Raw genomic sequence first — 72,089 nt, 5'->3', positions numbered from 1 at the left:
TCAGATGCTCTGCACTAAAAGGTGGTTGAATGAAGGGGGCTGTGTGGGAATATTCTATCCATCAACTGAATAGTGTGTGTTACCTGTGATGCAAGGGGTTCCTTAGAGTTATGCTAGTTGTAGAGTTATATTTGTTCATTTACAGATGTGTATTTGTGTTGCTAAAAATAAAAATTAATTCTGTATGCTTCAACATTCTTTGTACAGTATTTTATATGGGGCATAAGTCTTACCCACAGGCCAAAGCAAACTTTATAATGAATGTTTTTGATAAGGTTTGTGTGGTAAATTGCTGAGAAGTGAAACAGTACAAAATGTATGGTCAAAACATTTCAAAACTTCTGCATTTAATTGGTAGAGAAATTATATTCATACAAGCACATCAAGCTTATTAAGTAGGCAATGCATAGATCTTTTCTTGTTGGATCCACATGAAAATTGATTCATCACTTTATTTTATTATTCATGTGCAATATAGGCTCCTTCTCTGTCCAAGTACTGTAAAACTTAAAATCATAGTTCACTTTCGGATATGTGGCCTGTATTGTTGAAGAATACTCTTGGAAAAATATCCTAGTCGTCATGGAATACTCATGATATGTGCCAAAAAAAAGTATACAGATCCATACACTTACAACTATGCTCTACAAACCACTGTGAAGAGCATGTCAGAGGATAGATCGTACTGTACGAATTATTATGCTTTTCTCCCATTTCATTCATATATTGAACAAGAGTGATTGTTCAAATGCCTCAATCCATGTTTTATTGATCTAATATTTATTGATCTAATATTGTCCTCAGCCTCCCCCCATGAACCATGGACCTTGCCGTTGGTGGGGAGGCTTGCGTGCCTCAGCGATACAGATGGCCGTACAGTAGGTGCAACCACAACGGAGGGGTATCTGTTGAGAGGCCAGACAAACGTGTGGTTCCTGAAGAGGGGCAGCAGCCTTTTCAGTAGTTGCAGGGGCAACAGTCTGGATGATTGACTGATCTGGCCTTGCAACATTAACCAAAACAGCCTTGCTGTGCTGGTACTGCGAACGGTTGAAAGCAAGGGGAAACTACAGTCGTAATTTTTCCCGAGGACATGCAGCTTTACTGTATGATTAAATGATGATGGCATCCTCTTGGGTAAAATATTCCGGAGGTAAAATAGTCCCCCATTCGGATCTCCGGGCGGGGACTACTCAGGAGGATGTCGTTATCAGGAGAAAGAAAACTGGCGTTCTACGGATCGGAGCGTGGAATGTCAGATCCCTTAATCGGGCAGGTAGGTTAGAAAATTTAAAAAGGGAAATGGATAGGTTAAAGTTAGATATAGTGGGAATTAGTGAAGTTCGGTGGCAGGAGGAACAAGACTTCTGGTCAGGTGACTACAGGGTTATAAACACAAAATCAAATAGGGGTAATGCACGAGTAGGTTTAATAATGAATAGGAAAATAGGAATGCGGGTAAGCTACTACAAACAGCATAGTGAACGCATTATTGTGGCCAAGATAGATACGAAGCCCACACCTACTACAGTAGTACAAGTTTATATGCCAACTAGCTCTGCAGATGATGAAGAAATTGAAGAAATGTACGATGAAATAAAAGAAATTATTCAGATAGTGAAGGGAGACAAAAATTTAATAGTAATGGGTGACTGGAATTCGAGTGTAGGAAAAGGGAGAGAAGGAAACATAGTAGGTGAATATGGATTGGGGCTAAGAAATGAAAGAGGAAGCCGCCTAGTAGAATTTTGCACAGAGCACAACTTAATCATAGCTAACACTTGGTTTAAGAATCATGAAAGAAGGTTGTATACGTGGAAGAACCCTGGAGATACTAAAAGGTATCAGATAGATTATATAATGGTAAGACAGAGATTTAGAAACCAGGTTTTAAGTTGTAAGACATTTCCAGGGGCAGATGTGGACTCTGACCACAATCTATTGGTTATGACCTGTAGATTAAAACTGAAGAAACTGCAAAAATGTGGGAAATTAAGGAGATGGGACCTGGATAAACTGAAAGAACCAGAGGTTGTACAGAGTTTCAGAGAGAGCATAAGGGAACAATTGACAGGAATAGGGGAAAGAAATACAGTAGAAGAAGAATGGGTAGCTCTGAGGGATGTAGTAGTGAAGGCAGCAGAGGATAAAGTAGGTACAAAGACGAGGGCTGCTAGAAATCCTTGGGTAACAGAAGAAATATTGAATTTAATTGATGAAAGGAGAAAATATAAAAATGCAGTAAATGAAGCAGGCAAAAAGGAATACAAACGTCTCAAAAATGAGATCGACAGGAAGTGCAAAATGGCTAAACAGGGATGGCTAGAGGACAAATGTAAGGATGTAGAAGCTTATCTCACTAGGGGTAAGATAGATACTGCCTACAGGAAAATTAAAGAGACCTTTGGAGAGAAGAGAACCATGTGTATGAATATCAAGAGCTCAGATGGCAGCCCAGTTCTAAGCAAAGAAGGGAAGGCAGAAAGGTGGAAGGAGTATATAGAAGGTTTATACAAGGGCGATGTACTTGAGGACAATATTATGGAAATAGAAGAGGACGTAGATGAAGACGCAATGGGAGATACGATACTGCGTGAAGAGTTTGACAGAGCACTGAAAGACCTGAGTCGAAACAAGGCCCCCGGAGTAGACAACATTCCATTAGAACTACTGACGGCCTTGGGACAACCAGTCCTGACAAAACTCTACCAGCTGGTGAGCAAGATGTATGAGACAGGCGAAATACCCTCAGACTTCAAGAAGAATATAATAATTCCAATCCCAAAGAAAGCAGGTGCTGACAGATGTGAAAATTACCGAACTATCAGTTTAATAAGCCACGGCTGCAAAATACTAACGCGAATTCTTTACAGACGAATGGAAAAAATGGTAGATGCAGACCTCGGGGAGGATCAGTTTGGATTCCGTCGAAATGTTGGAACACGTGAGGCAATACTGACCTTACGACTTATTTTAGAAGAAAGATTAAGAAAAGGCAAACCTACGTTTCTAGCATTTGTAGACTTAGAGAAAGCTTTTGACAATGTTGACTGGAATACTCTTTTTCAAATTCTAAAGGTGGCAGGGGTAAAATACAGGGAGCGAAAGGCTATTTATAATTTGTACAGAAACCAGATGGCAGTAATAAGAGTCGAGGGGCATGAAAGGGAAGCAGTGGTTGGGAAAGGAGTGAGACAGGGTTGTAGCCTCTCCCCGATGTTATTCAATCTGTATATTGAGCAAGCAGTAAAGGAAACAAAAGAAAAATTTGGAGTAGGTATTAAAATTCATGGAGACGAAGTAAAAACTTTGAGGTTCGCCGATGACATTGTAATTCTGTCAGAGACGGCAAAGGACTTGGAAGAGCAGTTGAACGGAATGGACAGTGTCTTGAAAGGAGGATATAAGATGAACATTAACAAAAGCAAAACGAGGATAATGGAATGTAGTCAAATTAAATCGGGTGATGCTGAGGGAATTAGATTAGGAAATGAGACACTTAAAGTAGTAAAGGAGTTTTGCTATTTAGGAAGTAAAATAACTGATGATGGTCGAAGTAGAGAGGATATAAAATGTAGACTCTCAATGGCAAGGAAAGCGTTTCTGAAGAAGAGAAACTTGTTAACATCGAATATAGATTTATGTATTAGGAAGTCGTTTCTGAAAGTATTTGTTTGGAGTGTAGCCATGTATGGAAGTGAAACATGGACGATAACTAGTTTGGACAAGAAGAGAATAGAAGCTTTCGAAATGTGGTGCTACAGAAGAATACTGAAGATAAGGTGGATAGATCACGTAACTAATGAGGAGGTATTGAATAGGATTGGGGAGAAGAGAAGTTTGTGGCACAACTTGACTAGAAGAAGGGATCGGTTGGTAGGACATGTTTTGAGGCATCAAGGGATCACAAATTTAGCATTGGAGGGCTGCGTGGAGGGTAAAAATCGTAGAGGGAGACCGAGAGATGAGTACACTAAGCAGATTCAGAAGGATGTAGGTTGCAGTAGGTACTGGGAGACGAAGAAGCTTGTACAGGATAGAGTAGCATTGAGAGCTGCATCAAACCAGTCTCAGGACTGAAGACAACAACAACAACAACAACATTGTCCTCAGGATCCCAATGTGAGTGATATGTAGGGGGTTGTAGTATATTCCTAAAGTAATCATTTTATGTTGGTTCTCGAAACTTTCTAAGCAGGTTTCCTTGGACAATTTACATCTATCTTCTAGAGCCTGCCAATCCACTTCTTCTTTGTTATGTTGTGGGCAAAAAAATTGACTGTTCATGCTACCCTTCTCTGTATACATTCAGTATCCCCTGTTAGCACTATTTGGTAGGTGTCCCACACACTTGAGTAATATTCTAGGATTGGTCACATTAATGATTTATAAGCAGTCCCCTTTGTGGACTGGTTGCGTTTCCTCTGCATTCTATCATTAAACCAAAGTCTACCACCTGCTTTACCCATGGCTGAACATATCTGTGCAAAATGTTACATCCTGATATTTTTATGAATTGACTGATTCTAACTTTGAATCATTTATATTATAGTCGTAAGACATCACTTTTTTCATTTTGTAGAATATATAATTTTAATCTGTTTTCATTAATTCTAAGTACCAAATAACACGAAAAACAAATATATTTTTTCTCCTTCAGTAGAGCTGACTTTCTTATTGTTACAAAAATGTTATTTAACGAAAGTTGCTTCATCAGTTTATGTTCTTATCCCTAAACAGTGCAGAGCTTTCCTCTGCCCAGGTATCATAAAACCCATATCATTTTTCATTCTTGGACATCTAGCTTATCTTGTTGAAGAACATTCCATGGGAAAAAATAACTAAGTCTTCAACACATATAAATTGACCAATGTCCAAAAAATTATTATTAAAATATATCTGTGTAAAATGGCAGCTAAAACATACTTCATAAGTATTGCATGTTACACAATTAAAGATTATTTAGAGGGCTCAGGGAAGTGGTTAATAATGAAGGGGAACAACTACAACACACCATCATATTGCAATACATGCATACAATATAATATTTTTTGTAGAAAATCATATGCCAAGATCTATAACGTAAGATAGTAGTGCCTTATCAGTCTCCTGAGCTCAACATAAGACTCATTGTGAAGGGATTGTGACACAATTTTTCAGACAGACTGAAGTGAGTATATGAAGATGTGCCTGGGATGTGTGACATATTTAGATGCCTGGGGTCAGTATTCCAGACAGGCTGCAGGGAGTGCAAGGGGCAATGGTGACCAGCATGTGTCTATAGAGTGTGCAGTGATGCGACGCAAAATGGTTTTATATTTTGCAAACTGTGTATGGTTGAAAGAGTCATCTATGAAGGAGCTGGCCAAATGAGACACTGTAGCTGTTAAGACACTATCTCATGTATGAGAGGATGAAATTTGCTCTTCTTCGCCATCCTGATATAGGTTTTCCATGGTTTTTCTAAATAATTTCAGACAAATGCTGGAATGGTTCCTTCAACAAGGCAACAGCTGACCAGCTGTCCTATCCTTTTAAAGATATACTTCTTTGTTATATGTGGGACTCTATTTTGAGCTATGCAGTTTCATGGTATTATGATGACAACTCCTATAGTATTTTGAGTTGAGTCTTGGATGAATAAATAGATAAATAAACATCTGCACTGTGTCAAGGAAACAAAATGAAAGCACGAAATCCGCTACCATATTGTGAGTGAACGCAGAATAGATTAACTTCTGACTGATGTTACGTTCTGTTGATAGGCGTGTGAAACACATTGCAGGCTGTTTTGACATCTTGTTCCATCACAAGATATTCTATTGAGTGCGAATCGACCTTCACGGCCCATCCAAATGCAACAACTTGTCTGTGCAGTTACCTCCACAAAAATACGTGCTTGCACAAGATCACCAGAATTAAGATGTGTTCACACCACTCAAGTTCCAATCCACTCACATCATCTGTCAGTGCAGAAAAGACTTTTCAATGCCAAGAGACTATGTTTTTGTAACCTCCAAGTTTATTTCATTCAAAACTGAAGGAAACAGAAGAGAAATGCGAAAAACAGTAAGACAGATTAAAATAGTCTATAGTCTAGACAGTGACTGCTTAAGCTAAAGCAGTTTTTGCACATAAATTTACTTCATGAGTCACAAGAGGAGCCCAATGTAGTTATTTTCGAATGGATTTGGACATGTATAATTATCGTTTGACGCCCACAACTGCTAGTGTAATACAGAAAATATTTGTATGCAGATAGCAATACCTCCACTTGAGCAGCTGACAGTGACATTAAGATTCCTACCAACAAGAAGAAGCTACAAAGATCTAAAACTTTCAGTTGCAGTTTCGAAACAAGCACTGAGTGAAATCATACTCAACACAGGCGAATCCAATTACATTGTCCTGAAGGATGATGTCATGAAGGTAACTTAAGTACTATACCTTAATTTTGACAAGTTACGGTTCTAGACATGTTTGAAACACAGTATAGTCTTACACATTACATACATAGCCAATGGGCTATAGACAGTTTAGTTCGGTTCAGCATCAGGATTTTAAATTTCCTGCCTCATGTGTACCAGGGACAGACTTTTACATCGATATATAAAACTCCTTTCGCAATTATAGTATTGTGGCAGTGAATTCTACCACTCAGCTCTAAATTACTCTTACTATGAACCACATATTAAGAAGTAAAACAAATGTAATTATCCTTATGTCCCTTGAGGCACAGTTTCAAGATCTTTCATTATATGTTATGTGTTAAATTTTTTTATGTTTATTTCTTAGCCGTTCAGCATGTTTACCATTCAAATTGGCATTGTTAAAATGCATTTTAAATATTCATAAAAGTATAGTTGTTACTAATTTTTACATTATACATTATGCATGGAGATTTATATTAGTAATTTTTACATTTTACACACATCATCATTTTGCATATACACATAAATACATAAAATACTAATCAGAAGATTTCAAAATAATCATGATTTAGTTTACATTCAAGAATTAATTATGCAGTGTTACACATTTCGTTAATGGTAGTTACAGAATTTCATTGTTTATTTTATTCAAGAATTAATTATACGTTTTACACATTTAGTTAATGAAAGTCACATTATTCCGTTGTTTATACATTCCTTCCAAATTAATTTTTAGATTTAGAGAAAGTGAGGGTTTTGGCTGATTGTGGCATTTTATTATAGAACTTGTTGAGCAGTATGCTTTATTTTTAAACCATGTATTAATATCTCCTTAATTGAGAGAGAGTGAGGATTTTGACTGATTGTGGCACTTTATTATATAACTTTGGACTTAGTTGTTTGTGGTTGTTGTGTGTCAGTGTGTGCGTCAGTGACAGGCTAGAATATGGCATATCAAGCGTGCAGTTGTTTCTAGTGTTGTGCAGATGTAAATTCATTCTCTGTGTAAATTGCTGTATATTTTCTTTTACATATATTAGGCAGTTATAGATATATAGACTTGGGAGGGTATTTATATTTAATAGGCTGAAGTGCTCCTTACAGGATTCTCTTAGACTCAGTCCTTGTATACATCTAATTGTTTTTTGCCATTTAAATACACAGTTTGCGCCTGTTGAATTATCCCATAACAGAATTCCATATTCTAATTGTGACTGAAAGAATGCATAGTAGCAAAGCATCAATAAACTTCTACTGACAATACCCAAGTTCATACAGCAGGAATATCACACTTGCAAGTTTGTCTGCCAGATAGCTTGTATGGTCGTGCCATGAGAGCCTTTGGTCTACTTTTAAACCCAATAGCTTGACACTGTGTTCTCTTCTTCCCATACCTTCATATCGTAATACATTTCCTCCGTTTTTGTGTTGTTTATGCATAACTGGTTACCAATACACCACACCCTACATTTTTCAAAAAGTTCATTATTTTTGTTTACCACCTCTTGCATATTCTCTCACCTGTGGTGATTGTGGTCATATCATCAGCATATAAGACATTTTTGCAGGCCGTATAGTTTGAGAATACATTAACATAGACAATGAAGAGGAAGAGTCCAAGAATGGAGCCCTGTGGAATTCCTCTCTTAATATTCATTAGTTCTGAACTTTCATCGTTCACATACACTAACTGTTGCCTGTTATTTAGGTATGATTTAATCGTCCACTGAACACAAGATTGTGGCTGTACTCTGTCTTTAAAAAACAGAGTCTACTATCTTTTGCTTCACTGTCTGACAAGATTACATCGTAGGACAGTACAGAGTGAAAGTATGTTAGCAGTCCCTGGCGCACATTGCAGTAAGCAGTCTGCAACCAATTCTTTTTTTTTACCATTTCCCTATTTGCTGTGGGATCAACTACTTGTAATTTCTCTACTAAAGAATCTTAAGCATGAGCAATCTTATCAAATTTGCTGTATTTTCTGCTTTTTATTTGTTTTGTACATTTATGACTTCTACGTGTTGTATTGGTCTTCAGTCTTAAGACTGGTTTGATGCAGCCCTCCATGCTACTCTTCTTCTCTGAGTAACTACTGCAACTACTTCTGAATCTACTTACTGTACTTGTCTCTTAGTCTCCTTTTACTATTTTTATCCCCCATGCTTCCCTCCAGTACTAATTTGGTGATTCCTTGATGCCTCAGAATGTGTCCTACTAACTGATCCCTTTTTCTAGTCATGTTGTGCCACAAATTTCATTTGTCCCCAGTTCTATTCAGTAGCGATGGGGAGCTCGTGAATGAGTCTTCAAATGAATGCTTCACTCCAGTGAAGTGTGAACTAACCACTCAATTTCAGTGAACTGGTACTTCAAACTCTTCACAGATAGCACACTCGACACTTTTCTCTAGATCACTCACTCTCTTCCTCTCTCCCTCTCCCACTACAATGGCGCTACGTCCCTTCACTTCAGTCCTCCCACTACTGCCTGTCGACGAATCGCGCGGTGTTTGTAGGGAACGACAGTTTTACGAGTGGTTGGGGAGGTGAGGGGCGAGGGGAAGACAGCGTCAGCTGCTTCCTGCAGTGCTGACATTATTACCCGTGACACAAACGAAGAGACTGGCCGTGTGAGCACGCACAGCCAACATGAAAATAAAAGGTTTGTTAATAACACTGAAAGAGGGATTTTAGCTGAAATCGTACCAATGACTACAGGTGACAGTTTACGTTTTGAATCTGGAGGGTTATTATTCTCAAAAAAAATAAAATCTACAGGAAAACTTCTGAATAATTTCTTAACGTAGGTATATAGACTTTGTGACACTGGTAAACATACTCATTCTATTTTAAAAGGTACATAAAATTGGACTGCATTTCGTTGGTAGCCCTAGTTTTCAGTCCATGAATACAACAAATAATGTTTCATTTGTCAGATAAAGACTTTTTTGGGCGCTTCATGAGAAAATGTCGAGCACGATTAAATGTAATACCTTCTATATATGTGGCAGGCTTCTCTGTTTATAAGTTAACTCAGACGCTGTAAGAGCGTAAAACGTTGCGTACATGATACTGCATAGTTTGGTCATCAGTTGGTACAATTATGAAGTACTACAAAGCTTTATTGTACGAGCGAGGCGAAGCGAGCGTAGCCACGGCTGAGCGGCGAACTGGGCAACTTCGCCAGGCTTCCGTACTTCATTAATGAACTACTTCATCTGAAGCTTCACAGCAAAGAGTGAAATGAATGAAGTAGTTCACGGGAATGAACGAGTTCGACCCATCCCTACTATTCAGTATCTCATCATTAGTTATGTGCTCTACCCATCTAATCATCAACATTCTACTGTAGCACCACATTTCAAAAGCTTCTATTATCTTCTTGTATAAACTTTTCACTGTCCATATTTCGTTTCCATATACGCTTCAAACAAACAGTTTCAGAAAAGGCTTCCTGACACTGAAATCTGCACTCAACAGTAACAAGTTGTTCTTCTTCAGAAACAATTTAAGTGTCTCATTCCCTAATCTAATTCCCTCAGCAACACCTGATTTAATTCGACTACATTCCATTATCCTCGTTTTGCTTTTGCTGATATTCATTTTGTATCCTCCTTTCATTATACTGTCCATTCCATTCACCTGCTCTTCCATTACTTTGCTGTCTCAATATACAGACTGAATAATATCAGCGATAGGCTAGGCTACAACCCTGTCTCACTCCCTTCTCAACCACTGTTTCCTTTTCATGCCCTTCGACTCTCATAACTGCAGTATTGCTTCTGTAGAAGTTCTAAATAGTTTTCCGCTCTCTGTATTTTACCTTCAGAATGACACAGTCACAAGCTTTCTCAAGGTCTACAAATGCTATAAACCTAGGTTTTCCTTTCTGTAACCTACCTTCCATGAGAAGTCATTGGCTCAGTATTCCCTCATGTGTTCTTACATTTATCTGGAAACCAAACTAATCTTTCCCAGGTCGTCATCTACCAGTTTTTCCATTGTTCTCTATAGAATTTTGTAACCATGATTAATTAAATTGATAGTTCGTTAATTTCCACACCTATCAGCAACTACTTCATTTGGAATTGGAATTATTATATTCTTCTTGAAGTCTGAGGTTATTTTGTCTGTCTCATACATCTTGCTTACTAGATGGAAAAGTTTTATCATGGCTTGCTCTCCTCAGGTTATCACTAGTTCTGACAGAATTTTGTTTACTACTGGGGACTTGTTTCGACTTCAGTCTTTCAGTGCTCTATCAAATTCTTCATACAGTACCATATCTCCCATTTCATCTTAACCTATATCCTCTTCCATTTCCATAATATTTCCCTAAACTTCATCTCGTTTGTATAGACCTTCTTTATACTCTTTCCACCTTCCAGCTTTCCCTTCTTTGCTTGGGACTGGTTTACCACCTGAGCTCTTGATATTCATACAAGTGGATCTCTTTCCTCTAGAGATTTCCTTATTTTTCCTGTATGCGGCATCTATCCTTCCCCTAGTAATATATGCTTCTACATCCTTACGTTTGTTCTGTAGTCGTTCCTCCTTAGCAATTTTGCACTTCCTGTCAGTCTCATTTTTCAGATCTCTGTATTCCCTTTGGCCTGCTTCATTTGCATTATTTTTATATTTTCTCCTTTCATCAATTAAATTCAGTATTTCTTGTATTACCCAAGGGTTTTTACTACCCTCTTCTTTTTATCTACTTGATCTTCTTCTGACTTCTCTATATCATCTCTTAAAGGTACCCATTGTTCTTCTGCTTTATTCCTTTCCCCTGTTCGTATCAATTGTTTCCTTATGCTTCCTCTGAAACTATCTACAATCTCTGGTTTTTTTCACTTTATCCAGGTCTCATCTCTTTAAATCCCTACCTTTTTGCAGTTTCTTTAGTTTTAATCTACAGTTCATAACCAATAAATTGTGGTCAGAGTCCACACCTGTCCTTGGAAATGACTTACAATTTAAAATCTCTGTTTTACCATTATACAATCCATCTGAAACTTTCTGATGTCTCCAGGTCTCTTTCAGGTATGCAACCTTCTTTTATGATTCTTAAATCAAGTGTTTGCTATGATTAATTATGCTCTGTGCAAAATTCTTCACATGGCTTCCTCTTTGATTCCTTTCCCCCAGTCGATAAATTCGGCTACGAACTCTCTAGACCACTGACGGGTATCTGCCATTTTAAAATGCACTATGCACATGGAAACGACAAACACTAGAGTAGGCTGAACAAACAGCCGACTGAACACGTTTCGAGCGCCAGAGTTGCGGCGATGTCTGCGCAGGTGTCATTTGTGACCCACAGACTTCAGAAATTTCGTTCGAGTGTCCAACAACCAGTTTCACGCGCATCTCATACCTACGCAAAATCTCCTCTTCACAGGTAGCGATCTCTCCGCGCAGATGTTACGTGCGCAGACTTTTTGCGCAGATGGACGTTGCGTGTGGAGGCGGTTTTACATGCACGGTCCTGAGGAACTTTTTGACTACAAAAATTTTTAAACAATGTGCTGAATTAATATATAATAATTTGGCTTGTATTTATCTGATTGCTGCTTCCGTATCAATATTCTATGTTTAATTTTTTACTTCTCTCATATGACTGGTAGTCCTTGTTGTAGCCATCGATTTTATTTTCCTACGTTTCGAACATTCGGTATCAAAGAGATCACAATGTACATATTTGTTTGTAGCTGTTTGTTTGTTCTAGCCCAGAGTGTAGTCTTCGCTTTTGAAATGCTTTTGTTTTCACGTAAATATTAAAGAAAATGAAATTGTTTATGTCATTTGGCTTTAATTTGCCACTATGACGTAAATGTGGTATAATTTTTCTCAGAACTAACTACAAGGTAATTATCAGTAACCTTTATGACTGGGGGCGCCAATATGTTGTGTTGTCATAAACTTGTTATGGTGCGGGGAATGTCACTCTCGGTTGTGGTGGAGTGTTAATCGATGGTGGTACATAGTACATAGTGTGTGGTGTAATGCAACTGGAAGAACTGGATATTGCCGTGGAGAATGAGAGCGCAGCGATAGAGTTTGCTGTACAGCGAAAGTTGTTACCAGGAAAGAAAACTCTCTGTCCAGCATGTAACATAGGAAATGTGGGGTGGTACAAGAAATCGAATGATGGTTTGAAGGTGCCATTTTCCTTACGATGTTCCAGACGAAGATGTCGTAAGAAGTGGTCAGTTACCAAAAACACTTGGTTTTTTGGCTCTCATCTAACATTGCGACAAAATTTTATGCTTATTTATTTCTGGATTCGTGGAGATAGCATTGGAGAAGCATCAGAAAATCTCAAATTGAGCAAAACCACGGTTATGGACTACTATCAGTTCTGCAGGGAAGTGTGTTTCGTTATTGTCAGTAATCGCACAAAACCTGTAGGAGGGCCAGACCACGTCGTTGTAATAAGTGAGTTTCAGGTAGATAGGGTTTTTCCAGCCCAAGTGAAGAGAGTTTGTTTTTTAGAAGGTTACGACAAGACAACAGAGGAATGCTTTTTGATTGAGCTTCATGATACGGATGAAGACATTGTAGTTCAACTGATTAAAAAGTTTGTTAGGGCAGGATCATCCGTGATAACTGATGCGTGGGAATCTTTCAACAGACTGAACAGCGAGCATTTTCAGAACTCATTCTCGGATCATCCGATAAAATTCTTCGAATCTATTAATCCTGATAGAGAAACGAACCAAAAACGATGCATGTTCCGGAAAACGAATCGCTTTGTTGAAACTGAAAGTCTGGAGATTAAAAGCCAAGACCTGTTATTGTTCCAATATTTGTACTTCCACCCTATTGAATACCTAAGTACAGGAGAAAAATTCGACAGATTTTTAGAAGACATTGCCCTAGTTTACCCAGGTCCTTTCAAACAACCATTGACCGCTGTAATTTACTAGAGGTAAGCTGCTAATTTGATTGCGCAGTATTCTAATTAAGAACATATTTCACCAAATTGTTGTTTGCTTCAAATGAACTTAAGAAGTCATTAATCTGTGTTCAATCATTTCACTAAGAGCATCATTAACTAGTTTGATATCTTCGACTACAACGGAGTAGTGAATCGGTAATTAACTTATTGTGTTAGGGGGCCTAAATAAATTCCAAAGCCCGCATTGTGACGACATTTTGCGTTAGAAATAATTAGAAAATTACCGAAAATTAATCATTGTGCAGTGTTATCCGGTACTTCATATAGAATTTTAGCCAACTTATTTTCATTCGAGGAGGGTATAATATCATCAAATTGGAGTTTTGAGCTCAGTTCCCGTGCTGGCAGAAGAATGATAATGAATTAGGAATGGGTCCACCTTTTTGCAATTAAACAAATAATTGTTTTATTGCCAAAACCACAGTTGTACCATCCTCGACTGTATTTTTTATTGTTTTCTTCTTATTACACACATACACACTGGGTGTCAGATAAAAGGAAAATAATAAAAAAAGATGCACTGAGAATGCCGCAACTGTGGTGAAATATGTTTGACTTGTAAAACAAAACAGTAATTAGTATACTTGCTAGAAGGCGGACCCATCCTTAATTCGTTGCAGTGTGTAATATTATTTGTTTTTCCCCATTGAAGAATTAAGTGTACCATTTTGCCCCTCTCAAGTGGCAATCCTAGGTACGCACTTCTAAGCTTAGCTGGGAATGTAATTAGTTAAGGTATACTTAAGGGTTTGGTTTTTGTTTATCCTGTGCCTTCATAAATGTTGCAAAGCAGTAAGAGTTCACTGAAATCTATGTTGACACTTAAGAAGTGAGAGCTTGATATAGTCGTGATGGCGCAACACAGGCATCCGTGTTACAGCAAAATGTTTGACAATATTATGAATTCATTTACTGGATTATGTCTAGAATTACAGAAATGAGCTGTCTTCAGCATGTACAATGACATTATGCCATTTGTTTTGAATGTACACTTCAGTGTATCAATTGTATTTAAATAAAGTTGGCTGTAGGTTAATAAGTTGGCAGAAACTTTTATCCCACATCTTAATGGTACTGATCTCTATATTTTCCTTACTATCTAATCCATTATACCCATATGCTTCTGATACTACTGACACACAGATTTAGGTAGCATTTGGAGTGATAAATTCTTAACAACTGCTCTTGAAATTCAATGCAGTATTACAGTGTTTGACTAGTGTGTGATATAGGACCACCACCACCCCCCCCCCCCCTCCCCGGCCATGCAAAAATATAAAAAAAGTTGTAGTGAAAGGCTGCACTGTAGCATAGCCCAAGATCCAAGTCATGTTGAAAGGTGATAATTTGGCAGAGAGTTAATGAAGCCAACAAATGTGAATGCCAAATAAATGATGTGGTAAGAGATTGACCTGTAACATAGCTTGATGTTTACATTTGCACCATGTTTAACCAACTTTTCGCCGTAAAAATACTTTGCAAGGTAAATTCAGAAGATGAACATTAGATAACGAACAAGGCTTTGAGTAATTTGACGTATATTATTTACTTACACATACACAAAAATTCAAGGGGAGGTCAACTACCTTCTGAACTAACATAGACTTAGAGCTGTCCTAAAGATCCGTCTGTCACAAGACACTATCACATTGTAACCTTCAAGAGGCATAGGGATGGAGAAGGGAAAGTTGCTTTCATAGACAGCTGCAGTAGGAGTGTATGGATAGCAAAGTCAAAGATCTTTTATTGATATTTTTAAAAACTATAACAAGGCAGGTAATTGTGTCCTGCAACATGCCCCAGACATCTGAAACTGTGGCTTCAGCATGGTATCTATCGTTCCCTGTCTATATTAATACATTTTCATTTAACTTCCAGATCTGTATAATAAAACAGAATGGCAACCACACAAAATGTGCCAGTTTCTGAAATAATTAGAAATAAAAGTTCAGGGGATGATGAACCTAAGAAGAAATCTCGTGAAGATTGGAGGAAAGCAAAAGAGCTTGAAGAAGCAAGAAAGGTATGTCCACATAATAAGTTGGAGGAGAAAATGTTGATGAACAAGATTTGGTATTAAATATTTGACCCTATTAGTATTTAAAGTTAGTGCGTCAGCTAGTTGCTGACATTTTTATAAAAATAATGAAAAGATCTTTTTGTTATTTGCATATATTAATAAGTAGTTTCTCAATAGGCAGGAACAGCGCCAGCAGCAGTTGATGAAGAAGGAAAAGATATCAATCCTCACATTCCTCAATACATATCACAAGCACCATGGTATTTTGGATCAAAAGGACCTACACTAAAACATCAACGGCCTCAGCCAGAGAGGGAGAAACAATTTGCCCGTGTTGATGATTGGTACAAGAGAGGTGTTTCTGTGAGTGGCTTAAAACATTTTTCACATTACCAATAGCATTTTTTGTTACTGTTATTGTTTAATTACTGTAAAATATTTCGTGTCTGTGTTGCTATATGCCCCTGCAGTAAACAGTATCCCTATCATTGGTGTATTTGTAAACATTTTCTTGTTTCATGATGCTAGAGTTAGTTATAAGTTGCACCTTGCAAATACTTGTTCAGCTTCTTATCTTGAGCATTGAGGTGTTATCAGTTTCTCTTTTCTTGTATCTCGATGAAAGAATTTGATTTTGTTTTTCTTTTTAATATTAATAGAACCAAACTTGACACTATCATCTAGTTGTGAACCGTGCATGAAGTATTTACATTACAAGTGAATGTAAGTCAGAATTCCTCGTTTGTTAAGGAAGATATTTAAAGATAAAATGGTGAAATGTTTTCTGAAAATATAGAAAAATAGTGCATTTTACAACTTACATTAATTATGACAATTTTATGTACCATATCAGACTTCTTGTGACCATAGCACAACAAACTGTACAAAAGGGGACTGGTTTGGAGGGCTCTTCAATGTGCTGTATCTTTGAAACTGAATATTTTTGAAGTATAAATATGAAAACCACTAACTATGGCATAATAGCTTTGGAAACCGCAAAATCAAAACTAAGTTGCAAGATGTGTTTGTCTAATAAAATCAGAACACAGGACACATGTAATCAGTCAAACACATTACATTTTTAGTCTACAAACACACGAATGATGAAGAAAGCATTAAGCATGAGACAAGAGTAAAATAGATGATGCAAAAAATATACAGTGTGTACAGTAACACACAGAGAGATGCCATCACATATCTTTAATGCGAGGAAAGTGAAAGCAACGGTATCCTCAAAAGGCACGGAATTGTGGTTGCTGGTAGTGCTTTTGCAGCAGTCTTCAAAAGAATTACTGGATAACAGTTCTGCTGGAGAGATACAGTTTATGGAACATGTACTCAGTTTGGTAACAAACAGATTGTTTGGTCTTTCTGCTAACAGTACTAATCGTCTTTGATAATTTGTACCAAGACTTCCTAAATTGTCCAAAATTCAGCGGGCTCAAGGCAGCTTTTTTACTCCCTGGCTTCGCTGTGTTTGCTTTTCCCCAAATTTTGCCTTGTCTGTTTCAGCAGTTCGGAAATACGGAAGTGTCCGATCTGCTTTGACCCATGACGTCACAAATATGGCGGAAACGACTATAAACCACGATTCCAATATGGCTCATATAAAGTCGTTACGTATACATTATGAGGACGAAAATACATTAAAAAAAAAACACGCACATGCACACACACAAACACACACACGTTCCACAAAAAGCCTAATGACACTAACGGGACAAGCGCGGGAAATAGGGGTTTTTTGTGTGGGGACAAACTAAATATAAACAAACAAATTTAGACACCCACCCCCATACAAAGCCACGCAAAACAACGAAATAAACAGACATCACAAAGCTCTCCAAATACCACTAAACACAATATCATCTGGAATCTGACATTTCCCTTGACCTATATAGCTCAACAGCAGCTCCTAATCCCATAAATTGGGATCGAACACTTCCCTTGACCTATATAGCTGAAAAACATCTCTCGATACCAATACCAACATTCACAGCCACACATTGAGATCTAACACTTCCCTTGACCTGTTATCATTAAGACATCTCCACATACAGCCGTCCCTGGTTTGAGACACAGGAACTTTAAGTAAGCCTCATTTCTTCACGACATACTGAACACTTCACGACTTCATCCAAAAATCTGAATAGTTGAAGAAATTTTATTAGAGACACCGCACTGTCCCCCATCATAGCCGACAACCGAAAACTGTTGATCCTGTCAGCCATATCTATACTTACCAAACACATAAAAAAAGCAATTTGCCAAAATTCACACACGATACCACACTCGCTAACTAAGCCAAAAACATCACATAACACATCACCAGAGAGCACCACCGATCGCATCAAAACGACACCTACAAACACACCACTCTCTCAAACTAAATTCCTCGCCTTCGTGATGTCGCACACAACAGCCTTACGTCACGGGGCAAAGCAGACGGGTGGGATCAGACGCTTCTGTCTACCCAACAGTTCCTAATCTCCTAAGTGCTCGGAATTGTTTATCGCCCTCTTGATACACCCTTGATGACAGAAGGAAGACCAGTCAATGACCATACTCTTAAATGTGCTAAAATTTGTGACAAGTCTCTCCGTCTTCAGCCAAAATGTGTAGAGACCCACATGGCACAGAAGTCGGGGACTACTCAGACAGTCATTTGCAAATCACTGAATCAAATACCGATGCTTGGACTCTACTTGAATATTCAGTGGGCCTGACCGTGTGATTACACTTCTGTCTTCTGTATGCAACACCAAAGGGAAGAGTCCTCATTCAGTAAAATGTTACATGGTGTTGGCATCCTTGACAAAGTCAATTACTTCTGGCAGTACATTGTGCTCCTCAAATCCAGTATTTGTTACAACCAAAAATTATTTGCAAAAACATAACTTTGCTTATTCGTATACTGTATGTACAGTGTGATTATACTTAAAGTTGAAAATACTGTAAACAAAGAAGCACTGCTCATGACATCAAACGTGAACAAAATGTGAAAGAAGGAAACAAAAAAATTAACAAAATTTTTCCCACTGCCTGGTGCTGTAAGAGTCGTTATGTAAATGGATGTGGCTACAAGCAATAGTTGAATTGTATTACGATGGCAATGATGCAGATTGCGTGTTAAACGAAGCATATTGTGCAATTGCTTTCAACAGTTGTGGTACTGTTAGGTAAGCCAATTGACCACACTAAGGTCGTACCACATCAAATGGAAAAAAAATTGGGTTGTAATCATCCCGAGTCAAAGAGCCGCATAAAAACACTGAAATTGGCTTTTAATTGTCACGAGACAGGTGCAAGAAATGTTCAATGTGCTGTCCACAGTTCTTTGCCACAATTTGAAATTGGGGAAGTAGCATGTTCCACAACAGATCGTAGTGTCTCAAGGGTCACATTCAGAAAGTGTTGTGTAATGTGTGCCCAGATCCAGAAGTCAGACAGATTAATATCAGGTGATCTGGACAGCCAGCTTGTAGGGATAAGATGCTGATAATTCTAATGTTTCCAAAATGTTGTCTTGCATACAAATGATCCTACCCACATCCACGCTGTAGAAGGGTTGGCTGATGTTGGTGCACTTACACTTTCAAAGCATGTACCAGTGATGGTACAAGAACAGGGCCCATAACCTTGGAAAAATATGGCCCTACAATAAATGGTATTGTCAACTGGCACCACACAGTTACCTTTGCTGAATGAAGCCATCCCAGTTGATGTCTGAGGGAATTTTTCATTGACCGTAGTCTACAGTCCTGTGTATTGACATGTGATTGGAGACAGAAGTAGGCTGCTTGTGTCCATAGAACGTTGTATGATCGTACATTGTCCACTTCCATCCAAGCAGAAATTCTTGAACAAATGTTTGTCTTACTGGAAGGTCAGCATTAAGGAACTCCAGAACATGGGTAATTTTGTGTGGATAGCAGTGCAGGATGTTAAGTAGAATTTTACGCACTGTGCTCAGACGAGTCCAAAGTTCGAGCAGTTCATCATGTACTGTATGTTAGATCATCACTGCTCTAACCCTTTGCTCCCCGACCCCAGGGATGCTGTGGCCATATCTTCCACTGACACCATATGAATTGTTTTCTCCCTGTGCCACATTCCACTTCAAAATCTGCCTTTTCAAACAATGGAAAGTCTAGGTTGGAATACCACCACTATTATAAGTAAGGTTCATTGTTACTCATAGTAGAGATGATACATTGAGTTAAAGACAGGTACACCAAAAAGACCATTGTACTGTGCATACACGACTGCTGTCCTCAGACGCTCAGTGTAACAGTCTTTTAGTTGTGCCTGCCTACAACTCAACATGTCGTCTTATGGTGAGCAGCAATCTGTCCTTTTCATAATATTGTTGAACTTGTCTTTCAAAATTTCATAGTCATTTGCTCCACACCTTTGCCAGATAACAGATGAATGCCTTTTCTCATACCCTTGAGTACTCGGTACTTCTGCAGAGAACTGACGCTCAGTCATCACTCTTGTACAGGAGCTTTATCAGCAGCTCGTGATACTGCATTGACGCAGTCACCCCCAGTGTCTCGGTCATGAACTGAGGAACAGCCATGTATTCTGCATCATTTATTTTGTATGTTCTACTGCTTGCTGCACCATGTAACATTGATATTTTTGTTAAACTTTCGTTTTCCATAATGTTTTTCCCTTCTCCAGGAATTTTCCATTCAAATTTGAAGTCATTCTGAGCAGTAGTTCTTTTTTTTACGGTGCTTTGAAACTGGAACTTCAATCATTACTTATACTAACTTGTAGATGTGCAACAAAAAGTGGTGTTATAATTGACTGATTAGATCAAACCTTCTGTGTAACCAGGTTTTTCCAGCAATTCAAGCTGTCCTCTTGTTTCTGAGCCCAACCAAACAGTCTGAAATCACGACCAATTTGACAAAAGGACTGAATAATGCAAATGTAACTGCTAAACTCCCAGCAATTTAAACTGTGCTAACATGTCAAAACCTAACCATACCTTTGGAAATCACGATATGGGAGAAAAAAGGGGCAAAAACCCAAATATTTCTCACAAATAAGAATAGAAATGTCATTGCATCATTTGCAGCAACTTAGACTGGAACCACATCCCTGAAAGAGAAAAAAGCGGCCAATATTGATGAGAACCAAAATTATTTGTGAACGCATAGCACTGCTTATCCTTATACTGTTTATATACACACATTGTTGTTGCTGTGCTCACTGTCACTGACTGATGGCAGCAATCAAGCAGCTGCCATTTTAACTTCATGTCTTTAGGAAGCTAACATGCCATATTTGGTGAATATCGTATTTGTACTTGCATATTTCAAATACATTCGTTTCTGTGGTGAGCACATTAAAGATCTCACGAAACTGCATTGTTTGCCGTATGGTTTGTTCTTTTACAGTGGCAGGAAAAAAGTGTGTATGTGGTGGGGAGGGGGAGGGGGGGGGGGGAGAGAGAGAGAGAGAGAGATGGATACTTGCAGTTTACAGAATCATGTAAAGTAACCCAGTTTGGACATTGTAATCATGCATGCAAAGTCTTTTTTGCAGTTCCTTGTGAACTTTAGGAATATTTAGCTCTTGTATGCTCTGTGAACTGACTTCGATGGGTGTCTTTGGAAGGACACTCTGATCTCTTGTTTCTTTCCATCGCGTGAATTTTCAACAGGAACCTGACTGCCTGTTTAGACTCTTAAGAACTTGCCATAACAAGCCTTAATCGTCTTAACATCTGGTGGCTTGCTTTGAAGATCACTTCAGAGTATTTTTTGGGCAGCAACACATGATTTCATTTCTGCATGAGTTGCTTCAAGTGATGCTGCAAACCACAAGTATCCATGTCTCAAAGTTTTTTTAAATCGGAGAGGTTTCATGTCAACATCCTGTATTTCAAAACTATTGTAAAACCAGAACAGCAGAATTGCTAAATTTGTAAGACTTTTTTTATCCTTGTACTTAATTGAGGCAAAATGTGAAATATATTTCATGTTTAAAATCCCTAATCATTCCAGACAAATGCTGCAATAAAATACAGGAAGGGAGCATGTGAAAACTGTGGTGCAATGACACATAAGAAAAAGGACTGTATGGAGAGGCCACGGAGAGTTGGTGCCAAGTTTACAGGTAAACTGTTATTAATAGGATTACCAGATTTCAGGATGCTAAAAAAGGGGTCAGTTTCCGTATTTTAGGATGAGAAAAGAGGATACTTTCTATTACTTAGATTTATTACATAAGGAACAAAAATTAAAAACATTACACATATCTCAAATACCTACAACACTTAAGAACTCGTGTATTTTGCATTTGACTAAATCTTTTGAAAAAGTTCCTTTCTTGACACAAATGTTTTAAAAAAAGTTGTTGCAATCCAAATTTCACCTTTGCAATCCCTTTTACAGTCTACTTTCCTCCTTTGTTCACTGTGTCTGTATTATGGAGAACAACCTCTCAGCAGAAGAATTATGGGCTGGCAATGTGAAGAAGAACTGTGCAATTTTAATTAACTCACTAAACTGTTTCTCGTTACTACATGACTAAACATACTTTAACAATTTTTGTGGGCCAGTTAAGTTTTTCCATCATAGGTGACAGTCTTTTTTTTTTTTACTTGAAAACTGGTCGAAACATTTTTTGTTTTCAGTTTTAATGTTTTTGTTCAACAAAAATTTTTTGATTGATTCTTCCACGTATGTTTACGATATATCTGAAAAATCAAGCCACTTAAAACAAGAAAATTCACAAAATGGTACCATCTACATATTCAGGTAGTCCAAATATCCTTCATAGAGGATACCAACATAGCATTTAAGGATACGGGAATTTTTTTATGACTTCATTAAATTCCAAAGTCTTTCCTGATTATATTGATATATACATCATAGGGTTTCAATTGAGAAAGGACCTTCATATACCAAATTTTGATGTTATGGTCTTTCATGCCACCATGTCCCGTTTATTTCTGTTACAGAAACCAGTATTATTTCGAAAAGAACTGTGAACTTTAGATTTCCAGTGATTACATGAATGATACGTTGTGTATATGTTGGCAACAGTGCAGGTTTCTAGTGTCTTTAAATGGGTATCTTTGCTAGCATTTACTTTTGTTTCGCTGAGGCTGTTTGTTCGTGTGTTACTGAATGTTTGTTGTACTTGTATATTTGTGGAATTACATACCCTTTCGTGTGCAATAAATATGAACTATGCCACACATCAAGATATTCAATAAAAGGAAATTCTTTGGTAACCAGTTCACAAACAAGGCAAGCCACACTGTTGAAAGTAACCTATGTATCAGTTCTTCAGGGAAGAAGCTCCCACTTGGCACACCACCTGGTGATTCATATTTTTGTCTTAACAATAATGCTGTTTGTAGGGGATTTGTTGATATTCCATCTTATCTTCTTTGATGAAGGATGTAGCGAAATGTAAACAATATGATGGTATAGGCTGTCTGGAAATAACTGGACAACAAAGTAGGAGGAAGAGTTTAGTGTCAAAATTAGTTGTGCTGTGTAGTTGTTGTTGTTGTTGTTGTGGTCTTCAGTCCTCAGACTTGTTTGATGCAGCTTTCCATGCTACTCTATCCTGTGCAAGCTTCTTCATTGAATGTGCTTAGTGTATTCATCTCTTGGTCTCCCTACACGATTTTTACCCTCCAAGCTGCCCTCCAATACTAAATTGGTGATCCCTTGATGCCTCAGAACATGTCCTACCAACCGATCCCTTCTTCTGGCCAAGTTGTGTCACAAACTTCTCTTCTCCTCAATCATATTCAATACTTCCTCATTAGTTATGTGATCTACCCATCTAATCTTCAGCATTCTTCTGTAGCACCACATTTCGAAAGCTTCTATACACTTCTTGTCCAAACTACTTATCGTCCATGTTACACTTCCATACATGACTACACTCCATTAAAATACTTTCAGAAAAGACTTCCTGACACTTACACCTATACTCGATGTTAACAAATTTCTCTTCTTCAAAACCGCTTTCCTTGCCATTGCCGGTCTACATTTTATATCCTCTCTGCTTCAACCATTATCATTTATTTTGCTCCCCAAATAGCAAAACTCTTTTACTACTTTACGTGTCTCATTTGCTAATCTAATTCCCTCAGCATCACCCGACTTAATTCTACTACATTCCATTACCCTTGTTTTGCTTTTGTTGATGTTCGTCTGACATAGTCATCTCAAGACACTGTCCATTCCATTCAACTGCTCTTCCAAGTCCTTTGCTGTCTCTGACAGAATTACAATGTCATTGGCGAACCTCAAAGTTTTTATTTCTTCTCCATGGATTTTAATACCTACTCCGAATTTTTCTTTTGTTTCCTTTACTGCTTGCTCAATATACAGATTGAATAACATCGGGGAGAGGCTACAACCCTGTCTTAATCCCTTCCCAACCACTGCTTCCCTTTCATGCTCCTTAACTCTTACAACTGCCATCTGGTTTCTGTACAAATTGTAAATAGCATTTCGCTCCCTGTATTTTACCCCTGCCACCTTCAGAATTTGAAAGAGAGTATTCCAATCAACATTGTCAAAAGCTTTCTCTAAGTCTACAAATGCTAGAAACGTAGGTTTGCCTTTCCTTAATCTTTCTTCTAAGATAAGTCGTAAGGTCAGTATTGCCTCACGTGTTCCAGTATTTCTACGGAATGCAAACATCTTCACCGTGGTCGACTTTTACCAGTTTTTCCATTTGTCTGTAAAGAATTCGCGTTAGTATTTTGCAGCTGGGACTTATTAAACTGATAAATTTTCACATCTGTCAACACCTACTTTCTTTTGATTGGAATTATTATATTCTTCTTGGAGTCTGAGGGTATTTCACCTGTTTTATACATCTTGCTCACCACATGGTAGAGTTTTGTCAGGACTGGCTCTCCCAAGGCCATCAGTAGTTCCAATGGAATGTTGTCTACTCCGGGGGCTGGAATGTTGTCTACTCCGGGGGCCTTGTTTCGACTCGGGTCTTTCAGTGCTCTGTCAAACTCTTCACACAGTATCGTATCTCCCATTTCATCTTCATCTACATCCTCTTCCATTTCCATAATATTGCCCTCAAGTACATCGCCCTTGTATAGACCCTCTATATACTCCTTCCACCTTACTGCTTTTCGCTCTTTGCATAAAACCGGGCTTCCATCTGAGCTCTTGATATTCATACAAGTGGCTCTCTTTTCTCCAAAGGTCTCTTTAATTTTCCTGTAGGTAGTATCTATCTTAACCCTAGTGAGATAAGCCTCTACATCCTTACATTTGTCCTCTAGCCATCCCTGCTTAGCCATTTTGCACTTCCTGTCGATCTCATTTTTGAGACGTTTGTATTCCTTTTTGCCTGCTTCATTTATTGCATTTTTATATTTTCTCCTTTCATCAATTAAATTCAATATTTCTTCTGTTATCCAAGGATTGCTACTAGCCCTTGTCTTTTTACCTACTTGATCCTCTGCTGTCTTCAAAGCTACCCATTTTTCTTCTACTGTATTTCTTTCCCCTATTCCTGTCAATTGTTCCCTTATGCTCTCCCTGAAACTCTGTACAACCTCTGGTTTAGTCAGTTTATCCAGGTACCATCTCCTTATATTCCCACCTTTTGCAGTTTCTTCAGTTTTAATCTACAGGTCGTAACCAATAGATTGTGGTCAGAGTCCACATCTGCCCCTGGAAATGTCTTACAATTTAAAACCTGGTTCCCAAGTCTCTGTCTTACCATTATATAATCTATCTGATACCTTTTAGCATCTCCCGGGTTCTTCCATGTATACAACCTTCTTTCATGATTCTTAAACCAAGTGTTAGCTATGATTAAGTTGTGCTCTGTGCAAATTTCTACCATGCGGCTTCCTCTTTCATTTCTAAGCCCCAATCCATATCCACCTACTATGTTTTCTTCTCTCCCTTTTCCTACACTTGAATTCCAGTCGCCCATGACTATTAAATTTTTATCTCCCTTCACTATCTGAATAATTTCTTTTATTTCATCATACATTTCTTCAATTTCTTCTCATCTGCAGAGCTAGTTGGCATATAAACTTGTACTACTGTAGTAGGTGTGGGCTTCGTATCTATCTTGGCCACAATAATGCGTTCACTATGCTGTTTGTAGTATCTTACCCGCATTCCTATTTTCCTATTCATTAATAAACCTACTCCAGCGTTATCCCTATTTGATTTTGTGTTTATAACCCTGTAGTCACCTGACCAAAATCTTGTTCCTCCTGCCACCAAACTTCACTAATTGCCACTATATCTAACTTTAACCTATCCATTTCCCTTTTTAAATTTTCTAACCTACCTGCCCGATTAAGGGATCTGACATTCCACGCTCCGATCCGTAGAACACGAGTTTTCTTTCTCCTGATAATGATGTCCTCTTGAGTAATCCCCGCCCGGAGATCCGAATGGGGGACTATTTTACCTCCGGAATATTTTACCCAAGAGGATGCCATCATCATTTAATCATACAGTAAAGCTGCATGCCCTCAGGAAAAATTTCGGCCGTAGTTTCCCCTTGCTTTCAGCCATTCGCAGTACCAGCACAGCAAGGCCGGTTTGGTTATTGTTACAAGGCCAGATCAGTCAATCATCCAGACTGTTGCTCTTGCAACTACTGAAAAGGCTGCTGCCCCTCTTCAGGAACCACACATTGGTCTGGCCTCTCAACAGATACCCCTCCGTTGTGGTTGCACCTACGGTACGGCTATCTGTATCACTGAGGCACGCAAGCCTCCCCACCAACAGCAAGGTCCATGGTTCATGGGGGGGGGGGGGGGGGGTTGCTGTGTAGATCTCGCAATAAATCTGTCTCGAAAATGACTTCAAACATTGTGCATAATCCATAGGATGTGACGTTAAGTGTACGCAATGCGTGCAGTAGGAAAAGGAAAAAAGGCTGCTAAATCGTTTTGTGGTTTAATGGGTCCTCCTCCTCCTCCTCCTCCTCCTCCTCCTCCTCCTCCTCCCAGTAGGTTCAGCAAGTACATATAAATACTTTCAGGTGCCTTGATGGTTGTGTCTAAAGCATCTGCGAAACATGCAGTAGAAGACATTGCTGTTGCACTTGATGGGACATGGCAACATTGAAGACATCATTCCTTGAATGGTGTTGTCAGTGCTACTTCTATGGATAATGGCAAAGTTGTTGATGTTGAGTCTCATCTAAGTACTGCCACACCTGCCATGGTAACACTGAAGGACATATTGAACATCAGCATTCTAAGAATTCTTATGGTTACATAGGAGGTATGGAGTGTGATGGAGCTCTAAAAATTTTACAGAGGTCAGTGCACATTAATAATGTTAGTACCTAGGCGATGGGGAATCTAAAGCTTTCAATAAAAATAATGAGTTTAATGTTTATGGTGATACCTAAGGAAGACTGACAGAAACAGAAATGGACCCTCTTGAGAGTTGTTATGGAGTGGCCATTAGATGAATTGCACCTCTGAATGATGATAAGGCAACGAGAAAAGCTGTATGGGCCATTTACTTTCATAAATCGTCCACAGATGACCACCCTGTTCATGGACTTTGCCCCTGAGGAGCAGATTCTTGGTGTGGTTACCAAAAAGCAAAAGAAAGTGGTCAGATATACCATCATAAGCATTCTCTTCCTCAGCCTGTTATGAATGAAATAAAACCAATTTTTATAGACCTGCGTGACCCTTCTTTTGCTTAGTAAATACCTTCATGGGGGCACTCTGAATACAAATGAAAGTTTCATCCATTGCATATGGGAAAGATTACCCACGAATGTTTTTGTAGGACTAAATACATTAAAAGTTGGTGTACTAGATGCAGTGATATGTTTCAATGATGGAGTGATTGGAAAGTTGGAAGACCTGAGAAATTTAGGCATAAAATGTGGGTCTAATATGGAAGATCAATTTATTGTGTGTGAGACAAGGGGTGCATGAAGCTGAAAGATTCGCTCTTCAAGTTACCGAAGAAGCAAGAAGTGCTAAAAGGAATGCCAAGAGGAAACTTGAAGATGAAGAAATGCTGCAGGATGAAGACTATGCACCAGGAGTGTTCTGAGGCACAGTTTAATTGGACTCATATCGTCATTTGCAATTTCCCACAAGCTGTATTTTTCAGAATTCAGGTACAAATATTTCCTAAAATTTATAAAGCATTGCTCAATTTTTTTTCTGTAACTTGCGATAGTCTACACTTATGTAGTAGACCTAAGCTTTATTGCAGAATCAATTAAATTATAGAAAAAATAACATTTTTATTAGTAAAAAAATTATAAAAATTAAAATGTAAGATGTGATATTTTTTATCCTTGTACTATACATACTAAGTGGAATTCAATAGGTCTAGTACCTCAGCCATCATGTGATGCATATCTGGTAAAAATTTGGTCTCCTTCAAATGTATAACATTGGATTAAATGGTACCTCAATTTGAGGACGCATTTTGGGGAAAAATGCATCAATTTCTTTGTAATTTTTTTAAATAACCCTAAGCAGGTTCAAAAATGTTCCAAGTACTTTTAATTTGTGTAGAAAGTGTGCTGCCTTACGTGATATCAACAAAAAAAATCTGTAAAACATATACACTACTGGCCATTATAATTGCTACACACAAAGATGATGTGCTACAGACGCGAAATTTGAACTTCAGGTAGATGCTGTGATGCAAATGATTAGCTTTTCAGAGCATTCACACAAGGTTGGTGCCGGTGGCGACACCTACAACGTGCTGATATGAGGAAAGTTTCCAACTGATTTCTCATACACAAACAGCAGTTGACCGGCGTTGCCTGGTGAAACGTTGTGATGCCTCGTGTGAGAAGGAGAAATGTGTGCCATCACATTTCCGACTTTGATAAAGGTTGGATTGTAGCCTCTCGCAATTGCGGTTTATCGTGTCGCGACATTGCTGCTCACATTGGTAGAGATCCAATGACTGTTAGCAGAATATGGAATTGGTGGGTTCAGGAGGGTAATACGGAATGCCATGCTAGATCCCAAAGGCCTCGTATCACTAGCAGTCGGGATGACAGGCATTTTATCCGAATGGCTGTAACTGATTCTTTTACAAGCGCACTTGAGCCCCCTACAGGTCCCGGGGTTAGAATAGGCCTGAGGTATTCCTGCCTGTTGTAAAAGACTACAGAAGGGTTTCTCTCATTTTTCAGCCCTATAAGTTCAGGTCCCATTTTATAATTTGACCTACCACTTGTGTCAACTGAGAAGAGCACCACTCCCCCTGCGCGCCAGACTGCACAGTACTCCAAAAGGAGCGGAAAATTATGGAATACAAGACCCTAGACAGGCTATCTTAGTGCGAGGTTAAACTAAAATGTGAAAGGTTAAATCCTGTTTGAATGCTGTCTTCCTATGCTGCCACTATGACAGCTTTGCCACCCATGATGCCAAAATTCTCGTCATCTAAGCTTACTCCTGCGGACCCTCAGGGCTGACCATCTTTAGCCCCTCCAGCTGGCTGGGTCATGTCTTCTTCTGTTGCTCCCATAGCTTCTACTTTGGAAGCATCCCCCCCTACCGCCCCCACCCCCCAGCCGGAGAAGCAACAGCCTATTCTCATTCTTCTCATGTGGGAGGGGTCCCTTGGACCTCTACCTTCTGCAATCAGAGGTGGGCCCTCCAATGTCATAAGTGCCACCTGTCCCTGGCGAACCTCATTGCCTTCAAACTAATCTGTGTCCAGATCTACCTACTCATCAGATGACGGAGGCAGGAGTGTTGGGAATGCTAAGTCTCCACCATTGGAACACGAACCTCCCATTCCCAGGTTTGGGCCAAGCTCTGTCGACTTTTATGGCTATCAGACATCTGCAGTTCTACCTGGAACTTCCACAAATGGAACTGTTCTGCCGATCCAGATGTAATCGCAGAGCGTCTTGCCGAGCATTATGCGTCTGATAAATTACCTTCCCACCTTTCATCTCCTCAAACAGTGGGTGGAATGACAACACCTCCCTTTTCCTCCACGCCACCCTGAGCCATATAATGCTCCCTTCAGTGCATGGAAATTTCTTGGTGCCCTTGCCGACTGTCCTGCCCTTGCCGACTGTCCTGACGCATCCCCTGACCCAGACAGCAAGCATTCGCAAATGCTTAAACACCTGCCAGCGGATTTCTAGCTCCACGTCCTTGCTGCTTTCTTGAACTGCATCTAGCGCAATTTCCCATCTCAGTGGCAGGTAAGTGTCATCATCCCAGTGCTAAAGCCTACTAAGAACCTACTAGATGTTGATAGCTATCAGCCTCACTAACATTTTGTGCAAGCTGTTCGAACATTTAGTGACCCAGCGGTTGTGTTGGCTTCTTGAGTCTTGGGGCCTTCTAACTCTGTCCCAGGGCAGTTTTTGCTGAGGGCACTCCACCATCAACATCTTGGTGCACCTGGATTCTGCCATTCAATCGGCCTTTTACCGGTGACAACACCTTATTGCCTCCTTTTTCGACCTGACTAAGGCCTATGATACCACTTGCCAAAACCACATGGTCGCTACTCTGTATGAGTGGGCTCCGGGGCCTACTCCAGATTATTATACGGAACTTTTTGTCGCTCTGCTCTTTCAGAGTTCACGTCAGTACTTCCCACAGTGCACCCCCCTATACATAAGAATGGGGTTGCGCAGGGCTCAGTCCTGAATGTCCTCTTTTTAATTCCCGTCAGTGGTCTCGCATCAGCAGTAGGGTCATCAGTATCTCCTTCCTAAATGCTGACAATTTTTCTATCTCCTTGCACCCCTCTTCTATTGTTGTGCCTGAATGCTGGCTGCACGAAGCTATATGGAAGGTGCATTCATGGGCCCTCACTCACGGCTTTGTTTTCAGCCGCCAGTACTTGTCATGCCCCTCAGTCATCGTACTGTCCGCCACCATCCAGAACTTTACCTCGATGTCCATCTATTAGATGTAGTGGATACTTACCGCTTTTTGGGACTGGTTTTCAATACCTGCTTAACTTGGCTTCCCCATCTTTGTCAGCGTAAGGACAGGTGCTGGCAGCTCTTAATATTATTTGATGCTTGAGCCACACCGATTGGTGTGCTGACTGTCCCACACTGCTGCAGCTGTACAAAGCCCTCATAAAGTCTTGTATTGACCATGGGAGCCTGGTGTATGGCTCAGCATTGCCCTCTGCACTATGTCTGCTGGACTCTATCTACCACTGTGGAGTTCAGCTTGCAATGGGAGCCTTCCGAATGAGTCACGTGAACAGCCTCCTTGTGGAAGCTGGCATTCCTCCATTGGAGCTCTGGTGGCCACTACTGCTTGCAAATTATATCGCCCACATTCATAGTTTGCCTTGTCATCCAAATTGCCATCTTCTATTCCCTAACATGGGGATCCATCTCCCACAAAGGCAGCCCAGAACTGGAATCCCCTCGTTGTCCATGTCCGGTCGCTTCTTAATAACCTCGACGCTTCCCCTCCACCACGTTTCCTGCAGGTCAACTTACGTACACCTCCATGTATAGTCACAGCTTTGGCTGGATCTATCACAAGGCCCAAAAAGCTCCGTTACACTAAGGCCCTCCACTGGCATTTTCTCTCTCTTCTCAGCGAGTTTGAGGTCTCAGAAATAGTCTATACAAATGGTCAATGGTCGACAGTCTTGTTGGCTTTGCTTACGCTCAAGTTGGCTATATTGAACAGTGCTCCTTTCCAGGCGGCTGCAGTGTTTTCCCTGCAGAGTTGGTAGCCATCTATTTCATTCTTGAGCATATCCGCTCCTGCGCCGTTGAGTTCTTTGTCATGTGTAGTGGCTTCTTAAGCAGCCTACAAGCTCTTGACCAGTGCTTCCCTCGACACTCTTTGGTAATGACTATCCAGGAGTCTTTTTATGCCTTCGAGAACAGTGGACATTAGGTGACCTTCAGTGACTCCAGGACATGTCAGGATACTGGGCAATGAACTTGCTGACAGTCTGGCCAAACAGGCGACCGGTGAACCAACTCAGGAGATCGGCCTGCCGGAGATTGATCTCCAGTTGATCTTCTCCCGCAAAGTTTTTGCGATGTGGGATTCTGAATGGCACACCCTCAGTACCCCAAACACACTTCATGTTATCAAGGGGACAATGAATGTGTGGCAGTCATCCATGTGAGCCACTCGCAGGGACTCTGTTGACCTTTGCTGGCTCCACATCGGCCACACTTGGCTGACACAGGGTCACCGCCTCATTCATGAGGAGCCAGCTCGGTGTCGCTGTAACTCCCTACAACTGTCATCCACATCTTGTTGACCAGCCCATTTCTAGCCACTCTGCAGTAGACTTTTCTTTAACCTTTCAAGCACTCCACCAGCAGTGTTGTGCGATAATACCCCAATGGCTGATTTAGTTTTATGTTTTACTCGTGAAAGGGGGGAGGGGTGTTTATCATACTATCTATGGTTCGGCATCTGGCTCTTTTCCAGGCCTCCACCCTGCCTCCCTTTTATCTCTTCATCACTCTTTCTTTGTAGTTCATTTGCCGTGATGTTCGTCTTTTCCCTATGTGTGTTCTTCTCACCTTGTCTTTTAGGCTGGCGATTTTAGTACATTGCAGAGTGGCTAGCTCATCTTTTTTATCCTTGTGATCAGCCTGATTGTCATCTGCTACAATTTTAATACCTTCCTCTGCCTTTCCTTTTTGTATACACTTCCCCCTTCTTTCGTTTTCTCTTTCAATGTAGTTCCCTGTTAGTTTTACCCTCTTTTACTTCCTCAAATTCCTTTGTTTTTAGTTGTTTTACCTTGAGACTTACTTGCTTTTTTAAAAAGGGACTGATGACCCTGTAGTTGGGTCTACTTATACTTGATTGAACTATGTGGAGGCATGAGGAGTTTGCACATGCTTGTGCAAGCGTGTGCTTGTCAAGCATACAGTTACACGTGTTGTCGCCTTTAGGCAACGCAATACAGTGTAGTGAATGAAAGTGTTTCAATGAAATGATGGAATAAAAGTATTCTATTCGCCAAAGAGTATTCATTTGTGATTCATATGTGTGTGCAGAAGCAGCACCTGCTGTAAGGAGATTATTTCGAGAGCAATTTCGTTATTTTAAAGTTCCTAATTGAAGTAAGATTTACCGATTGATAAATAAATTTCACAAAAGGGGAAGTGTTCTTGACAGGAAACATAGAAAATCATGTACAGTACTACAGAATAAACTCTGGGTGAAATTGAGAATGCTTTGGTAAGGTCTCATAAAAAATCAGTTAGACGTCTTTGTCAACAAATGGAAATTTTCTATGGTCTGTTCAAATGGCTACAAAGATACTGAAAGCCCTATAAAGTAACAGCAGTGCAAGAAATTAAACTGGGTAACCCTGCAAAAAGGTTGCAGTTTTGTGAATGGATTTTTTATAGTGTGCATGACAGGAAAATTAACCTCCCCTCTTTCCAGACAAATCATGGTTCCACCTAAATGAATAAATTAATTTACAAAATAACTCTTATTGGAGTTCTGAAAAGCCTAATCCCGCACGATCAAAAAACAGCAGTGTGGTGCACTATTAGCAGTGAGAGAATAATGGCCTTTTTTTCCCCAGGAAACAACATTGAGAGATCTGGAAAACATTTTGTGGCTCTTCCCCCCCCCCCCCCCCCCCCCCCCAGGTAATTGTGAGAGAACATGCTTTCACGACCTTGCAGTAGGACTCTGCAATAGCACATACAGCCAACCTCTCATTACAGGAAATTTGTGATGTGTTTCAAAATAGTTATCACCAACAACGTATGTCCTCCCCTGATTTAATCCGCTGCAATTAATATATCTTTGGGGTAGGGGCATTAAAGCAGAAAGTGTATGAATCATATTGACTTACTTCAGATGAACTTTAACATTCATCAAGAAATTTCTCAGAGGAAACTGCAGAGTGTAATGAGCAGTTTCCTAAGCAGGTGTCAGAAATTCTTGAACAACGAAGGGGAGCAGTTCCAGCACCTCGTTGTGTAATATATATGAGTAATTTCTTTTTAAGTGTTTGTTATCTATATTAAAAATAAGTGACACGATGAACTGTACTATATTTATTGCAGACTTCCTGTCACCTGTGTTGAGGGCACAGCAGCCAACCTTGCTGTCTGGCCACATGCTGCAAAAGCTGTTATGTTAATGATTGATCACCCTGTATTTAATGAATTTTATGTTTAAATGATGTAAGTATTCAAATTAAACAGAAAAAAAGATGAAACAAAAAAACCATAGGGAGATAGGAGTTATTCACAACTCGCAAATGCTTCCAATTGAAACTTCCTGGCAGATTAAAACTGTGTGCCGGACAGAGACATGAGTTTGGGACCTTTGCCTTTCGTGGGCAAGTGCCCTACCATCTCAGCTTCCAAAGCACGGCTCATGACCCACCCTCACAACTTCAATCCTGCCAGTACCTCATCTCCTACCTTCCTAACCTCTCAGAAGCTCTACTGTGAACCTTGCAGAACTAGCACTCCTGGAAGAAAGGATATTGCGGAGATGGTAGAGCACTTGCCTGCAAAAGGCAAAGGTCCTGAGTTCGAGTCTCGGTCTGGCACACAGTTTTAATCTGCCAGGAAGTTTCATATCAACGCACAGTCCGCTGCATCTCTCCACTCTCATTCTGGCTTCCATTTGAGCCATGCGGTCTCTCCTAAAATCACCTCAACTTTGTGGTATTAAAATGCCCCAAAGAAATCAAGCTCAGTTTTTTTAGAGGTTCATTGCAAGGCTTTGGGTGATTGGTATTAGAGTTCTGAACTTCACATATCATAAATATAAAAAGTTACAAAAATCCAGTTGTGGTTGGTCTCCTTGTTAGGGTGTGTTGGTGTCCTTTAGTGACTTTGGCACTATTCCTAATTATGCGACTTAAGTTGTCATATGTATGTAATCTTTTCTGTGCAGACATCATTTCTTGTCCATCACTACACAAAGTCATCTAACAGAGTAAAATGTAGTAACTTTGGTAGCTGTTGAACATGATTTATATCCTAGTGTTAGATTTTTAACTGTCTGATCTCTCACAGAAATAAAGTGCATGGCTTCCGTCATGCAGCAAGGTGGTGCCTGTTGTTTTAAAAGGAATGTTTTGCAGTCTCTCATTATCCAGGATATCTCCACATGCAACTCATATAAAATTATTAGTAAAGATTTTGGGCTCAATAAACTGTTCTTCAGTCACAGGTCATGATCTGTTTTCAGAGATACAAAGTTGGAAACATGTCTAAACAGTTGCACAAAGATTTTTCATCCCACGGTTTTGCAGATTATTCTACATCTACATCCATACTCCGCAAGCCATCTGGCAGTGTGTGGCGGAAGGTACTTTGAGTACCTCTATCGGTTCTACCTTCTATCCCAGTCTCGTATTGTTCGTGGAAAGAAAGATTGTCGGTATGCCTCTGTGTGGGCTCTAATCTCTCTGATTTTATCCTCATGGTCTCTTCGCGAGATATACGTAGGAGGGAGCAATATACTGCTCGACTCCTCGGTGGAGGTATGTTCTCGAAACGTCAACAAGAGCCCGTACTGAGCTACTGAGTGTCTCTCCTGCAAAGTCTTCCACTGGAGTTTATCCATCATCTCCGTAACGCTTTTGCAATTACCAAATGGTCCTGTAACGAATCGCGCTGCTCTCCGTTGGATCTTCTCTCTCTCTTCTATCAACCCTATCTGGTACGGATCCCAGACTGGTGAGCAATATTCAAGCAGTGGGCGAACAAGTGTACTGTAACCTACTTCCTTTGTTTTAGATTGCATTTCCATAGGACTCTTCCAACGAATCTGTCTGGCATCTGCTTTACCGACTATCAAATTTATATGATCATTCCATTTTAAATCACTCCTAATGCCTACTCCCAGATTTATTGTAGCTAAATGATAAACGATCTATTAATTTATCAGAAGAGATTTCGTATTTTATCAGTGTCTCAATCTTATAGATACTTGTACCATGACAGCCAGTTTGAAACTGCAGTCTCATGTTATTTAGCCACCATGAGTGCTAATAAAGTATTTCAGACTTACATGCATTCAACAGAAATATAGAGCACTAGATTTGCATAAGTTCTCCCCTCCCTTGCACGCGCGCACACACATTTATAAATGTGGATACCTGTTTGTATGACGTTTAAATTGCTCATTCATTCACTTACTTACTGAAATACTTGCTGTTCCTCTTGAAATGCATAGTTGTGGATGGTGATAACCTAGTTGAAAGTGCAGGTAATTTTGGTTATATCTTCCTAGTCCATGTAAATGATCCTTAAACTGCAGTTTCATTGGGAATATAGACCAAGTAAATACTTTGAACACCTGGTCCTCATGAACGGTGATGGTGGAAGAAATTGTCATTGACAATATTTGGCAGGTAAAGGAAAACAGGCAATGGTGTGTAGTTTCTGGGCACCAGACATTGTCACAATGTCCTGTGTTAAATTCCAGACTACACTGCAGGTCTCCTGGAGTGAGGATATATGACACTGCTGATGGCGATCCATCCATTGGATGGGAATGTTAAGCTTGGCAACTCCTTTGGTGCTATTACAGAGGTGGAAACTGTGTTCTGACCCTAGGTTTCACCCCCCTTCCTTCTCTCCATCTCTTAACACAAGCATGATATAACGCTATGCACACATCCATTAGTCGCCTACACCCAACAAGTATGTTTAAGGCATAGCTCTCAGACCACACAAGGAAAGGAGCCACTATGCAATGAGGAAGATAGTCATTTCCAATTGGGCAGCTAAAAAGTTATTAGAAATTATGACTGTGTACTGAGGTGACTTTTCTACAATTATGTGCAGAGTGTGTGTGATGAGAGACAGATTGCCTTTGGCATCACAGACAAGAAATTTCTGCATCCCTTGTGAATTCTGCCATGTGAGTAACAGAATTAAGTCTTAGATGAAAGAGTTCAGAATTGATAAGCAAAATTAATTTTAGGCAAAATCACTTTCAAAAATAAAGCAACACAACAGTGGTTATGGCACTGGACTCATATGCAGTAAGATACAGGTTTTTTGTTCTGATTTCCCTAAATCATTTCAGGTGACTGCTGGGATGGTTCTATTCACAACACCATAGTTCAGTTCAAATCCCATCCGCCTCTACCGACTTAATGCTGTGTGTGTATTGACCTCACCATTGATGAAGCGTTACACTTCAGCTTTTCGTGAATCAGTAAGCTGCATATGTGACAGTCCTCTGTTTGTTGTTTTTGGTCAGAGTGAAGTATGGCAGTTGCAGAACAGCAAGTAACATGATGATGCACTGGGACTAATCTAATAAATATAAGCTCATCCTGAATTCTGATCGACGTAAGGAAATAAGTGTATGGAGAGGGGAGGAGGGAAAAACCAGAAACTTTTGAATGCTCCATCATGCAGTAACCTATCTGTTTGTGTTGATGAAATACTTGGAGGCAGTTTTCATCACATGTGAAGTGGAATGAAAACCTATGGATTTTCTCCTTGAAGCAGTTGCAAGTAATCTTACTGTAAATATAGAGGTTCTAAATAGTGAGAGCAAATACCTCTAGGGAAACAGTCTGTGGGCCACCACATATGTGAAATGAGTTGGCGTAATCGGTAGGGCAATTAGTTACGTTAAGTTAGAAATCTGGGTTTGATTCCTGCTCTAACACTAATTTCTAATGGTTACTGGATATTAATTATATTGTCACAGAAGAAGGTGAGTAGCACAGTCACCGTAGTGTAGTGGTTATGATACTAAACTGTTGCATGGAGTGTCATGAGTTCAAAACTGAACTGTAAAATTTTAATTTCTATATTCAGTTAGAGTATATTCTAGAAAAACCACAGATGGCAAGAATCATTGTACTGGAATGTTCTGTAGCTTTATATATACCGTATGTTTTCTGGCCGGAGGCAGTTCACTCTGCACTCTTGTGTGTGCAAGTGCTGAATAAACTTTCGTTAAGTTAGTGTTCATCATTCATCTGCTTACACCTTCTTCTATGTGACAGTATTGCAGGTTCAGCATGTCTGAAAGGTTTTCGCGGGTATTCCATGTCATTGCATATCATTGATGAAATCTCCATTGATCCGTTCATTTCTTTTCAGTACATTTAATGCATTTCATAACATTGCTTGCAGCATGGTAGGCCACACGCCTTCACCTATAAGGTGAATGTTTGCAAATTCGGGGTTAGAGTCCCAGTCTTACACAAATTTTCAATTGTTCCTATATATTCATTAGATGATTTGTGTTTAAGTAACTCATCATCTAATGTATACTGCTGTCTTTCTTAGTACCTCTTACATTATTAATTTATGGTATCAGTTGGATTGCCTTCAAAGTTTTTCTTCGTCATTGCATTTGATTCATCAAAAATCATTCACAGGTAACTGTGCAGCATTTCATTCCCATCTTTAAAGCTCTAATATTTAGCAAAGGGAGCAACTTATGTTCAGGCAGGATTGGAAGGAGAGATGGGTAACCTCCCCATATTGATGTAGTACTGCGGATGAAAGAAAAGGATTTTGTGTTGTGTTGTGCTGTGTACAAAAAAGTGTGGAAATTTGTAATTTGTACCAAGACTACTTCCACATGGTGTATGGTGGCATTACTTTACTTTTGAGTCCATGTTACAGTCATGGATTTCACATTGCAAAGCTCCACATTTTACTTAATGTAATGGAGGTAGTAGCACGTGTGGATGTAGCTTTAGAAAAGAAATTTTTATTGTAAAACTTGGGGGCACAGTACTATCCAGCAGCTTCATAAATGGAGCACCAGCGCATCTATCCATTCTAATGCTCTCCAACATGGGATAATGATAATTCCACTGCTTAGATTGTATCTTACTTAACGTGTAACTTTTACAAGCAGAGTGTCTTTCAACTATATATCTGGAACATTAGCTGTTGTTGCCTTTTTAACTACAGTTATTCACTTTCTGTTCTTTCTCCATTCGTAAACAAATGGTGTCAGATTGTAAGAAAGGAGAAAGACAGTTTAAAAAAAATTATAAGTAGTGAATCTGCTTCCTTTACCTTGTGTTAGTTGTAGATGTTAACATTCTCCTTACAAGTAATAAAATAAGAGTGTGTCTCCACAGACTTAAAAAAAGTCTACTAAGCCCCATTTTTTATAAGCAAGTTATATGTGATAGCTGATACAAGGAATCTGTTACAGTTTAAAGCCGCTCAGCAAACAAGCCATAGTTACTAAAGTCTTGCAAGTATTTGCAGCTGCAAGTTTTCTGTACAACTTGAAATATTAGCAACACAGTCTCCATAAATCGTGGTGTTTTGCCCATAACAAGGCAGTTAACAATTAAGTTGATCAGCGAAAAAAAGAGCAATTAGTCATAAGAAGGGTCAGTAGCCATCTACTCAAAAGTAATTTGCAGCACATGCTGTACTTGTGATTTTGATCCTGTTTAGGCGAGTCAGTAACACAAAGTAAAGCAAAGCATCTGTCATTGCTAAATAAGAGGAATGAGTAGTGTTAGCTGTGGACAGTGCAGCATTAGATAAGTGTAACTTGATTTTTCTCATCGTGTATGAAGTGCATTAAAGCTTGAAACAATTTTGCTTATTATCACGTAACCATAAGCTACACTTGAAAAATTATTTACTGTTACAAAATCTATCAAATGAAATATTTTTAATTCTTTCTAGGTACAAACATTGCTCCTGATGAATTTATTCAGCCTGAGTTATCCATGGATTATGATGGCAAACGAGATCGTTGGGCTGGCTATGATCCATCAGAACATAAATCAATCATTGAAGAATATCAAAAAATAGAAGAAGCTAAAAGGCAGCTGAGGGCAGAAAAACTAAACTCAAATGTGGATGGAAATGCTGAGGTAAGACATGTACACTCATGAGCAGTTGAATTGGTTATATTGACCTATTCATGGTAGTGTCTTATTTCGACCTGAAGACAGCTGCACTCTATACTAAACTGAAATTGTTACAGAGCCATTCTGTACCATAACAGCACAACTATTGCTCATATAGATTCATTGGACACGAGTCTGACAAAAGGTTCAGTCCACTTGTACAATGCTGTAGGTTTCAAAATGGATGCACTTTATGAAACATTGGAGCCCTTTATTAATTTACAGTGAATGAGAGTGGCATATGTATGTGAGCCCTCCATTTCGTCCCATGTAAATGTCCACCACAAAACAATACCTCCACCAGCAGCCTGAATGGTTTTCTATTGGGAACCAAGTTGCATTGCCTCAGTATGACCGAGTGGGGTGATGCAGTGGTTCGCACACTGGACTCGCATTCGGGAGGATGACGGTTCAAACTCACTTTCGGCCATCCTAATTTAGGTTTTCCGTGATTTTCCTAAATCGTTTCAGGCAAATGCCGGGATGGTTCCTTTGAAAGGGCATGGCCAGTTTCCTTCCCTAATCCAAGCTTGTGCTCCATCTCTAATGACCTCGTTGTCGAGAAGACGTTAAACACTAATCTCCTCCTTGTCTGCCTCAGCATGATGCATACTTTGGAATACTGTGAGTGCTCGGTGGAACTGCTTCTCATTGTCTCCAGGGCCTTTGACTTTGTGTGGCAATAGGGCTTCCTGTGCAAACTATTTACATTTGTGGTACCAATGCCACATGTGAGGCTCATTGCATCCTACCTCAAGGATAGGACTTTCAACATTACTGCTGGAGATCACACATCGACAGTTACGCGAATACTAGAAGTGGTGCTGCAGGAGTCCATCCTCGGTCCCATGCCATAGTCCCTCTACTCTTCCAACATGCCAAAGATGGATGGAGTTGCATTAATGCTGTACGCAGATGATATGGCTCTGTACATGAGGTGTCTCAATGCAAATGTCATGCGCCGCCAACTGGAGATGGCACGTGATGCATTCGGAGCATGGTCCACTAAGTAGTGCCTGAAATATAATGTCACAGAGTTAGGCCCTGATAATTAAAAAGATAAGAGTATCTGTATACCTTCAGCCAGTGCCAATCATTGCTCTCTATCTGGGTGTAATGCGTGATAGGGGCCACACATGAAAGAAGTCTGGCCCAACGCTCTTAGTAGACTGCAGGCACTATGTCAGGTACTGAATCCTGAATCCACCCTACTCTCAAGCTGCATCTAGCAGTGATTTGCCCAGTGCTAGAATATGCAGCCATAGTGTAGGGAAATGCAACAGACTGTCACATTCAATGTCTGCAATGGCAATGCATCTCCTACGCAACTTCTTGATGCAGGAGCTACATAAGCTCAATCTCATCCCTGTGATAAGAGATATGATTAAACTGATTGCACAACTGTTCTACAAAAGTCGCTGCAGTCAGCAAAAAGCTTGTCCCAAACTAGGTAACAAGCCACACAGATAGGGTGCTACCTGGTGGTAGGGTCTGTTCTGGAAATAAGGCTGTTGTAGCTGAATAGGTTGAAGCACCAACACATTAAACTGCTCATAAGCACAAAAAATTATCCAAAAATTTTGTTAATATAGAAGGCATAACAAATTAGGAAATATAGGAATAATGAAAAGAAATTTAGCCTTCCCAACGTAGACAAGGTCAGAGTTGAGCCTGATGTGATTTTCAAAGTGCTCCTACCTACCCTGATTGTGCAATAAAAACTATTCTACACTGATGAGTGCACTTTTTCCAACACAGCATTGTATCTAATTCAGTTGCTCATGAATGTATTTGTCTCTCGTTGTATGTATAATAAATTAAGAGACAGATCCAAGTGAAGTACTTGCCTTCAAGAGGCAAAATATGTGATACTGGTGATATACAGTGACAGCACTGTCCTAGGTCTCAGAACTATTAGCTACTTCCTCAGGGAGGAGGAAAGGTTAGGTTGGTGAAGGTTTTTTTTAATGGAGGGCGGGTCATGGGTGCCCCAGGATGAGAGGGGCCTCCCTATAGTGAGAATGAAGTGCTGGCTTGACCTGCCCTTACTTTTGAACCTCCCCCCCCCCCCCTCTCTCTCTCTCTCTCTCTCTCTCTCTCTCTCTCTCTCTCTCTCTCTCTCTCTCTCTCTCTCTCTCTCTCTCTCTCAGGAAGGAATAATAGTTCCGAATGTTAGGTTAGTGTCATCACTTTAATTTTTGTATTGTCTGTTGGCAGTACTAATATTTTCCCTGTTGCAGGTGAGTGTGACCAGCAGTTAAGTCTCATAATTTATTAGTTTCCTTGGTTGAATTTTCCATTTGATAAACCTGCATGTATAATAATCAGTCTGTTTAAAGTAAACAGAAGCCATGATGTAATTGAGAACTGCAAGGATAGACAAATTGCTGGACTGGAAGTTAGTCATTAATAGTGCTGAAGTGGGGTCTTCAGGATGCTGTGTACACTTTTGATGTACTTAAAATAATACAGTTGTCCTCTGTCCAAATAGTAATAGTTATTTATTGCAACGTTGGACTTGCTTTTGTGAATAGGAAGTAGGCATCCCCCAAAGAATCATTAAGACACAATCACTACATAGGGTACAGGTGTAAGGTCTGTGAGAAAAGAGTGGAAGCAATGATACCAAAAAGGTAGCCATTCTTTCTGTTCTGATATATTAAAGAGAATGGCATGTTTGAGGTCAAATCTCTCTCTCCATATTTGTGAGAACCTAACATTAAATAGTGGTATCCTTAATGTGGGGAAAAATCTAACTGAACACATCGGGATTATGCTGACGTGGCACTCACATTGGAGGAGAAGTGTTTATATCCCCTGTTAAGTATTCTGCACACGCCCTGTATTGCCACACCATTACTACGTGCTACTCAGCTGCTTGTCACAATCTTTCGTACATAGTGTGCTCCTGATTATTCGTGTGCAGATTACCTGGTGTGATATATAAAATAGAAAGAAACTTCCACATGGGAAAAATATATTAAAAACAAAGATTCCAAGACTTACCAAACGGGAAAGCGCTGGTAGATAGGCACAATAAATAAAACGCACAAACACACACACAGAATTTCTAGCTTTCGCAACTGACGGTTGCTTCTTCAGGAAAGAGGGAAGGAGAGGGAAAGATGAAAGGATGTGGGTTTTAAGGGAGAGGGTAAGGAGTCATTCCAATCCCGGGAGCGGAAAGACTTACCTTAGGGGGAAAAAAAGGACAGGTGTACACTTGTGCACACACACACACATATCCATCTGCACATACACAGACACAAGCAGACATTTGTAAAGGCAAAGAGTTCGGGCAGAGATGTCGGTCAAGGCGGAAGTCCAGAGGCAAAGTTGTTGAAAGACAGGTGAGGTATGAGCGGCGGCAACTTGAAATTAGTGGAGGTTGAGGCCTGGCGGATATTGAGAAGAGAGGATATACTGAAGGGCGAGTTCCCATCTCCCGAGTTCGGATAGATTGGTGTTGGTGGGAAGCATCCAGATAACCCGGACGATATAACACTGTGCCAAGATGTGCTGGCCGTGCACCAAGGCATGTTTAGCCACAGGGTGATCCTCGTTACCAACAAACACTGTCTGCCTGTGTCCATTCATGCGAATGGACAGTTTGTTGCTGGTCATTCCCGCATAGAAAGTGTCACAGTGTAGGCAGGTCAGTTGGTAAATCACGTGGGTGCTTTCACACGTGGCTCTTCCTTTGATCGTGTACATCTTCCGGGTTACAGGACTGGAGTAGGTGGTGGTGGGAGGGTGCATAGGACAGGTTTTACACCGGGGGCGGTTACAAGGGTAGGAGCCAGAAGGTAGGGAAGATCGTTTGGGGATTTCATAGGGATTAACCAAGAGGTTACGAAGGTTGGGTGGACGGCGGAAAGACACTCTTGGTGGAGTGGGGAGGATTTCATGAAGGATGGATCTCATTTTGGGGCAGGATTTTAGGAAGTCGTATCCCTGCTGGAGAGCCACATTCAGAGTCTGATCCAGTCCCAGGAAGTATCCTGTCACATGTGGGGCACTTTTAGGGTTCTTCTGTGAGAGGTTCTGGGTTTGAGGGGATGTGGAAGTGGCTCTGGTTATTTGCTTCTGTACCCGGTCGGGAGGGTAGTTGTGGGATGCGAAAGCTGTTTTCAGGTTGTTGGTGTAATGGTTCAGGGATTCAGGACTGGAGCAGATTAGTTTGCCACGAAGGCCTAGGCTGTAGGGAAGGGACCGTTTGATATGGAATGGGTGGCAGCTGTCATAATGGAGGTACTGTTGCTTGGGTTTGATGTGGACGGATGTGTGAAGCTGGCCATTGGACAGATGGAGGTCAACATCAAGGAAAGTGGCATGGGATTTGGAGTAGGACCAGGTGAATCTGATGGAACCAAAGGAGTTGAGGTTGGAGAGGAAATCCTGGAGTTGTTCTTCACTGTGAGTCCAGATCATGAAGATGACATCAATAAATCTGTACCAAACTTTGGGTTGGCAGGCTTGGGTAACCAAGAAGGCTTCCTCTAAGCGACCCATAAATAGGTTGGCATACTAGGGGGCCATCCTGGTACCCATGGCTGTTCCCTTTAATTGTTGGTATGTCTGGCCTTCAAAAGTGAAGAAGTTGTGGGTCAGGAAGAAGCTGGCTAAGGTGATGAGGAAAGACGTTTTAGGTAGGGTGGCAGGTGATCGGCGTGAAAGGAAGTGCTCCATTGCAGCGAGGCCCTGGATGTGCGGGATATTTGTGTATAGGGAAGTGGCATCAATGGTTACAAGGATGGTTTCCGGGGGTAACAGACTGGGTAAGGATTCCAGGCATTCGAGAAAGTGGTTGGTGTCTTTGATGAAGGATGGGAGACTGCATGTAATGGGTTGAAGGTGTTAATCTACGTAGGCAGAGATATGTTCTGTGGGGGCTTGGTAACCATCTACAATGGGGCGGCTGGGATGTATGGGTTTGTGAATTTTAGGAAGTAGGTAGAAGGTAGGAGTGCGAGGTGTCGGTGGGGTCAGGAGTTTGATGGAGTCAGGTGAAAGGTTTTGTAGGGGGCCTAAGGTTCTGAGGATTCCTTGAAGCTCCGCCTGGACATCAGGAATGGGATTACCTTGGCAAACTTTGTATGTAGAGTTGTCTGAAAGCTGACGCAGTCCCTCAGCCACATACTCCTGACGATCAAGTACCACGGTCGTGGAACCCTTGTCAGCCGGGAGAATGATGATGGATCGGTCAGCTTTCAGATCACGGATAGCCTGGGCTTCGGCTGTGGTGATGTTGGGAGTAGGATTAAGGTTTTTCAAGAAAGATTGAGAGGCAAGGCTGGAAGTGAGAAATTCCTGGAAGGTTTGGAGAGGATGATTTTGAGGAAGAGGAGGTGGGTCCCGCTGTGATGGAGGACGGAACTGTTCCAGGCAGGGTTCAATTTGGATAGTGTCTTGGGGAGTTAGATCATTAGGAGTGGGATCAGGATTATTTTTCTTCATGGCAAAGTGATATTTCCAGCAGAGACTAAGAGTGTAGGACAGTAAATCTTTGACAAGGGCAGTTTGGTTGAATCTGGGAGTGAGGCTGAACGTGAGGCCTTTGGATAGGACAGAGGTTTCGGATTGAGAGAGAGGTTTGGAGGAAAGGTTAACTACTGAATTGGGGTGTTGTGGTTCCAGATTGTGTTGACTAGAATTTTGAGGTGTTGGGGAGAGTGAAGCTGGAAGTGGGAGATTGAGTAGATGGGAGAGACTGGGTCTGTGTGCAATGAGAGGAGGTTGAGGTTTGTTGGAAAGGTTGTGGAGGGTGAGTGAGTTGCCTTTCCGGAGGTGGGAAACCAGGAGATTGGATAGTTTTTAGAGGTGGAGGGTGGCATGCTGTTCTAATTTGCGGTTGGCCTGTAGGAGGATGATATGAACAGCCGGTGTGGATGTGGGAGAGGAAAGATTGAGGACTTTGATTTGGGATAGGAGTTGACAGTCGATGTATAGGTGAAGGATTAGGTGTGTGAGGGCTATGGATTGTGCAGTTTGGAACTGGTATAAGGACTGATGGAAAGGAGGATTGCAGCCAGAGATGGGAACTTTAAGTCTGAGGCTTTTGGGGGTAATGCCAAATGTCAGACAATCCTGAGTAAATAAAATATGGGAGCGTAATCTGGCAAGGGTGAAGGCATGTTTGCGGAGGGAATGTAAATAAAATTTAATGGGGTCGTTGTAGGGATGTTGTGAGGTTGACATGTTATTAGAAGGTGGAAAGGGTAACATGAGGTTAAAGTGAAAATAAATCGATATGTATATAGGGAGAGACAAAGGTGTGAAAAAAGTCGAAAAAGTGTTGGTTTGAGATGAGCTATGTTGATCCTGTGCTGAACTTAGGTTGGTGAACAACAATGGGTGCAAAGGCTAGGTAGTTGTGTTGTCTCCAAAACACATTAAAGGGTGGGGAAATTCAGGAAAATTTCGAAAAAATGCGTGTAAATGTATTCAAAGGACTGGTAATGTACTGGCAGGTTATGAAAATGAGGCTAACAATTGTTTGATGAAGAAATAATAACGTTTAAACCTGTGGGAAGCTGCTAAAAAATGATCGGTTATGTGGGAAAAACGGGAATGGAAATAAAACGAAAGTTTTTGGAAATAGCTGAGATGGTTGTGTAATGGGTGAAAGGAACTGAAGCTGTGAAATAGTATTCACGAGTTTACACGAAATGTTTGTAAACTTGGAACAGTGGATTTTATAGCAGCGGTAATGTTGAAAGCGTTAAAGTTTTTAGGTTAAGGTTTGGAAGTAAATTATTATTGAGTATAATTAGGCAGGATAAAATGTATGGTAGATTACGGAAAAAGGGAAGATGAATACAAAGTGAAACTTCTTGTACAAACATAAGAGAAAGCAAGACGATAGAGAAGATTTCGAAATGCAACAGAGACAATAACAAACGTAATTGTTGGGTTCAAATTTATGATGATGTAAATAAAATAGAAAGAAACTTCCACATGGGAAGAATATATTAAAAACAAAGATTCCAAGACTTGCACCGGTAGACAGGCACAATAAAATAACACACAAACACACACACAAAATTTCTAGCTTTCGCAACCAACGGTTGCTTCTTCAGGAAAGAGGGAAGGAGAGGGAAAGACGAAAGGATGTGGGTTTTAAGGGAGAGGGTAAGGAGTCATTCCAATCCCTGGAGCGGAAAGACTTACCTTAGGGGGGGGGAAAAAAAGGCTAGGTACATACTCGCGTGCTCGCGCGCGCCCACACACACACACACACACACACACACACACACACACACACACACACACACACACACACAAGACAGACTGGTTGTGTGTGTGTGTGTGTGTGTGTGTGTGTGTGTGTGTGTGTGTGTTTGTGTGTGTGGGTGGGGGTGGGGGTGGGCGCGCGCGAGCGAGCGAGAGTATATACCTATCCTTTTTTCCCCCCTAAGGTAAGTCTTTCCACTCTCGGGATTGGAATGACTCCTTACCCTCTCCCTTAAAACCCACATCCTTTCATCTTTCCTTTTCCTTCCCTTTTTCCTGACGAAGCAGCCGCCAGTTGCGAAAGCTCGAAATTCTGTGTGTGTGTTTGTGTCTTTTATTCATTGTGCCTATCTACCGGCGCTTCCCTGCTTGGTAAGTCTTGGAATCTTTGTTTTTAATATATTTTTCCCATGAGGAAGTTTCTTTCTATTTTTTATATATATAAATATAGAGGGAAACATTCCACGTGGGAAAAATAGATCTAAAAACAAAGTTGATGTGACTTACCAAACAAAAGTGCTGGCAGGTCGATAGATACACAAACATACACACAAAATTCAAGGTTTCGCAACCAACGGTTGCTTCTTCAGGAAAGGGGGAAGGAGAGGGAAAGATGAAAGGATGTGGGTTTTAAGGGAGAGAGTAAGGAGTAATTCCAATCCCGGGAGCAGAAAGACTTACCTTAGGGGGAAAAAAGGACAGGTGTACACTCGCACATATCCATCCGCACATACACAGACACAAGCAGACATTTGTAAAGGCAAAGAGTTCGGGCAGAGATGTCAGTCGAGGCGGAAGTACAGAGGCAAAGAAGTTGTTGAAAGACAGGGAGTTACGAGCGGTGGCAACTTGAAATTAGGGGAGGTTGAGGCCTGGCGGATATCGAGAAGAGAGGATATACTGAAGGGCAAGTTCCCATCTCCGGAGTTCGGATAGGTTGGTGTTGGTGGGAAGTATCCAGATAACCCGGACGGTGTAACACTGTGCCAAGATGTGCTGGCCGTGCACCAAGGCATGTTTAGCCACAGGGTGATCCTCATTACCAACAAACACTGTCTGCCTGTGTCCATTCATGCGAATGGACAGTTTGTTGCTGGTCATTCCCACATAGAAAGCGTCACAGTGTTAGGCAGGTCAGTTGGTAAATCACGTGGGTGCTTTCACACGTGGCTCTGCCTTTGATCGTGTACACCTTCCGGGTTACAGGACTGGAGTAGGTGGTGGTGGGAGGGTGCATAGGACAGGTTTTACACCGGGGGCGGTTACAAGGGTAGGAGCCAGAGGGTAGGGAAGGTGGTTTGGGGATTTCATAGGGATGAACCTGTCCTATGCACCCTCCCACCACCACCTACTCCACTACACTTTGTGGTAATTAATTTAATCAATTATTTAAAAAAAATCACAGTTGAGTAACAGGAAGTATAAACTTATTAAAAATTGAAATTTGTATCTAGGTATGAGGTAATCGAACTACTTTCTGATATATGCTACAACCACATATTATACGTCAAAACACCCTTTTTTACGAGATCTTTCCTCTGTGCTCGCCCACAAAAAAGCAAAATTAATGAACATGGTGAACAAACCAAAAACTGTGACATACTGTCCTATACTTGGCTATGCTGGTTGTATTGATGGTAACTTCGTGCACAGGGCGTTTCACGATTCATATTACAGGCTTCCAGAGATTGTAGAAGGGACTTCGTAGACATCAGTTTTGGTAAAGAACCCATGCCTTCAAATGTACATTTGAGTGTAAAATAAATTTGAAGACTGACTCACTTTCAAACCTCAGAATACATGGTACGCACACACAAATTGAGAAGAGGGTACCGTCATTAGCCCCTGTTGTAGTTGTACCATCACATACCATTTTTGTCAGACTACAACAATGGCTGTGAAAACTGGTATTTTCACAACTAGGAGGGTGCTCCACAGATGTGGTGCAGTCTCTAATTTGAAGAGGAAGTCTTCATTAGATAGAAGAGAACCTGACAATGATTACTGGAAACAGTGCCCAAGTCCTGGACTCCTGTAGAGGCTGTTCAGAGCTCATTGTCTCCGTGGTAAATTTCTGGACGTGGTAGTTGCTGGCCACAGCTATACACTTCAGAAACAGGTTCGAGGTGTCGCCCACTACCAAAAGTACATCTGAGCCAGCATGGGACAGATCACTGCCAATGTTCGTGGAAGGTACAGACAAGTGCAGATGTCTTTGAAAACTCCTCCAACATTAGGTTGGTGATGGAGCCACTAGGGGAAATAGTGGCCAGGTCAGGGAGGAAAGCCAGTGCCCATTCACTTTATTTGCTGGAGGATTACATTCAAGACATGGAGGAGGCTTTGCTGGCAGCAGTTGAGGTCACTGGTCACACCTGATTGCAAATTGTGAGTCATGTCATCAGAAATTACTCCAACCATCCTCAATTCCTGTAGGTGGCGGACTGCTTTCAGGAAAACAGCCAGTCTAGCACATGGGATGTATGCAGAGCTATTGTTTTGCAGCATCATTCCCAGAACAGACAATTGTGTAGTGACCTCTGCTATTGGTTGGAGAATCATATTATTTCTCCCCCCCCCCCCCCCCTGCCCAATAAGTTAGTCAAGCACAGGAAGTGGCTAGTAATGCATCTCAGTATATGTGGTATACACATGTGGGTTTCGTTTTTAGGATATAGACATACTTCCACAGGTCTGATAAGATACATTCTAAATTTGGACATAGAAAAATATTAAAAAAAAAGTAAAATTTGTCAAGCCAGATCAGAGGAGGAAAATATTAATATAGTATTAATTAACTGCATTGGAATGTTGCAGAACTAAACTTGCTTATAAACTTTTACAGTGCCCACACAGTACTAGACACAGAAAGCTGACTAATGTCAAATGTGAATAGCAATAAAATTCTGATTAAAGATAGGTTGATCACTTGTGGTGGAGGCATGTTTACTGTTGTGGCGGGGAGATAATATCTAGTGAGGTTTATATACGTCCCCAGTGTGAACTAATTTGAATGATTAGATGTGTTGAAGGTGGCTCAGACGTGGTCACCAGATGCTTTTATAGAGCCCCAAGGTGGGTAGTAGGGACGGGGAATCGTGAAGTTATTCTAAATGTCTTATCCACAAATTACCTTGAGAAGCTGATCAAATAACAGACCGAAACATGAAGAAAGGTAGGAAGATACTTTGCTTAGTAAGAGCGACAAAATACAGATTTCAGATTACATGAGCGATCAATGCAAAAAGCTCATCTCCAGGACCATAAGTGTAGAACCTCAGTGGACAAAGTTTAAGGGTATTGTATAATACACCTTAGAAAAGTACATGCCAAGCAAAGTTGTGAGGGATGAGAAAATAGGTTTTTTTGGCCAAAAAAGTGGGGAATAATATGGTTAATTGGAATCCTGCGTAAATCAACCTTGTTTCAGAAAAAAAGTTGCATTATTTATTGAATACTCCCTTGTACTTGTAGAAGAGTCTCTCTTGTCAGTCCATTGTAAAATTATCATTCTTTCCATAAGAACATGTTGTGGTAAACACAGTTCCCTCTGTTCAGTCAAAAGAGCAAGAAGCCAAAATTTGTATAGGGGAGCTGAAGTTGATGACATATTTCTTGACTTACAGCAAGCTTCCACCTTATAAACAAAATATTGGAGCAGATATGCAAACACATTGAACATACCTTACCAAATAAAACTCTGGAAATCATTGTTAATGGGAATGTGTTATCAGAAGCTAAAGTAGCGTCCAACATACCTCAAGGAAGTGCAATAGGAGTGCTACCGTTCAAGAGGTTTGTAAATGACCTTGCATATATCATCTTTAGCTCTGTCAGGTTTTTCATGTTTGACTCAGTTGTCTACAAGGAAGTGACATTGTTAGGTATGAAATTTGGAAACTGACCCTCAACGTAAAGGAGTGTAATGTGTGTAAAATTACGAACAACTCTGATTTCTTATATTACGTAATTGATAGTGAGTCCCCAGAAACACACAATAATAAAAAAATTAAGAGTATCTATCCATGATGATATATGATAGAAAAGAAACTTGAATCTAGCCACGTGGAAGTTAGATGCCAGACTGTTATATACTTACTGAATTGCTTAGAAAAACTCTTACTCCACCAATTTTGAATATTGTTAGACAATCTGGACAACTTTGTATCAGTGAGAAAGAGAGAGAGAGAGAATATTGAATTTCTTGTGGGATCCCTTAATTGATGTGTGTGTGTGTGTGTGTGTGTGTGTGTGTGTGTGTGTGTAACAGGAACACTCAACAAACTGCAGTGAGTGATTCTGCAAGAACTGTATTGTACATCACTCAATGCCGCACTGATAAATGTCAGAGTGCTTGTGATGAAAAACAAGTTGAATCCTATCTAAATCTGGTGAAGTAACCATGAAAGTAAAATTAGTGCTTAAATAGAAGTGATTAGACAAACTTTGAGTGCCATCTGCAAACGGAATAAAATGTGTAGGTTTTGTACCCTTCTCTATACATTGAACAGTATTTTGTGGACTACAGGTGTAGATATCTGCCATTTAACTTGGTTGTTTTTACTATCATAGATTTATTTAATCTGGTCACAAAACATTGTTGTTCAACAAATGGTGCTGCTAGCAGCATATACTGTTTGTTCAAGCTTTTGTGGTTTGATCAATTGCTATTTGTTTTTCAGACAGAGGATATTGATGAAGATGACGAAGATAAATATGTCGATGAAGTAGATATGCCTGGCACTAAAGTAGATTCAAAACAACGTATAACAGTTCGTAATTTACGTATTCGAGAGGACACTGCAAAATACCTGCGCAATTTGGATCCAAATTCTGCGTATTATGATCCTAAAACTCGTTCCATGAGGGACAATCCACATGCTGGTACTGGAGTTAATGAACAGGAGTGAGTAGTCTTATATCTTTGTCCTGTTTAAGTGGAATTTAATTTGTTCAAAACTGTATAAAGCCACATCAAACTTTGTTGAATAAAATTAAAAACTGCATTAGATAGAAATTTGACACCATGTAATAGAGGTATGGGTGATAGTACTCCTATTGTCATCTCAGAAAAACTGGATCAGTATCCTGCCACAATGAGTATCGTGCCATGGTCAGTAAACTTAAGACAGATCAATATTATGCATCACATAAATTGAACACACCATGTATCAACATGGTGTTTTATGCAAAAGCTTGCACAAAGTAACTTTTCCCATGCACAGAAATACATTTCTCTCCTGACCATTCTGCAAGTCCATCCCTTTGCTCCGAAGTGGTGGCCATCTCAGTTTCCTGTCACCTCCTGGACTGTTTTCTTTGTCTTTTAGCAGCAGCTGTCTCAGTTGTTTACGATGCATTGGTTTTCGTACTCGCTAATCTGGTCAGAGACTATTGATTTTGGACTCTTGTCGAATTATTGCCAATTATTGGTTGTATTAGTTTAACTTGTTAATATGATAGTATGCAGACTTGCTAGCTGCATCTTAGAAATTTTGAGATATGAGCTTGTAAATAGAGTTCAAACTGTTGAATTGAACCCCTCCCCCCTACCATCATCACTGTGAGGTGGCTGTTGGCAACATCCACTAATACCACTGTCGCCTCCCCTACCGTCCTGTCTGCGCAGATATGGGCCAGGTTATTTTGTACTCATTGCACTGTATTTGCCTAGCTCTAGGCAGAGTAAGTGATTTTAAGTGTACATTTTAACAATTGAGCCCATTTCTGATATTTATTTGTGTGTTGGGAAACAGTGTTGGGAGTCATTTTCTTAGTGGGAATAAGTTGTATCAAGCTCCTCATCTGTCACCGCAAATAGAACTGTATGTAATTATTACTAGTGGAAAACCCCACTCATTTTTATTATTTAGACAGAAACTTAAAAAATCTCTAGTATACTCGGTCAACTTAAGGACAGACCTTCAAAAAAAATAAAACCCGGCTTATGTCTGTTTCAACATTGATAGTTTAGTGTTCAGCCACTTCAGAGCATCTTGTACTATATTTGTAGGTTGGCTATCATGTTTTGGTTGAGGTGGTTGCCACTTTGTATTGCCTTCACTGTGTGCGGTTTTGAATACACTATAAAAAAAATGTGCACTTTCAGACTCTGTCCTGTAATGTTGTTTTGGCAGTGCTTTCAAAAAAGGATGGCTAAAGTGATTCTGAATCCAACATTGAATCTAGTGAGTTACAAAGTGAAGAAGAATATGACGATACTTGAGTAGAGACTGAAAGTGATGCCAGTTTGTCAGTTGAGTGACAAGTGAGCTCCAACGGTACAAAATAATAAGTCTACTGTGCTCCAACAAAATCCTCAGATATTTGTTTAATGGTGACATTAAAAATTTTATAACTCATTATTTTGTGCTTTAAAAGCTATCTTTGTATGTCTGTATGTAATTTCATTCACCATAGGATGTTTAAAAAATAGTATGTTAAGGGGTTAATTACTCGGAAAGTGTAAAGTGAAACTTTAATGTGCGAGATATATGTTACTGCCAGGTGATCCAGATAAATATATTTTACTGTGCATCTAATTAACAGAGATCTTGATTGTTTTGTAGTGTGGACTATGCAGGCGAGAACTTCGTACGCTTCACTGGAGACACACAAAAGCACTCAGTGGCTCAGCTGTTTGCTTGGGAGGCATATGAGAAAGGAGTGGATGTTCATCTCCTAGCTGAACCTACTAAGTTGGAAATGCTACAACACGAATATGAGAAGAAGAAGGAACAGTTCAAGAGCCAAGCACAGGGTAGCATATTGGAGAAATACGGAGGAGCTGAACATCTGCAAGCACCACCCAAAGCTCTTCTTTTAGCACAGACAGAGGATTATGTGGAATACTCGCGTTATGGTAAACTTATAAAGGTATTGTTATTTAATTAATAAATAATGCAGATAAATCTAGAAAGTAAGAGTTACACTGAATGATGTGGAAAGTAAATCTGTGCTGTATTGATCTCGAGGAAGTGCTCTGTAACCTTTAGCCCACTTCATACAAACTTCTGTGTTCAATAAATTTTGATAACCCGAAACAAAATGAATATTACTGTGAAACGCTGGATAAAGCCAGGAGTCGAGTTTCAGAAAAGAAATTTTGTTTTTCTACTGATTTTAGATTTGTAGATATGAAATTATTTTAATTTTTTGCTCTCAGGGTCAGGAAAAACAAATCATCCGATCAAAGTATGAAGAAGACATATTCCCAAACAACCATACATCTGTTTGGGGTTCTTACTGGCAGAATGGTCAGTGGGGTTATAAATGTTGCCATTCTTTTGTAAAAGTAAGTTTGGGTGAAATCTTAAGTCTTGTTAATACTATATTTGTGGGTTGATTTTTATCTTAATATATTTCATGGTCTTGTGTTTTACTAGAATTCATACTGTACTGGTGAAGCTGGCAAAGCAGCTGCATCTGATTTACAAAGAGGAATGAAAGTTGAAACAGAGCCCCAGGCAGAAACAAAAAATTCCAGCTCTTCAGATTCAGACAGCTCGGATTCAGATGTAAGTAGTCTCTGATATTAACTTTTGGTAGGTTTTATAAAATTGTGATACAAATGGTGATTAATCTGAAATGCAAGTAATCAATAACATGCAGCATTAGCATATTTCACCGAGTTTCATTATCACTGAATGCGTAATTTGAACTTCTTTGACCCTGCAGATGCTTGTAGTTTTTTCTAAATGATTTAAAAACTGGTGATACACAGGTGGTTAATGTAGGAAGGCTGTAATTGATTTATGCACAATTCTCAGAAAAACTGGCCTCTTACCACAGTTACAGTCTATTGATTGGATGTAACCACCATTCTACACCCAAAAACCTGATGTACCTGAGGTCTGCCCGCAGCTCGTGGTCGTGCGGTAGCGTTCTCGCTTCCCAAGCCTGGGTTCTCGGGTTCGATTCCCGGTGGGGTCGGGGATTTTCTCTGCCTCGTGGTGACTGGGTGTTGTGTGCTGTCCTTAGGTTAGTTAGGTTTAAGTACTTCTAAGTTCTAGGGGACTGATGACCATAGATTTTAAGTCCCATTGTGCTCAGAGCCATTTGAATCATTTTGAACCTGAGGTCTGTTATTTCTAGACATTGTTATGTAGCCCTGCACATTACTGCCATTTCTGCAACACATCTTGGGTAATACTGCAACCCAAGAAATTTCCAGATGATACTATGTAAAGAAGTCTGTGGAATTTTATTTTGCTCATATTGGAACTGTAAACAGAACAGTAGCAACACATAATGTTGTGACACTGGCCTTTTTTATCAATTTGCTACAGGTATTTTTATTCTGTTAGTCCAGAAATAGCAAGTACTGTTACTTTAAAAATCATATAGCCCACTACAGATTACCTCGTTAATTGATAACGACGCACATACCGTATTTACTCAAATCTAAGCCGCACTCGAATCTAAGCCACACCTGAAAAATGGTAGAATGAATGACGATACAACAACAGTAGTTTGGTTCGAGTCGTAAGCTTAGCAGTTAAGTTTTACCAGGAAGCCACTGCTATGCGTCAGGCGCTCCGGCCGAGTACCCTACCTTTTTGACGTGTTTCGGCTGGTTTGAATTGGTTGCTTATTTTTCTTTGATCTGATAAGTGCCGTTCTCTTTGTCATAGCTGTTTACGTCACTCTAAACTGAAAATGCATTGTTGTACTGTGTCATGCATTGTTTGTCGCATTCTGATAATGAGTGTTTACGTCCTGTCACCGCTCACGGAATAGCCTGCTTTTGTGCTTGCTACCGCCGTTTACAGTCCTTTTTTTTAAAAAAAAAAAGAGAGGAATCGTCTCATTAGCGAAACAATGGCAAGAGACTGCTATTTGTTGTTACTTACACTGCTGCTTTCTTTGATAATGATCAACAAGAACCAAATAATAGACTGCGTACGATAGGAGATGTTCTGAACGAGAGTTTAGCGAAAAATTTTCTCTGTTTGAAAATCATTGGAGACGCCTCTTTTGTACATTACGTTCTGCACAGAAATTAGTCATCTTGGATGTAAAAATCTAGTCAATTGCCGTGCTTCATTTCTGACTGTATCACTATTAGGCGTAAGAATAATACGAAAATAAACATGACATGATGTGTGTATTCTTCCGCGTTTGCTGTTGTCTCACACTAGTTTTGTAGTTTATTAGGCAGACAAGATTTAAATGAGATAGCAACAAACACGAAAGAATACATGGCAAAATATTCGTATTACTCTTATGCTGAAGAGAATACTGCATGTGATTCACAATTCATAAAAGTTCCTATTAGCAACCATCTCTTCCCACAGGTAGGAAACCATTCAGAACTTAGAGTTGACCATATTGACAAACATCCCAAATAGTCTTGCTAGTCGGATTTTCGTAGTACATTGAAATGCTGCTATATTCGAATATGAACAATACGGAATTTGTATTTACTTCGTTATATAATGCAGTGGTCAAAACTCGGGGCGGAGAAAAAAAAGTTCGTCTTCCACCCCCCCTCCCCGCAGAGGTTTTGGCACCAGTATTTATCTTTGTACCTGCAAAGCATGCCTGTGTAGTGCTACATGTATTCAATGGCAGAAGTTTGTTGTGGCGGCACCTACCAACATTTTTCAGAACTTCCGCTTACTTTGCACTCGATTCTAAGCCGCAGGCGTTTTTTTGGATTACAAAAACCGGAAAAAATTGCGGCTTAGATTCCAGTAAATACGGTATATATGTGTGTATGAATGAATACGTGTACTATAGCTTCTTAAAGGATTTATCCAAAAACAAACAAATTTTTCTTATTTTTTGCGTGTTTGTTGACAACTCGATGCCTCCACTATTCACTGCATTGTCTCATTTACTCCTAAATCATTAATCAGGAGTCTCTCTCTTGATCATTTGTTGCCATGTGATTAGTGACATAATATTTGTACTCTGTCATTAAGCTGGTTGGCTGTTTTGTTGATAGAGGTCACTTTGGTAGCTATCCAGGAATTGCAGGCTCTAGAGTTAAAGGTCTAAATTTTCCACCTCCACACCAGGTACAAACATTGACCCAATACACATTAATATTTTCATAAAGGAATAAATATGACAGTTAATGGCAATCAGTATACACCACAGCAAATATCCCTGTGGTCAAGTTCTCTATTTGTGAATAATGTAAATGCTGTACACAGGACATACTGCTACCTGATGCCATAAGACTGAAAATTCAAGATGTCACAATATCAAAACACAGACATGCCTCTGTCTCTGAAAAATTTCAACTTCATTTTGCCCTATCTTTACTGTGAGCACAAATGTAATCTCGTGCATTTCATTTGACATTTGAGTAAACAGCTCTCCTCTCTCCATATGTTTAACCATTCATTAATCACTCTTTTCAGGATCACTCTGATAAAGATAGTGAAGAAACAGAAAAAAAGAAAAAACAAAATAAAAAGAAGAAAAAGAAAGAGAAGAAGAAGAAGCACTTAGAAAAGAAGAGAAAAGGAAAGAAAGATTCTCCAGAAGATAAACTGAAAATGGTGAGTGCATTTAGTTATTTTTAGGTAAGATTGGACAGGCCTGGGATTTATTGCTAATCTTTTATGTTCTAATTGAGAAATAGTGAGTAATGCATTGACAGTAACAAAGAAATATAGAAAATAATTTAATTTCTAGCCACTGCTAATGTGTTCTTTCAATTTGAAGCTATGAGACTCAAATTAGTTCTCCATATTTTGCAAGAAGAGCCCATTCACTTGATCTTAAAAACATATATTCTCTCTCTCTCTCTCTCTCTCTCTCTCTCTCTCTCTCTCTCTCTCTCTCTCTCTCAAGCTTTCATATTAGGTTGTTCGAGTGTGTGTATAAATTCAACCAACAAACTGGAATATACCTGGTGAGACTAGGGCAAACACCAAAAGCATATTGTCATTTAGAAAGTTATTTTATTTGAGACAAGCTGTGTGGGATGGCCACTGCAGTTCCTAGGCATGGACTGAAGATGGAGTGAGGTTCTAACCACCAATTGGATCACAAAGTGTGCTTAGAGGAGCTTGTGCTGCCAATTTGAGGCAGGGATCCTAAAGACCCATCCTACATAAGAGCTTTATCCTGACCTACATGTTTGGCAGGAAAATACCTCTGTGGGTGATTACCAATAAAGGTAATGAAATAATTGGTTGAACTGTGAATAGTATTAATTTGCCTATTTTTTATGATCTTTTTTACTTACTTTAATGAAAGTGAGAATTGCTGGCTATTGAATTTCTAACTGCGTACATTACAAACATTTCTTTTGTCGTCACCCTTTTTTCTGTAACGAGTGCTGAAAACCACTGATGGAATGGGCTCACTGTCTTTGAGTATCTGTGAAACAGGTAACCGAAGATTGTCTTTGCAGGACGTTGGGACAGCTTATTGAATATTTCTCCAGTGTACCATATTGGTTTATAGCTTTTCTTTTTAAGTACTTTTCTGAGAACATGAAGAAACTTTTGAACACAACTTTGAAGGAATCACCTTTAGCTTAGTGACAACAAGTGCTGCTTTCTAGTGGCTGGAGAAGCTATCAGATTATCTAATTGTGTGTTTACAAATCAGAATGTGTCAGTCATTAATGTACATGGTAGTAAGCCAAGAAGCACTTCCCAAAGAGATCGGATTTCGTGCATTGTACGCAATAGTTCAAAACCATTTTAACCCAGTTCCATGGGTGACAACAGAACATAGTGGTCTATTGAGGTTAGGGAAGTGTTGTTTGCATTATGTCTTGTAGAACTGTTAGGGGAAAACTAGCAGTAGCACATAGATTACTTATTTAGTGCCTGTAGCCAATACTTTGCCAAATGACTTGGGAATTAGTTCCAGCCTACAATTCACATGACTGACAACTGAAATACTAAAGATGCTTGCACAAAAAATTTGAAGAATGGATATCTGTGTGTACTGCAAGAATTGAAGGGGGAAAAAATAACTTCCTTCACAAATTTTTAAATCTGCAAACATTGTTTGAAATTAGGTTTGGAAGCTTAAGATTGTTTTGTGTGGTTTTCTGTAACCATAGGTAGATCTATTTGTGTGTCTTTGTAAACTAGAGGAATACCTATTGCTAGGACAGGAAAAAGTGGTTTTAGTTTTCCCAATTTCGATATTAGTTTGACAGTTTATTTTTGAAGAATTGTGTGTTCCTGTTTTTGTCTACTTCACTGTTTTTTGTTGAAAATGTAACCATCAGTTAATTATATTTATTTGCTTTGAAAATCACATCTATTTACTTTATTAAATACAAAATTGTTCATATTAAATCAATTGAATCTAATCAAATAAAGTAAAACTATCCACACAATGTTGATAGTTTTTCAAATGAAAGCTTTGACATAACTTGGTTCTCTTCCGAGAACTCATCTGCTATCAATCCACGTGGTGTGGAAACAGCCACCTGGAGTCTAGATTTTAACGTAGAATACAAATGGCCTTCAGCACAACACCATACATTTGGCAGTGTACGCGTATCCGCGAACATGGAAAATTGCTTTCCCAGTGACGAGGTGATATCCCTAGTGATGCGATCGACTATTTGAAGCTACCTATACAGTAATGCAGGTTAAAGTTCCAGGTATCGCGCTTGGTGATGGGGGGGGGGGGGGGGCAGCATTTGCAAGTAATCAAAGAAAGTTTTTTGGAATTTTATGTGAGTCTCTAGAACTTTAAAAAAATAATGTTACACAGACTGGTTGGGTCGTGTAATGATTAAAGTACAGTGCTCACATGCAAAAGATTGTGGTTCGAGTCGTGCCAAGTGCTTTGAAATTTTGCATTTTTAAATCTCTATCAAAATGACGTATTTTTGTTCAATTAATTAGTTTAAATGAAATTTTTCATTTCTATTCCTTTTTCACGTCATTTTGATCACTTTGTTAACTATTTCAACTGCTCTTTTTCTTCCTATCATTCTTTTCCACTTGGAATCTTTGTGCATGCAAATTTGTTTTTATCTATCTATTATAATATTCACACGTTTGAAAATGCCCATCTATAGGTTAAAAACAGTCAAAATCTCTTTATATTGACTGTGTAGTGGCGTCAAATGTATTTTTGTTAAAAGATGTTAAATTTTTTTAATAATAAACATCATACAAACATTTAAAACAGAAATCTTATTGCACTGTAGATGAAATAATGCAGATGAATATTTAAACTAAAGAGGAAATTGTAAATATAACTAGTGAATGCAAAACATGAACAAAAATATCAGATTATAAAAAGGAAGAAATGAATTCGAAGTTAATACATAAAAATAATTAAAATCGCATGAACAAGGATTCCAAGTGGAAAGAGAATAATAGGCAGAAAAATAAGAGCAAATGAAAAATTTAATACCATGATTGAAATGAATTGGCAGAGGAATATAAATAAAAATTACTTTTAAAACCAGTTAATGAATAAAAATAAGTATTATCATCATTTTGATAAAAATTTAAAAATTTAAAATTTCTGTGTACCCATTGGGATTTGAACTCACAATCTTAATCATTATGCTACACAACCAGCCTGTGTGACTTTCCTTTGTTTTAAGCTGTATATCATGCAAAATTTCGAACTTCTTTCATCAATTACTCACAAACAAGGGTCCATCATGGTCAGTGGCTGCATGTTGTGATTTCTGGGACCTTAACCTACATTGCCGTATAAATGGTTTCAAAAAATTGATCCCACTACTGGGGACCTCTCCTTGTAAACACTAAAGGGATTTGTATCCCTTCAGAACATGTTACACATCTGATAATATAAGGGGCATTCAAGAAGAAAGAGGCATAATTCATAATTATAGAAACCAGTTCCTGTATGTTCGAAGTATTGACCCTGGCGGTTGACACTTGTCGCATTGTCACACAAGGTGGTGAGTGGCTGTCTCGTAAAATTCCTGGGGCTGTGATGTTAGCTGGATGTCGTCATCCAAGGTGAATCGTTTGACACTCAGAGCATTTTTAAGGGGACAAAAAAATAACGTAATCACAGAGGGAGAGCTCTGGGCAGTATGGAGGATGGCCAAGAACCTCCCATTTGCATTTATGCAGGAGTGCCACGACTGTGTTGGCTGTATGAGGCTGTGCATTGTCGTGGAGCAGAATGACCCCACGGGTGAGATTGCTTGGTTGTTTTGATCTGATCGCTTGACGAAGGGTGGTCAAGGTTTGCGAGTAACGCTGGGCATTCACTGGTGTCCCATGCTGCAGAAAGTGAATCAGAAGGGGGCCATCTTGGTCAAACAAGAATGTTGGCATAGGGCAAACGATTCACCTCGGACGAAGACGTCGAACTGTATGTGTGGAACTGATTAACATCGTAGCCCCGGGAAGTTTATGGGGTAACCATTCACCATCTTGTGTCACAGTAGGCCAAGTGTCTCAACAGCTAGGGTCAATACTTCTAACATACACGTACTGATTTCTGTAATTATGCCTCTGGATCGTTTCTTTTTGAACACCCCTTATAGTTAAATAAAATAGGGTCTTTGCCATGTTGTCATTAATAGAGTTCATTATCAAACCTATGATTGAAGCAAGAATGTAGAACTGTAAACCAGACTTCATACATCGACATGTGGCCATAAGAGTTGTTAGCCTATTTTGAAGTTGTAACCCAGTGGGTTTTTGTGTTTTGTTCGACTATTGCTGAAATGTGTGTGCCTTCATGTTTCTCAAAGGCTTACTGGTTTAATCACCAGGAAATCATTTCCACTCTATCTGATGAAAGCCAACTTAGAAAGTATTCAAAACCAATCTCAGTGATGAATCTAGGAACATACTACAACCCTCCACTTATCACTTGAATAAGGATAGCGAGACAAGGTTAGTCTAATTACAGCAGGCACAGAGGTATTTAAGCAGTTGTTCTGGCTTTGCTCCAGCGGTGAATGGAATGAGGAAAACACCCTAATAACAGATATAAAGTGAAGTACATTTGCCATATACTTTACAGTGGTCTGCAGAGTACAGATGTAGATGTAGAATAATGAAGCAGCCTTCACTTCTAACTTGGGAACACAAGTAGTGATTTATCCAGAAATGTCAGAGTTCCTGATACTGTTGTGCAGCGAATCATACCAAAATTGGTGTGGTTTGGAGAGATCTTTAATGTGGTGCATTAATTGAACTACTTACTCTCATGATATGTAAGTATTAATATGAAAATCGTCCAATATAACACTTAGCTTCACAAACATGTAAATCAAAATTGTACCCACTCGGTTTGCATCTTTCAGCCAATCACAGCGTCATTTGTTAAGTGGCACTACCGCACCACTTGGTACACATTGCACCCAAATTTTAACTGTCCGCCACAATTTTTTTTCTCCCCCCTCCAGGGTTTACCGTCTGATTCATCAGCCGTTTTAGCGAATGACACGTGGGCTGTCAACCGCGTTTTACTTTTTATCCGCCAAAGCAATGTGGCAAAGGCCGTTTTAGTTTTGGACCTCCATTTCTGTGTGGTGTGTTTTTTAGCCCTTTTTCCATGTGCCTGTTTTTAGTTCGCTTCTATTCTGTCAATTGGGACTGACGTATAGCCGTTTAACTCCTCACTGTGTTCATGTTCTATAGTTTTGACTTGGGCATGTATGACCCAAGTTGTTTTTTGTGTCCTGAAGGAAAACAAAACAAACAGCAACGAACATCTGACATGCAAGTGGGTTTCTGGCAGTAAAACAAAATACTGAGAATATTTGTTTTAATATTTATTTAGTATTATTTGTACTATTTTGTCACAAAAGTTTGTGGTGACTGCATGATCTGTTGCATAGGCAGGACCTAGGTTAAATTGCATGGTATGGAATGCCACGTTGATTAAGTGTTTCCAAAACAGGTTTGGCAAAAGTGTTGGAAAATGTCACCTCAGTTATTAAAACTGTTACTTGGACGTAACTTGTTTGATGTCACACTTAGACATAGAGCCTCAACCAAGAAATTAACCATTATTTTAAGATTGTATGAAATTGTCAGAAGTGAGGAAATAAATCAAATTTTAACTTTAGCATTCAAGTAGCAATTTCTACACTGAGCCGTTTAGACATGTTTTGTTCCTGTGGACTGACACTTTTCAAGCAATTTCAGGGGCTTTTTATAGAAGTCATGAAGAAAATATAAAGATAGTAAGCCATTTATGTTAAAGTTTGACACTACTGCTTTCTTATGCTGTTGTACAACTTTTTTCTGAATGTAAATAACATTTTTTCTAGTTTTGAAAGTCTGTTTTTCCACAGAACAAAACAATTCTAACTTCTAAAACTCATTATTTTTAATGTTTGAAGGAAATAAGCATGTATGCAAGAACATATTTTATTGAAAAACAACACTTGGTGATGGTCCACCTTGTGAGTCCTGAAGCACCTCCACGCCACGAGTTCCTAGCTGCTTGCCTAAGGCCTCCATGAAGTACACCAGAGATTTGTCTTTTTGGTTGTTTGTTTGTACACAACCCAAAAGTATTGGTCACTGCTAAAAGAAACAGGTGAAAGAAAATATTTTTTCACCATTTCAGTGTCTTGTAACAGAAAGGATAATAGTTTGATAGCTGGTCAATCCTGTCTACTCCAGTTTCAAGCATGTTGTAGTCTATTACAACAAATGCTTTATGCCTCTCTCTTTGTTTCTGGTACTAGTAACAGGTAAAGTTGCTCAATGTTAGGTTGAAAGGCAGTACACATGACTGGTTGATTTCCATTTTACCACAAGTGAATATTCCTTACTCCAAAAACATCATTTCCCCCTGCCTGAGCTTCAGTCTTCCTTTCATTAAGTAGACCCTTTCTGCATACACCAAAGGTTTAATTCTGCCACTGTTAGTCCAATACAGCAGAGCCTATCCATATAAACACAGTGTGCTTTGCCAATTACCAATTACTGATGATAGAATTGTGTACATTGTTTGAGTTACCTGTGTAAATATCACTGTTAAAAACATAACGTTGTTAAGTTACAGTCTATAAAGTTTGATTCCACATTTATTTATTTATTTATTTATTTGCTTTTCATATATACTCTGGATCCTATTCTGCCTCTGAAGGACATATTCCTTCATGAATTGAGGTGTTCCCGTGTGGTTTGAAGTTATTCTTACACTTTGTGTCAAAAGATCTGAAGAAAGGCCTAATTTTGTGCAGTAGATCATATTCTGGCTGACCCAGTTTTATGAATTTTGTGTTGTCATTCAAGTGCAACATACACAAAATTGAAGTAAATCTCTCTAGTCATTACCATGAAGTATTTATTAATGTAGCCTCCGACCAATAATCACTTATTTTTGGCAACTTCACTACACTCATGAGCAAAACATGTACATTTCATGTTATTTTTTTCTGTTGACCACCTTTTCATAGACTTCTTATTCATTTCACAAATTTTTAGTACTGCATACCTGTTTTTATCATCTCATTGTTGGAAAAATGCTGAGATAAGCATTCAGATTCACTAAAATTTCCATCCATTTTTAAAGTTAAATCAGTAGCACTATTGAACACTGTTAAAACAGGCTGGTTGTCAACTCTTTTGCTCACATCAGGGATCATGTTTTGGGATGTATCAGGGTAAGCAGCAGTACTTGAACCCTCATTTTCATGTGTCCGTAAATAAATAAGTACACACATAAACCGCTATAAAAATATCCAAATAACTTTGAGCCAATATTTGCTTTTAAAGTAACATGGATGTTATTCAGTAACAATGTTATAAATCTGTACCTGAACTGTTGGACGTTTCAGAAAATGTGTCTGAAGGTTCATAATAAATATCCACATCATAGTTATTATGTGATTGTGCCTGTGAAAACCGATTGTGTGTTACCTATGCTCAATCTGCAGACTCATTGTGAAGTAAATGAACTACTCTTGCCACCAGTTCAATTCAAGAAATGTACAGCATACGTTTTCGCCTTACAATTACGAGGGAAACAAAGTAACGTACGGCGTGTATGGGCTTAGTGTGGAAAATGTTAACTATCAGGTACCAGTATTGGTAAACTACTGCCCTCAGCTGTACATAATTTTTTTTACACAGAACAAGAAAAAAATGCTACATTTCATAAAAACTGCCAGTTTTGTAAGTCACTTGAAATCACAGATTTATTATCAGTTACATGAAACTTTTCTGGCCCTGGCAATAGTATAGAAACTAGTAACATCCCTCTGCTGTTTATTATTCCATATACTACATGTTAATGATTGAGTTACAGGTGATTGTTTCTCTATTCACATTTTTGTTCGTTTCTATTCTAGAATTTCATAGATTGTAAAAATGCTTACATAATTGGACAGTCTCCAGCATCGCTTTGCAGTCAGAAATAGATCAACTATTGTATTAAAACTGAAAGTTTTTTGTAAAATAACTTGGATGAACTGAAGCTCCGTTGAAGATTTTTAAAGAACAGAACATTTACACCACTTGTGGAAGATGTAAGGAAGAGTCTAAAGTGTCTCATTAACCACAAATATTCTAGTGTCTCTCAATTTTTCTTTTGAGTGTTTCAATAACATTCAATGATGGCACCTTTAGTGTGTTGAAACTGGTTATCCAGTAAGCAGTAATTAAGCAATCTTGGCTTTTGAATTATTTCTACAACAGAGTGATCACCCCACTATGCGCTGTGTGTTCACTGCTCAATAACATCTCTTCTGTTTCTGTGACTTCAGTAGTCACAAAAGTGTTAGCTTTGTGTAGAGACCAGTACATTGTTTCAAATTGCAGTTTTATTAATTTTCATGTGCTTTGCAGGCCTTGAAGCAAGAAGATCTTAACCAGCAAGAAGCTGAGCGCATTTTATCAATGGATGAAAGGAAACGGCCGTACAATAGCATGTTTGAAGTTAAGAAACCAACTGAAGAAGAAATAGAGGCATATTACATGAAAAAGAGAAGAGATGAAGATCCTATGACTCAGTTTATGAAGTGAAAGAACTTGGGCTTTTCTATCTATACATGCATATATTACCTATAAATATTTATTTTTCACGATAATTGCTCTGTATTTTGTATAAGAACTGATTACACAGTAGTGTAATGCACAGCTGTAAAATAAGTTTCTTGTAAATATATTTCTGCTCTGTAGTTAACTATTATTTTATTCCCATTTCAGTTTTGAGGAATTTCAAATATGCTAGTATTCTTTATCATACTGCTGCTAAATATGGTGACATGGATGAGACAAAAGGTGAAACCTACTTGCACTTCCCCTCTTCATCCACATATAGTCTTGCCCAAATTTTGATGTAGAATTTTTTTATTATTATGACTTTTAGATTGGAAACCCTGTCAGTCAGTTTCCAATTTCTTACAAATAATGAATTTTTTTTAAAAAAAATATTCCCCTTATACCTTGGTAGAGAAAAATCACTTATTGTTACTGTAAAATAAAAATATTTAAGTTGAAATTTTAATGGTGATATTTCAGTACACATAACAGAATTTGTATTTCTGTTTCCACGGGTGTAAGTGGGATAAAGAGACTGTCGACCGGATAAATTAAGTAACCAAGCATGTTAATTTGCAGTTTTCGTGCTGACCGTGGTGGCCGAGCGGTTCAGTCTGGAGCTGTGCGAATGCTACGGTCACAAGTTCAAATCCTGCCTCGGGCATGGATGTGTAAGAAGTCCTTAGGTTAGTTAGTTAGGGACTGATGACCTCAGATGTTAAGTCCCATAGTGCTCAGAGCCATTTGCAGTTTTCATACTACAAAATGACTGCAGGACATGTAATCCAAAAAGATCAAACTCGTGGCCCACGTGGAATATATTTGCAACCCCACCTCACAATCAGCCTTCTATTTTTTAAAATACTTAGTTAACTGGCTCTCAGTATTCACTGACTATTGACTGGATTAACATTACACTTATTTCATCATTGGTTTTCTACACATCGCAGACGAACACACATCTTTATGTTTAAAGTTCACTGTCTCTCAACATTGCAAGCAGTTGCTAAGAAACAATGCTTTGTATTGACAGGAAACATTTTGGTTTGCTGAATAGGCCTATAAACAACTTGTTTATGTAATGCATATTAATCCTTTCACTGCTCCAGATGTAAATATACTATTTGCCATTAAAAAATACTTACAGAGGTTCCCTGCTACAGTCATATAGTTACGTATAATGCCGACAATGGGGCCAGCGATTCGGAGGCAATTGATGTGCAAGTATGCAGTTTAATTGTTGGAATACTAGGAAGTACCTGAACAACTATTGAATGCTGAAGTCTCTTTCTGCTGAGTTCATTCGTATTGCTATATTATTTAGTTTGTGTGCAGCCATTTTCGCGTTACCAAATAAAATGATGCGACATCACAGTCCGTTTATAGACAATGAGCTGCTGAGTATTCTAAACCTAAGTGATGAGGACATCATTGTGCTCAATCCAGCTAATTATGGGTGGATAGATAACGAGCTTTCAGATAAATCTATTTGTGAACCAACAAACGTTGAACCAGTAAAGGCAGATCCAGATTTTGATGTTATTGCCGATTCTTTCTCAGATTCCGAAGAAGGGCCTGAAAAATGTGAGACATACAACAGTTGATTTTAGGTGGAAAGACTCTGATTTGGGCCCTATAGTGTATGATTTTGATAACAGTGGTTCTGGTTGCAAAATAGTCAAATTTATGTACTGTATACGAGTGCTTCCAAGTTAAGACTGCGATGTTGGAAAAACACAAACAGTGACGAAGTTTACTGTCATTGCTGTAAATTTTCTGATGGCTCAAGTGAGAAAAAAATGAAATAGTTATTGGACCAATGATCAGTTACTGTCTACTCCAATGTTTGCGCAAATCATGCCGAGAGATAGATATCTTCTGTTACTTAGAATGTTACATTTTGCTGATAATGGAGATGTCGAATTGTGGATCACTTAAAAGTATTTTCAGGTGCTTTCTATCCTTTTAAAAATTTGTGCATAGACGAAAGTTTAGTTCTCTTCAAAAGTTGTCTTCTTCAAGCAGTACATTCCTTCCAAACGCCACTGATTTGGTGTAAAATTTGTGTTATGTGATTGTGAAACTGGTTATATTCTTGACTTTATTATTTATGTGGGTAAGGAAACTGACTTTGGTGTGAATGTTGGAATACCTGGAAGCATTGTTCTCACTTCACTTGAACGTTACCTTCGTAAAGGTCACACATTATGTGTTGACAAGTGGTACACTAGCCCAACGTTATTTTCTTATTTGCATGAGAGTGACTAATGCCTGTGAAACTGAGAACAAACCGCAAAGGCATGCCTGCTTTATCAAAAGAAACTTAAAAAAAGGCGAGATTGAGTTTATGTCAACAGATAAACTTCTTGCTCTGAAGTGGCAGAACAAGTGGGAAGTGAGGATGCTTACAAGTGAAATTACAGCAACTGACAAAACCAGGAATGAACCAAAAACAAAACCAGCTTGCATCGTAAGCTACACTGACAATATGGGGGCCATCGACAGGAGCGACATGATGCTAATTTCAGTAGAATGTGTACGAAAAACTGTAATTTTTCATTTGGTAGATCTGTCTCTGCTCAATGCGCAGGCATTATATAAAACTCAAACGGGACGAAATATTTAAGTATCGATTTTTAACAGCAACTTATCAAGGAAACCTTAGAGATTCACCACCAACCGCAAACAGAGGGACGTCGTGGAAGGATATCGGTTGATGGTGACAATCCCTTACCCCTAACCGAGCACCACTTTATCTCGCTAATCCCATGAACTTCAAAGAAGAAGGCCGCCCAGAGAAGGTGTATTGTATGTGCAACACAGGATACATTTGTGTAAAATGTAATGTGCCTTTATGTTTGATTTTTTTTTTTCCTGAGAGATACCACACTTTGAAGTATTACTAATGTTCTATATTTTTTTTCTCCTGATAAAGTACCTTTTTTTTAACAAAGTAAGACTTTACGAACAAAGATTTTTAAAAAAAGAAAAAAATTTACACCGACAATACTGGATTTTGCGTCTCATTTTTATCTCAATAATAACAGTAGACTGCTACAGTTGTATATATATGCACCAAGTGAAAATAATGCGCACAGCATGGGAGCCGCTGAGAGTAAATGCGCAGTGAAAGGGTTAACTTGTGTAGTCATTTATTGGTTGGGCACATTACAAGAAGAGTTGCTAGTAAAATTTTAACTGAAGGAAAAGTGGAAGGAACAAGTTTGCGATTCTATTTCTTTCCATCCTTTATACTCAGCACTCCCCCTGCGGGTCCGTGTGTTAGAATAGGCCTGAGGTATTCCTGCCTGTCGTAAGAGGCGACTAAAAGGAGTCCCTTCCCCTCAAGGGGGTAGTTAGCACCTGCGTCCGGAGACAGACAGTTTCACGTCCTATATTTGCGTTCATTTTGGTTTTTCACTTCTTCTGGTTTCTTCCTTCCTTCCTTCCTTCCTTCCTTCCTTTGGTTGGTTCCTTTCTTTGTTCTTCTCCATCTCACTGTCTTACTTACTCTTTCCTTTGCCTTCTTCTCCTTGCGCCTTCTTCTCCTTCTCTGGTCTCCGCTTCGGCGTTTGAGACAGTCTGTCCTTTCTTTCCCTCTCTCCTTTCTTTTTCCTCTTCTTCCTTCCTCCCTGTGCGTGCCTGAAGGCCGACCCATGCGTTCGCACGCGTAGCCGGTGACAGGGTAACGCGTAATTCCCCGCCCTGGGTAGACAAGTAAGGCACGCTGGTACCCCCTGGTAAAGGCCAGGCCCAGGGAGGGATGATTGCCTGAGCTGACACCTTCCGACCATGCCGATTGGTCCCTCCGTCCGTTTCTCGGAAGGTGTGACCTGAGGTGTGAACAATCACCTAAGGCGGGAGTGCCCTCTGAGGGGTCCCCACAAGGAAGGAGCGCGCCATTGGAGATGCTGGCAATCACGGGAGATTCCTCCGCAATGAATTTCTCTTCTTCTTCTCTCTCGACTTCTGCCCACAAACGGAAACTTGACCAGCCACCAGTGACAAAAGTACTACCGCCTCGATCTGAGGACGGAAAGGATTTTTCCTCTGTCAACCCTTTCGTTATCCAGAAGGGCGTAGATGCCATAGCCGATCTGTCAAGTCTTGTACCAGGTTGCGTAATGGTACCTTGTTACTAGAAACAAAGCGCCTTTCAGGCACAAAAACTGCTTCGGGCCACACTCCTGTACACGTTCCCTGTCCGGGTGGAAGCTCACCGCACTTTGAATTTGTCTCGTGGTGTGGTATATACTAGATCACTCGACGGATTGACTGACGAGGAGATTCAGTCTTTCCTCGCTGAGCAGGCCGTGACGGCTGTCCATAGGGTCATGAAAAAGGTCAACAATGACCTTGTACTGACCCGGACACTTTTCTTGACCTTTGATAGTGTTCAGCTGCCGTCACGCATCAAAGCGGGCTACGAGGTTATTTCTGTTCGCCCCTATGTCCCGACACCTACGGGCTGCTACCAGTGTCAGCGTTTTAATCACACTCGCCATTCTTGTTCCAATGCGGCTACATGTGTGACTTGTGGCAGGGATGCCCATGAGGGTGACTGTCCACCTCCGTCTCCTCATTGTGTGAACTGTCACGGTGACCATGCAGCGTCCTCCCGCGACTGTCCAATCTACAAGGAAGAACGCTGTATCCAAGAAATTCGGGTCAAAGAGAGAGTCTCCACCTCGGCTGCTCACGAGCTATTGACTAGTAGGAAGCCCACGTTGCTCCCAGCGGGGAAGTACAGTACTGTCCTCGCCTCTCCTCGGACTACAAGGGAGGTGGCGACGCAGACATGCGATCTGACCTTCAGTACTACGGTCGTCCGTTCGGCCAGTGCTAAGATCGCCCGGTTGACGTCTCCTCTTCCTCCCATCGCGCCTCCGACACAAGCACCTTCATCAGCTCCTGCCAGGACGAAGACCCAGAAGTCGGAAGCACGGGCCTTCAAGAAGGAACCGTCTCGTGCAGACCTTCTACATACCTCAAACCCTCAGCCATCGACCAATCCTTCCACAAAACGACCTTCTAAGAAGGCTCATAGGAAGCATAGTTCTCCTTCCCCGCCACGGCACATTTCTCCTCCTGCGCCACCCAGCGGTTGCCGTCCCAGGCCGTTTCTCCTGGCCGCACCGCTGGTAGCCGAACATCTGGCCGTTAACCAGCGGAGGAAGCTCCCCCTCCCGGCCATCTTCACAAGATGGCCGATGAACCTATAGAACAAATGGACGATGACTGTCCGCCTCCTGCTAGCGGCGGCAGTGCTCGCTCGAAGCCGGGCCCTCAGCGTCCTTCGAGATGACCCCTTCTTGCATCTTCATCTTCTTCTTCTTCTTCTCCTCCTCCTCCTCCTCCTCCTGATGGCACTGGAATATTCGCAGCATTCGCTCCAACCGAGAGGACTTGAAATTGCTGCTCCGCTTGCACCGTCCGCTCGTCATAGCCCTCCAGGAAACGAAGCTACGCCCATGCGATCAAATTGCCTTGGCACACTACACCTCTGCTTTTTGACTTACCCCTGTGGCAGGTATTCCGGCTCATGGAGGGGTTATGTTGTTGGTCCGGGATGATATCTACTATGATCCCATCACATTGCACACCGGCCTGGAGGCAGTTGCCGTCCACATTAATCTCCCCACTTTTACATTTTCCATCTGTACCGTTTACACTCCATCGTCGTCTGCTGTTGCCAGGGCAGACCTGCTGCAAATTATTGCTCAGCTCCCTGCACCATTTTTGTTAACTGGAGACTTCAATGCTCACCATCCTCTTTGGGGCTCTCCAGCATCCTGTCCGAGGGGCTCCCTGTTAGCAGACGTTTTCAACCAGCTCAATCTTGTCTGCCTCAATACTGGCGCCCCTACTTTCCTTTCAGACACCTCTCACACCTATTCCCATTTAAACCTCTCTGTATGTACTACCCAACTTGCACGCCAGTTTGAGTGGTATGCGCTTTCTGATACATATTCGAGCGACCACTTCCTGTGTGTTATCCATCTCCTGCATCATACCCCCTCTCCGTGCTCAACTAGTTGGAACATCTCCAAAGCAGACTGGGGGCTCTTCTCTTCCAGGGCGACCTTTCAGGATCAAATCTTCACAAGCTGCGATAGTCAGGCCGCACACCTCACGGAAGTCATTCTCACTGCTGCTGAATATTCCATCCCTCACACTACTACTTCTCCACGCCGCGTACCGGTCCCCTGGTGGACCGCAACATGTAGAGACGCCTTACGTATTCGTCGACGTGCTTTACGCACCTTTAAACACCACCCTACAGTGGCGCATTGTATCAGTTATAAACCATTACGTGCGCAGTGTCGTATTTTTAAAGAAAGCAAGAAAGCCAGCTGGGCTGCTTTCACAAGCACCTTCAACAGTTTTACTCCTTCTTCTGTTGTCTGGGGTAGCCTGCGCCGGCTATCTGGCACTAAGGTCCACTCACCAGTTTCTGGCTTGACGGTCGCGAATGACGTCCTTGTGGCCCCTGAGGATGTCTCCAATGCCTTCAGCCGCTTTTTCGCAGAGGTTTCGAGCTCCACTCATTAACCCCCCCCCCCCCCCCCCCCCGCCTTCCTCCCCCGAAAACAGGCAGAGGAGGCTCGGCCACCTAACTTCCACTCCTCAAATTGTGAAAGTTACAATGCTCCATTCACCATGCGGG

General features: G+C 40.0%; 1 protein-coding gene across 3 annotated transcripts; it reads left to right on the top strand.

Moving 5' to 3' along the window:
* Window positions 1-11,866: 11,866 nt before the first annotated feature.
* Window positions 11,867-65,564, top strand: LOC126356309 (pre-mRNA-splicing factor SLU7). 3 transcript variants are annotated; one of them, XM_050007275.1, is made up of 11 exons: window positions 11,867-13,361; window positions 15,270-15,414; window positions 15,589-15,774; window positions 21,432-21,543; window positions 39,031-39,221; window positions 51,173-51,396; window positions 53,060-53,366; window positions 53,656-53,784; window positions 53,876-54,007; window positions 56,861-57,001; window positions 65,228-65,564. In XM_050007275.1, the coding sequence occupies exons 2-11, from the start codon at window positions 15,289-15,291 to the stop codon at window positions 65,402-65,404; spliced, it is 1,725 nt and encodes a 574-aa protein (XP_049863232.1). In that variant the 5' UTR covers window positions 11,867-13,361; window positions 15,270-15,288; the 3' UTR covers window positions 65,405-65,564. The 3 variants fall into 3 exon arrangements, with proteins under 3 accessions (XP_049863232.1, XP_049863240.1, XP_049863222.1); XM_050007283.1 differs by having other exon boundaries at window positions 12,110-12,297; XM_050007265.1 differs by having other exon boundaries at window positions 12,359-12,638.
* The last annotated feature ends 6,525 nt before the right edge of the window (window positions 65,565-72,089 follow it).

This window comes from Schistocerca gregaria, chromosome 1 (genome assembly GCF_023897955.1).
Source record: "Schistocerca gregaria isolate iqSchGreg1 chromosome 1, iqSchGreg1.2, whole genome shotgun sequence".
In the NCBI taxonomy this organism is placed as follows: Eukaryota; Metazoa; Arthropoda; class Insecta; order Orthoptera; family Acrididae; genus Schistocerca; species Schistocerca gregaria.
Note: the sequence above shows the minus strand (reverse complement) of the source record. Positions and strands in the feature narration are given on the sequence as shown.

Excerpts from the sequence above, each read along its gene's own strand:
- LOC126356309 (XM_050007275.1), top strand. The coding sequence starts at position 15,289 with ATGGCAACCACACAAAATGTGCCAGTTTCTGAAATAATTAGAAATAAA. Across the intron at positions 15,775-21,431 it reads GGTACAAGAGAGGTGTTTCT|ACAAATGCTGCAATAAAATA; the intron begins GTGAGTGGCTTA and ends TAATCATTCCAG. Across the intron at positions 54,008-56,860 it reads CAGACAGCTCGGATTCAGAT|GATCACTCTGATAAAGATAG; the intron begins GTAAGTAGTCTC and ends CACTCTTTTCAG.